General features: G+C 44.7%; 2 protein-coding genes across 6 annotated transcripts; one reads left to right on the plus strand and one right to left on the minus strand.

Moving 5' to 3' along the window:
- Positions 1-5973: 5973 nt before the first annotated feature.
- Positions 5974-40518, minus strand: LOC137384234 (S-modulin-like). 5 transcript variants are annotated; one of them, XM_068057948.1, is made up of 6 exons: positions 35165-35476; positions 34476-34621; positions 14508-14651; positions 12715-13108; positions 7257-7368; positions 5974-6249 (listed from the first exon to the last, which is right to left on the minus strand). In XM_068057948.1, exons 4-6 carry the CDS (start codon positions 13093-13095, stop codon positions 6140-6142), a joined length of 603 nt encoding a protein of 200 aa, XP_067914049.1. In that variant the 5' UTR covers positions 13096-13108; positions 14508-14651; positions 34476-34621; positions 35165-35476; the 3' UTR covers positions 5974-6139. The 5 variants fall into 5 exon arrangements, with proteins under 5 accessions (XP_067914049.1, XP_067914047.1, XP_067914048.1 ...); XM_068057946.1 differs by having other exon boundaries at positions 34886-35476; XM_068057947.1 differs by having other exon boundaries at positions 34464-34621; positions 34886-35476.
- Positions 35325-56688, plus strand: pts (6-pyruvoyltetrahydropterin synthase). The gene is made up of 6 exons (XM_068057951.1): positions 35325-35498; positions 44057-44136; positions 48623-48645; positions 49561-49617; positions 49874-49944; positions 53529-56688. Exons 1-6 carry the CDS (start codon positions 35416-35418, stop codon positions 53650-53652), a joined length of 438 nt encoding a protein of 145 aa, XP_067914052.1. The 5' UTR covers positions 35325-35415; the 3' UTR covers positions 53653-56688.
- The last annotated feature ends 15176 nt before the right edge of the window (positions 56689-71864 follow it).

Raw genomic sequence — 71864 nt, forward strand, 5'->3', positions numbered from 1 at the left:
GGAGAAGGGCATGCCAGGAGCAGCACCAGGCATAGCTCAAAATGAGGTGTCAACCTGGTGAAGCTACAACACATTGCTACTTGCATGCCAAACAGCAGAAGCAGCATGCAATAGACAGGGCTAAACGATCCTACAACCAACAGATCAGATCTAAGCTCTGCAGTCCTACCACATCTAGTCCTATATGGTGATGGACAATCAAACAACTGAGGAGGCTCCACAAATATCTCCATCCTCAACGATGATGGAGCCCAGCACATCAGTGCAAAAGACAAGGCTGAAGCATTTGCAACCATCTTCGAGCCAAAAGGGCCAAGTGGATTATCCATCTCGGCCTCCTCCTGAGATCCCCAGCATCAGAGATGTCAGTCTTCAGCCAATCTGATTCACTCCATGTGATATCAATAAATGGCTGAAGGCACTGGATGCTGCAAAGGCTATGGGCCCTGACAATATTCCGGCAATAGTACTGAAGACTAGTGCTCCAGAACCAGCCACACCCCTAGCCAAGCTGTTCCAGTACAGCTACAACACTGGCATCTACTCGCCAATGTGGAAATTTGCCCAGGTATGTCCTGTACACAAAAAGCAGGACAAATCTAATCAGGCTAATTACCACCCCATCAGTCTACTTTTGATCATCAGCAAAGTGATGGAAGGCATCCTCGACAGTGCTATCAAGCAGCACTTGCTCAGCAATAACCTGCTCACAGCGCTCAGTTTGGGTTCCACCAGGGCTACTCAGCTCCTGACCTCATTACAGACTTGGTCCAAACATGGAGAAAAGAGTTGAACTCCAGATTGCCCTTAACATCAAGGCAGCATTTGACAGAGTATGGCATCAAGGAGATCGAGCACATCTGGAGTCAATGAGAATCAGGGAGCAAACTCTCCGCTACTTGGAGTCATACCTCGCTCAAAGGAAGATGCTAGTGGTTGTTGGCGGTCAATCATCTCAGTCCCAGGACATCACTGCAGGAGTTCCTCAGGGTAGTGCCCTAGGCCCAACCATCTTCAGCTGCTTCATCAATGACCTTCCTTCAATCATAAGGTCAGAAGTGGGGACGTTCGCTGATGATTGCACAATGTTCAGCACCATTTGGGACTCCTCAGATACTGAAGCAGCCCAGGTCTATATGCAGCAAGACCTGGACAACATCCAGGCTTGGGCTGATAAGTGGCAAGTAACATTCACGCCACATAAGTGTCAGGCAAAGACCATCTCAAACAAGAGAGAATCTAACCATCTTCCCTTGATGTTCAAAGGCATTACCATCACTGAATCCCCCACTATCAATATCCTGGGGGTTACCATTGATCAGAAACTGAACTGGACCAGCGACATAAATGCTGTGGCTACAAGAGCAGGTCAGAGGCTGGGAATTCTGTGGTGAGTAATTCACCTCCTGTCTTCTCAATGCCTGTCCAGTATCTACAAGGCACAAGTCACGACTGTGTTGGAATACTCTCCACTTGTCTGGATGGGTGCAGTTGCAACAACACTTAAGAAGCTCGACACAATCCAGGACAAAGCAGCCCACTTGATTGGCACCCTATCCACCACCTTCAACATTCACTCCCTCCACCACCAATGCACAGTGGCAGCAGTGTGTACCATCTACATGATGCACTGCAGCAACTCACCAAGGCTCCTTCAGCAGCATCTTCCAAACCCCCAACCTCTACCAACCAGAAGGACAAGGGCAGCACATGCATGGGAACACCACCACCTGCAAGTTCCCCTCCAAGCCACACACTGTCCTGCATTGGAACTATATCACCGTTCCTTCGCTCTCGCTAGGTCAAAATCCTGCAACACCCTTCCTAAGGTCGGTACCGGCGAAAATGGTTTGTCGGGGGAGAAGGAAATAAATATCTTGTTTTATCATGGGGTGGGGTAGAAGAGGGGCTTTGATGTTCTTATTTAAATTGAAAGTGCTGCTCTTTTTAAAAATTCAAATTGCCAGTCAGTGCTTGAAGTCCTTTAAAAATTGCGCCAGCGTCTGTGCGGTGGCACCAGATGCCATTTCCGGGGCGGAGCAGCCACCCTCTCTACGTCAATGGGGGCAGCTGTTCCACCCCTTCCATTTAAATGAGCTCCCGCGAAAAATATCGGCGGCAAGCCGATAACATGCAGCCTGCGGTGTCTGACCCCTAATTCCAGGAGGAAGTCCAGTCCAGACAGGGTCCGATCCATGATCCTCGGTGTGGAGTGGGTGAAGAGGGAGACAATCTGATCCTGGGGGGGCAGAGTCCAATCCTAAAAAGGGGTCCACTCCCAGGGAGGGTCAAAGGGAAGCATCAGAAATCAGAGGGCTGATGGATCGGAGGTTGGGTTGTTAGAGTGGGGGGTGGGGTGGTGACAGAGTTGGAGGTCAGAGGACCGGAGGATTGTCAGAGACCTCGTGAGGTGAGACCAGAGGTCTCAGGGAGGTCGGAGGTCTCGTGGGATGGGGTTGTAGGCCTCGGAGAGGAGGTCAGAGGAGATCGGAGGGTCAGAGGGTGTGTCCATTCACAGGGGTTGGCAGGGCAGGTACGTAGAATCCAGCAGGTAAGTGGAAAGGTTGAATCCAGCAATCCTCACCTTGCTGTAGCTGTTTCATTTTCCAAGGCTTGGGAAACCCAGCCAGCCAGAGTTAAATTTTAAATGGTAGTCTTCAATATGCCCCCTTTATGGGAACAGATCCCTAACTATTTCTTAACTTTGCCCAAACAAATTCTGTCTGAGCACCACAATCAGTAAAAACCTCCCCTTCCGTGGCTGTGCTCCTGTTTTGAATTAATTAGGTCACCCACCATTCCTTTTCTTTACTTCTCTGTATCGCCTGAAAATGTTATAGCTGGAAATATTTAATTCCCATTCTTGCCTTGGCTAAACACAACCTTTGTCAAGGTTACAACATTATGACTGTCCATTCTAATTAGTGGCTTCAATTCCCCAGCTTTATTTCCAACACTTTGCACATTCACATATAAACACGACAGCCTTGAAATGTACAGCAATCTAATCACTCTTTTTCAATATTTTTCTTATCTCTCTGAGTGCCTCCTCCTGAGTGCCCTCTTGCCTACTCCCACCTTATTGCAGAATGTATATTTGTGTAATGAGAAGCTTCTTATGTTGTCTGATGCAACATAAATAGGAAGCATGGAGTTCAGGTTGACTGAAGATCTCAAACAGGTTTATTAAACTGCTAACAAGTATATACAGCACAGAGCTATCTATTTACAGGCCTTGCCTCTTGGTGTTACAGAGTGAGACTGGCATGTAGTCACATGGCCAACATCCTGGTACTTAAGCTCATTAGCATACTAAGATCTTAAAGGGACATCACTCTTAAAGGTAATCCCACAAATGCTTGAGTCCAAAGCTTCCTTCTTCACATCCATTCCATTATCTAAACCAGTTTCTTCCACTTTGCAACATCTCCTGCCTTTGACCCTACTTCTCCCTCACTGCTGTCAAAACCTTATCACCTTAAAGCTGTACTTCTTAATTGCTCTCCCAGTCAGTCTCCACACATTATATTTCATTCAGAATGTTCTGCTCTCACCCCCATTCCCACCAAATTGGTTTTAAGATCCTCTTCTTCATGTTCAAATTCTTCCATGACCTCACCCCATCCAACTCAGCGATCCACTGACACTACCCACCCCAGGTCCCCTCCGTGATCCTCCCACATTAGTCCAATCCTCAGCCTTTGCATCTTTGCTCCAACTTTGCTGATCGCTCTTTCAGCCACTATGCTTCTGCTCTCTGGAACTTCCTCCCTAAGTTCTTCTACCTTGCTTGCATTTGCAAGTCCTCTAAAATGAATGTTTTTGTTTGAGTTTGCTTTCAACTCCACTTCCTAACTTCTTACCTCAGCTTTCGTTCCCCTTCACTCTTCTCTTCCACTCTGTAAAATATTTGAGATTTTTTTTTAAAATGAGAAATGTTAAAAAAATAAAGGAAGTTGGTTTGAATGTTGTACCAACTATATGAAATTAGGACGTGAGATAAGTCATGCTAATCAACACAACCTGTTGTTGACACTAAGGCAGCACTCACTGAATGAACTGGATGTGGATCCCAGCAGTACAGCACATTGGTGGAGTGGTAACTTGATAGGATTGATCAACCAAAAGCTGACAGAAATACTGAGTTATGCCATTTTTGTAGCACTGTGTGGTCTTACTTCTGAACTGGAACAAACTTCCAGTTTGCCATAAAAATAAAAAAATGCTTGAAACCCTCAAGGGGTCAGGTAGTATCTGAGGAGACAGGAAAACAGAGGTGAAACTTCAAGTTCTCTCTTTTGGAGCAGAGTTCTAATGCAAGGTCATTGACCTGAAGCATTGGTTCTGTTTCTCTCTCGCGCTCTTCACCGGCTGGTGTTTCGCGCATTTTTATTTCTGATTTCCAGCTCTCCAGTATTTAGATTTTCTTCCTATTTGCCATGTTGCCATCAACTTTATACTTCACCTGTGGCCTAAAATAAATTAAAATCATAAGTTAATCGATGAAATGGCACCCACGTATCTGAGAACCAAGACAAATATATTGCCTTGACCAAAGAATGTTTAGATAATGGCAAGGGATTCTGTTCGTCCGGTTACTGCCAACAGCCTCGCACATTCACAGATGCTGTCTCTAGCCAAAATTAACACCAAAGCTGTGTCAGCGTAAACAACTGGGATGCTTAATGCAACAGAGAGGTGCATAAGTTTAAAAACACAGCAAATACAGATACACCTGGAGTCTTTCAGCAATCATGAATCCAAATGTTATTTGCTCAGCACAGGTCATCGGAAGGAGCTCTAAAAGGCTGCAAATATCCAAATCCATTTTGGTGTTTCCAAATTGGCCCTCTTCAGCTATTCACATCCGTGTGTGGGTGTGTGGTTAGTAGCAGTAGGTCAAGTGTTTACTTTGGGCCCACGTGTAACATTCAAAGTGCTGTCGGTGCCATTTGTAAACTGTTCACTCGGATACATTCAGTGAGGTGAGAGCATCGTTGTGTCGCTGTCCATGTCAGTCACAAGGTGCTGTTAATGCCAGAACGCAAATACGCTGGAGACACGTGCCCCCATTTTAACCTGCCCACCTGATGAGGAACACTGTGGGCGAGGGGTTAAAATGGCTGCCAGTCATTACCTGCTGTGTCTTTGCCACTTTTGAGCTACCTACTCGTTTGACTCCTGAGTTTGCGAGAGCAGCAAGGCTACTCGCTGCAGGCTGGCGGGGCTTTTAGACTATTGAAATGCCAGGGGTTGAAGACATAATTCAGACCCTGATGCAATATTAACCCAAAAAACACATTCAAATTGTGCACAGTGCTGGAGCCACCAGTGAAACCTGGACTGGGGCCAGAAAAGGGCCAACTAAGTTTCTTTTTTTTTAAATATTTCCTTGTGGGCTGGGACCTGACCCCAGATAACCCTGTGTTGCTGATCAAAAACATGTTTATTGACGGATGATCAAAGAAGTTCCCCAAATTGAGAAGCCACAGTCTTTCAATAAAATATCTAGAGCTAGATTACAGAAATAAAGAGCAGGAATCTAAATCTAAATCCAGATTTTGTATTTGAAATTCAATAAAACCTAGAGCTCCAGATCCAAATCTATGTTCACCCTATACATATCACAGTATATCTTGAATATCAATGGGTTTCACCTTATGCTAGAACAGTTCCTTTTGCATCAAACTCAACTTCATGATCTTAAAAAAATCACCTCTTACAATTCTAGGTGCATAACCATCATTAGATTAAGATCGCTCCAAATTTTGCAACTGGAAGATTGACAAAGAAAATCCACATAAATTCACATTCATTAAATGCAATAAGCCACGTGCACATTACAGAATTATATGTAATTTATTTGGGACCCGAACATCCATAAAAGTTATCAGACAGGTTTCAGGAAATGACATTGAGGATTAACAGGCTTTAACCATCACTTCAGATTAGGAAAATCTCGGTCACATTCAGTGTGTGTAATAAGCTTTGTAAAATACATGTGTATATTAAAATGAAAGTGTACGGTGAAATATTTTGAGTATTTAAATGTACAGCTCTTGCACTACATTATGTAGAAATATGTAACTTGTAAACAGTCTTGGAACAGTCTTTGGAAAAATTGCTTCCCAGGTGAAAGCTATTTCGTCTTTAGCTTTCCTTTCATTTTCTGAGGTTCAAACTGTATCAGTCGGAGAATATCTCTGTTTTCCATGGTGCCTTGAATAAACTCCCCTTCCGATAATTTATCTGTGAAAAAGGACATCCAATTAAAAAGTACATACATGTAAAATAAACTTTCGCTTCAATATACTTTGTACAATTTTGGCAGCCTCCATTTTTTAATATTGGTTGTTTGTAATGTAAATTGTGAAATGGAAGTGTTTCATGAAACAGCAATACGTTTTGAAATATATGAGCCATTTTAAGTAAACATAGGTATCACCAGCAACGGCATCCAGTAACGAGGTAACGAGAAAGTGCCGGAAATGGTTCACTTAGCATTCGGAAAAGGTAAGATAGTTTAATCCTTTTGATAGCAGCCTCAGTTACACTCAACAGTTAAAGCAACATACTAACTTCTCTTTCTCTTTCAGGTGCTGAAGAACCTGAGCATTTCCAGAATGTTCTATTTTCATTTTAGATTTCTGAACATGCCAGTTTTAATTTTATCACTCATCATACCTATTTTATAACATTGTCCTAGTAACGATCTGGTTGCTGATAAGCAGGTGATGATTTAAAGCTTCAAAACTTGATTCAGTCAGTTTGTTAATGTGTGTGTGTATGAAAGCAGTAGTCAATGTACTAAACAGCACCAGACATTTAAGGATTATGAATGGCAACAGGCAGAGTACTGCTCCGTGTTCTTGTTCACTCTATTTCTCCTAATCTTTGACATCTTGACAACTTCCTTGGTGCAGATATGCGCTTGTAGATACGAATTCCTAACACTCTCCCATTATTAGATACAGACTCTATCATCAGTGCAAATTAAGGGTGTGTGTGGGGAAATCACACAGACTTTACAAATCCATTCTGACTGTCAGTTCGAGATTTTGATTTCTGCTAATTTACTCTTAGGCCATAGATGGGATAGTAATTATGAAAAGGAAGATATCTAACTTTACAGGGGCAAAGTGATCACAAAATTAAAACTTGTGCACCTCCTAATGTCAATTTAGAGCAGTTTATTGCAGGAAGTGCACCAGCTCTGAAGTGGGCAGTTTTCTCCTGCCCCAGCCCCCTCATTTTACCATTTTCTTTCTTGCCAAAATACGCCCAGATTTTATCAGTCCTCTTCTCTGGCGTGTTCTCATCCTCTGGCAGGGTCTTCTGTTCTTCCTCATTTGTCATTTTAAATATTGCCTGCGGGAGAGTGAAGAACTAATTTCACTAAAGCGGCAACGAGCCTGACAGATTATTACAATAATTCTACACAGGACATAACCATCGGTACTTACCTTTTCACAGATGTACACATACAATATTTGTTTTTCTAACAGAGACTGATAACAAATTAAATCCAACTGTATTTACTTGTAAGCAACCTAAACAACTATCAATAAATGGAAGATAATAACTCAATTTTATTTTCCAAATTATCACCCTTTGTTTTCCTTCCTCTCCTAAAGATCATTGTACAGTTCAAAGCACCCTCCAGTACCTCATAATCATTGCTATTTTTCATTTACTAGCCTGAACTATGCATGCCATTCAACCACAAAAGCCATCACAGTTGGGTTCAGCCTTGTTCTCATCTGATGTTCTCATGCATCTTCTAGCAGGAATGACTGGATGGTGACCGGGCCCAATAACTCTTCCTTTCTTTTAACTCTCTGCAGCCAACCACAGGGCAAAGAACCCGTATTTTTGGTGCTTCGGCTGACATTTCAGATCCAGAATGGAGCCTGCGATGTGTGTGTAGTACTGGCTGCACTAGGTAAGGGCGTTAGCACAGGCACTGAGACCAAAAGTATGCAGAGTAGGCGGATCATGACATCAGTCGGCATGTAATGCTGATTTGATGTTGCAGTGCCATTTTCAACCCGAACGCTTCAGCTAACACCATCTCTTAACCTCACACAGCTGAACATGTGTTCAGCAGCAGAAAGGACCCTCCCCCCTGCCAGTGCTATTTAAAGGAATTATCAACCAATTTCAGGTCAGTTGCTGATGGATTTCTATTTGCAGTTGCTGAGTTAGTAGCAATGGTTGGAGGTTTATACTGCTACTTAAAGTTAGTGCAATCTACAGGGAGTGATGCGGCATGTGGTGAAGACCTTTAAGTGTTCTACTCACACCACTTGATCTCAGACATGGGTGCAATAATTTGTATTCCCCTTGGTCTGTAGCATGACAGGGAGAATGGGCAGACGTGTTACAGAGGAGGAGGAGGGGGGGAGAAGGGCCCTCAGCAGGAGGCCATATCCATGCAGGTTCTTCAGGAAGCAATTCTCCTACCTGAACCTCAGTAAGGAACAGTGTGTCTGACGTCTCCACTGCACTAGGAGGTGCTCAATGAAATCTGCCATTTGTCGCAGGCAGAACTGCAGACTCAGAGCAGGGCGAGGATGGCATTGCCAGTGACTAGGAAGATGACCATGACCATGGCATGAACATGCATGCAGCGGGCTTCTTCCAGGCTGGAGCAGTTGCTTTTCCCAACATTTCCCAGTGTTCCGTCCACCATTTTATAAGGGACATCACTGAGGCTCTGTATACAAGGAGAGCAGAATGCACTTCGTTCTCTCTTGCCAGAGAGAGGCAGGCAGAGTAAGTACGTGTCTTCATGTCACTTTGTCGGTGCTGCGTGTAAATTCTGAGATGTGCTGCAACCAGAAGGGATTCCCCTCCCTCAATGTTCAGCTGGTGTGCGACTACACCTAGCGCATTATGCAGGTGGTATTGTGTCATGATGCCTTCATCCTGCAGCAATCCAGTCTACCATCTGCAATTGAGCCACCATAACAAATCAGAGAATAGCTACTAGATGACGAGGGTTATCCACTGTCCACCTGGCTCGTGATTCTGATGCACAACCCATGTACACGTGGACAGCATGCATATAACAAAAGCCATGCTACCACTCAAAATGTCATTGAGCAGACCATTAGTGTGCTTAAACAATGCTTCTGCTGCACCCTAATACTCACTAGAGCATGTCTCAAGATTCATTGTGGCTTGCTACATACTGCACATCTTCACCATCACAAGGGCACAGCTCTTGCACCTGGTATACAATGAGCAGTTGAGGAAGAGGAGGAGGAGCAGGAGGAAGGGAGGATGCGGCCAATACATTCCCTTTCTGGCCTGGTGTTAATAATCGACTCATCCCACTGCAGTACGAGAGAATGCAACCCCAATTCCCCAATCAACTACAGTCACACACATTACCATTCCTCTGTCACTGATCCTCTTGGCCACAATGCTGAAATAAATGACATCATAAAACAAACGTACTTTATAAGGAAAACTGTCCAAAGTTCAAAAGTCAACTAATCACCCTTGCGCATTTCCTTAGTGCCTGTCTTCTGTGTGCCTTTACCTGACCTAGTGCTCCTATGCAGTGCTTCCCCAGTGGCTGCAGCATGGCTGGTGGAAGGCTGCTGACTTTCAATGGTGAAGATTGTAGATGACCTTGCAAGATGACCTCTAGCAGCTCTGGCCCTAGAAGGCCCAGCTTCTGCACCATCTGGTCTGGGGCGGAGGCAGTCTGGGCTGACAGGCTGACAGGCAACAGCAAGGGCAATGGCTGAGTGGCAGTGGTGAGAGGACGAATGCTGTCATTCTGAGAGAGGGCAACAGGTTCGTGCACCCTGGAGCCACTGCCATTCTCAGCAATCCTAGTGTTGGAGGACAGATTGCTGGACTGCTTTGACACCCTGCAAGACCCTTTGAACACTGGTATTCACAGGTATGTTTGCAGCAGTCTAAGCTTTCATGACTTCAGTCTGAGGTTCCACTTCAGCACCTAGATATTGTGTGGGTTCTGCTGGTGCTGCAATGGAAACTGAGACATCAGCTATCAGACGCTACATCATGCTTGGTCTGCAAGTGTCCTCATAGAATTGGTCAGCACTTCCACACTGGAAACAATGGGTTCCAAGCTTTGCAAAAAGTCCTGTACAAAGTTGGCACCGGATTTCTCCATGCTGCTTGACATTAACCACAGGCTTCCTGGCAGACTTGCCAATTCACCAAGAATTTCTGTGTGCATACCCATCAGCCTTCTGCTGTATTCTGCCTCATCAAAGTCCTCATCTGAGTCCACTGCAGCAGAACTCAAGTGCAACCTTACCCTCCGGCAAGCTGGCACCTGTGCTACTCATGTCCCCTGCCCTGGCTCCAGGCCACATGTGCCCAGTGTCTCACCATATGCAGATCCTGCCTCTAAATGACCTCTAAATTTCACGCAGTGTCATTATCTGAGCTCGTGACTGTGAGTGTAAGAGTGAATGACAGTGTTTCTTCTTCATCATTGTCTTCCTGCTCTTCCAACACTTGGTCTTCCACCACAGCTAGGTGGCAGTTCTTGGGTATCTGAAAGGAGAAAGACACAAGGGTAGGGTTATGTTGAGGGGACGGGGTGTGGGGTGGATGGTTACAGCATATACAGCTTGTAAATCAGAAGAAATTGTGAGATGGCGGGGCAGTGGGAGCTGAGAAGGAGAATTAGGTCTGAGCACACCATCATTTTCAATGGTTTCAACTCCATTGATGGCGACCACTCTCTCCTTCATGGAGGTGAGGAACCATGGAACCATGTCTGTCCCCCGCTGTTTAGGTGCTGCTGCCTCCCATTATATGCCACCTGATTCTGCAAGAGAAAGGGAAGTGTGTCAGTAAGTGCATGGTTATGTGTTTGGGTGATGTGCCTGTCATGGTTCAATAGCTGGCAGTGTGTGCAAACTGTGAGATATATGTGTGAGGCTTGCAACAATGCTAAGTTTGTGAGGTATGAGTCATGATTGATGGAGGTTGTTGGTAGGTGAGTGAAGGGGTTTGCTGAATTGAGCAGTATTTGAGGCTAGTGGTTCAGTTGTAGGAATATGGCATTTGAAGATTAATTCTCTGATCTTGAGCACTTGCGTGAGGCCATTGAACTCCTTTGGGCTACAATGGTTGCATTGACCACAATAACTATCTGCTTCCATTGCCTACTTAGAGCTGATTTTGAGGGTCTCCTGCACCAAAGCCTCCAGTGCTGCATCAGAGAACCTTGGAGCACACTCTCTGCCATGTGGTGCCATTAGTCAGTGTTCTACCTGCTCATTCTGTCTTTCTCAGCCACTTCCAGCATCTGCACCTGCCAGAATGGACCTCCCTTTTTCGAGGTACAAGCTGATTTTAAGTAGTGTAGGCTAACTTTAAGTTCAATAGCCTCACACATACTAGGGCCCCCTATTGAGGCATACAGCCACTCAACAGCACATTTAGCACAGGACTGCACACAGCTGTAATGTAAATCAGCAGGTTGCATGAATTTTGCCTGCATTGGAAGGAACATGCGCATCATGATCCCTGCACTTGTTTTTGGGTGCTATCAAATTTTGGCCCCCATGTATTTAATTAACACCTTTCATGTTTCAAAGTGTTTTCCAGCCAATGAAGTACTTTGAAATGTAGTAAAAAAAAAAGGCCAAATGTCGCATCCCAACTGCCATCCCCTGCATTTTTGGTCAGGATTATTCCAACGCTGTGTGCAATGAAGGACAAAGAACTGATTCACTTTGAGCTTTAATCTACTTAAGAATTCCTGTCGGAGCATAAAACACACTGAAGTCATCATAGATATTCATGTAATTTTGAAATGCAACTGAAAGAGTGACATTGGGTAAGCCGCTAAGAACTCTTCCATATTTCCCCTATATTTATTTAGGACCTCTACTGTGCATTTAGTCAGTCTCCTTCAATTTAATAATTCTTCTACTATTGCAATATAAATACACACATTCACATTCAAAGATGAGCAGAATAGTTTATTTATTATTGATACTATATATTTAGATAGAATTACTGATGTATGTATTTTACCTTTAAAATTATGATTGTACTACAAAATTAGTGTGTAAGATCCCATGACAGTATTCAAATAAGATCAGGGAATTCTCCCAGTAACTAGGCTAATGTTCCACCTACAATCAACACCACAAAGAAACAAATCATCTGGTCGTTCATTCATTTGCTGTTTGTGGGATCTTGCTACAAGCACATTTTCTGCTAGGTCCAGCTACTTAATCGTGACTGCACTTCAAAAGCAAATTGCCTAAGGATGTCATGGGCTTGTGTTATGGTGCTATATAAGCCAAAGCATTTCAAGATCTTTATATAATTAATGCATGATTTAAAGTTACTTCAAAATTTTAAATAAGTTACATAATGGTAGAATGCATGATGCTGTTGCTTAAAATGGGAGGCCCCAGATTTTCTTCGGGAAAGATGAAGATCTTCTCCACTAAGAGGAGAAAACAAATATAGTTGGGTCATTCATCACCTCAGTCTTCTTTGCTCCAGCTTATGGCCACTGGTTACACAGCAGACCTTGATTGGAAGGACTACCTGAAAAATATTCTCAGCAGACGAATGGTGAACATTGAGGGGAAATGGCGAGAAGAAAGTAACTTCATAATGGAAATTGAGTAATGTAATCTTTTGCCAATTTGTAAAACTGACAATATGCAATTTTTGCATTGATTTACAAAACAACTGTACCTTGACGATTTCCAGTATTTCTTGCTTGTTGATTGTGCCGTTGCCATCCACATCATAGAGAGAGAAAGCCCACTCAAGCTTTTGTGAAGTCTTTCCAGAGGAGGTGAGGTGAAGGGCAATGATGTATTCCTTAAAATCCAAAGTCCCATCACTGTTGGTGTCAAAGCTCCTGAAGACATGTTGGGCATAAGCTTTGGGGTCCGCATCTGGGAAGAAGCCAGAATAGATCTTCTCAAATTGTTCCATGGTGATCAGACCATTTGGACATTCTTTCAGGAAAGTCTGGTACCATAAGGAGAGCTCTTTTTCTTTGTACTTGGTGTTGAGCTTGAGGTCTTCCAAGATATCTTTGGATAGGGCACTACTTCTGGTGTTTCCCATTTCCACCACGCAACTAGAAAAAGCAAAGAACTATATAAGACTTCTTCTGGCTCTCTGAACACTGCACAAACTGACATCAGATCTGTATTTATCTGAACAGATTAAGCTTTATGGATTAGAAAGATTAGTCTTCATCTCCTTGACTGACATTCACAAAGACAGCAAAATTACTAAATATAGAGCAAGCTAATTAGCTAATGGAAACAACTGTGGCCTAAGGAATACATTCTTAAAATTATTAACAAAACATCTCCCCTTGCAGAAAGTTAATTTTCTATACAATGTTATTTAGCAACAACACTTACCATTAGTTTACAGTCCCATAGATTGTGTGAATTCACAGAGAATGGAAAAATGTATGCTATTTTTATCATTTGTTCTCAGGATAAGTGTGACATTGGCAAGTCCAAATTTATTGCTAATATTAGTTGTCCTGATAGTTGTCCTGAAAAGGTGATGGTGGTTCTTCTCCTTGAACCTCTACAGTCCTCGTGGTGATAGTATTCTCATGTTGATCCTATGCAAATTTTGACTCAGTGGTAATGCTGGATCAGTGGTATATGCCCCAGAGAGGGGATGGTGTGTGATTTAAAGGGGAATTGGGAGGTGACGATGCTCAGTGATGTTGCTGCTTTTGTCCTTCTTAGTGGTAGAGGTTACAGGGGAGGGAGGCAGTACTGAAAGTGCTTCCCAATGCCTCATTAGATTTAGACTTCTATTCATTGTGCTTTTTAATGAGAAGATTTTTATGTTGTCTGATGCAACATAAATGAGATGCATGGAGTTCAGTTGATTGAAGATCTCAAACAGGTTTATTAACAGCTAACAAGTATGTACAGGGCAGAACTAAAGATATATAGGACTTGCCTCTTGGTGTTACAGCAATAGAGTGAGACTGGCATGTAGTCACATGACTGCAGCCTGGCACTCAGCTCATTAGCATACTAAGATCTTAAAGAGGCATCACTCTTAAAGGCAATCACAAAACATCCCCCTTCTTTCTAAAGATAAGTCTCGTATGCTAAAAGCAAAAACACATGAAATTATATAACATTGAAATTATTTGCATATGGATAGAGATTGTGAAGTTTACAGATATAGAGGCTCAAAAGTCCATCGATTGTCTCAGTGGTTTGACAACTCTTGCCCAGAGAGTTTGGGTCTCATCTGTTGCTGTTTTTTTCTGAAGTTTCTCCCTCTCTACATTCAGTTTATGTTGCTCTCCCTTCAGCCAGCTAACATACTCTGTTGCTTTACTCAAAATGACCAAAATGATCTTCAAAGGCTTTCACTGTTAAAGGCAATCACACAACATGCTTGATCTGGGTTACTCTCTTTGGAAAAAGAAAATTCCAAATCAACTTGAAATATCGTCAAGTTCACAATACAGAAAGTCAAAAGAAACAAACTACCTTAGATGTTCAGCAGCAGCACTACTTTGGTCAGACAGGAATTTAAATTACTGGCTTTCTTTTCCACACTACTTTGATGAACAGACCACTGTTCCATTGTTGTTTATGTTGAAACAAATTCATATGAACCTGCCAAATGAAAGCCTAAGAAAGGAAACGAAGGAAATAATTAATCCTTAAGTCTTAAATCAGAGATAGTGCTAATTTGATTTTTCATGCATCAAATGTTGAAATTATATGGCACAAAATGAATATTGCATTCCACTACAAGACCCAGAAGTAATGGAGTGTGATGTTAGAAATGTGAAATGCATCAATTCATGCGAGGAAACGTGTTTTTTTAACCCCAGATTAGAGGAAATGTCTTGATTAAACAGATAACCCATGCATTCAAAGTTGTACTATTCCAGTGCTCTCCTGGCCAGCCTCTCGCCTCGCATCCTCGTCAACTTGTCCTGATTCAAATCTGTTTCACCAATTTCCATTCACTTCTCACCCCTGTGCTCACTGACCTACATTGGCCCAGATCCAGCAATGCTTCAATTTTAAAATTCTCATTATTGTTTTCAAGTCCCTCCATAGCCTCTCCCTTCTTCTCTTGGCCTTCAATACTTTGAGATCTCTGTGTTCCTCCAATTCTGCCCTCTTGCACATCCCCGATCATCATCACTCTACCATCGGCAGCCGTGCCTTCAGCTGCCTATGTCCTCGAAGCCTCTCCACTTCGCTACCAATCTCTCTCATCCTTCATGCCACTCCTTAAAATCTATCTATTTGACCAAGCTTTTGGTCATCTTTCCTAATATATCCTTATGCAGGTCAGTATCATATTTTGCTTGATAATGCTCCGGTGAAGCACCTTGGGGCTAGTTACTGTATTAAAGGCACTGCATAAGTGCAAGTTGCTATTGTATATATGACAAAGATTTCAAATTGGAAGCTTGTCAAATTTGCAGATGACACAAAAATTTGAAAGCCATGCAGACAAAGGATATTGTAAAACATATAGAGGATGCCTTAGATCAGCCTCATTGAGGTATGCCAAATATTAAATAGAATGGATAGATCAGGTAAAGTCAGAAGATCATCTTCAAGTAAATAGGACAAGATATAAATTCAAAAGTAAATTTGGGGCCAATATTAAGATGAGCTTCTTTATTCAGGGGTTTTTGGTATAATCTAATAAGTAAGAGACAGAGATATTGGAGGCATTCAAAATGCAGCTTGAAGGTAGGATGAAAGAGGTAAGGTTTAGAAGAATAAGGTCCAACTGGTCTTTTCTTATTTTTATAAAATTAGGGACAGTAGATAAACTGCTTTGAATAAATACCAATTCTGTTGGTATTTCTTCTTTTTTGAGATCAGAACACAACTGGCTCTGTGGAAGCTCAGACCAAGGTTTAGGGATTGAGTCCAGCCCAGGTTAGCAATGCTTTGAACTTATGCAACCTTTTAACTGATTACTTATTATTGGCTTACTGCTAACAGAAACTATTGTTTCATGGTGTGTATCTTAAAACAGTACAAGCCTTGACCAAATCCAGAGAATGTCTTCAGGTTAAATTGGATTAGTCAAGACGTTACTGTATGCAATGAATTAAGAGTCAGAGGGACCAACAGGCCTTCAGTAGCATCCTGCTTGAAGAGGCATCAGACATCAGCAGTCCCTTTTCTGGGTTGGGTAACAGGTCAAAGAAACAATGGCCGGAATTTTGCGCTTGTCAGATGGGAGCCATCCACTGACTGAAAGGTCAGTGGCGATCCCTCCTCCACCAGGCCTGGGGATCCAGACCGGATTTTGTGGCCCCCAGCCTTTAATTGGTCTTAAGCGGGACTTCCACCTCATTGAGGCAGGACCGCCTAATGGAGCTGCCGGCCGGGAGCAGTGGCCACTGCTGGGACTGCAGCCCAGCTTCAAGATCAAATGACAGAGAGGACGGAAAAGAGGTAAGTTTTTGTGGCCCCGCCAGGGGTGATTGGTTGTGCCCCAGTGAGGCAAGGGGTGTTGATTGGGGTGTGTTGGGTGTTAGGGGTAGTTAGGGCATCAGGAGCAGCCCTCCATTGGGCACAGGGTGCCTGTTCAGGAGGGCCCACCACCACCCCCAAGCAGTCAGAAGGCCGTCTACTTTTTACAGGTGGCTTTTGTCAGACCTGGGCCGCCCACCTACCAACAGTAAAATCTCTGTGGCGGCAGGCAGAGGCCCTTAAGTAGCTGTTAACTGGCCACTTAAGGGCCTTGACTGGCCTGGGGCAGGCGGGCCGTTTCTTGAAGCCGCCGCCCCGCGTAAAATGATGGCGAAGGCAGGAGTGGGTCGTGAAGGGGCTCCCGAGCCTCCCACTCCATTTTATGCCAACCCCCCCCTCCCCCGCCACCAGCCCGCTCTTTGGGGGCATAAAATTCCAGGCCAATCTTCTGGAGCTTGTCATACATTTAAAGATAATCAACGGGTGCAACCATTTCCAGTCACAAGCCTGCACTTGGTGAGAGGGCACCTGGCTGGGAGATCTTCCCGGAGGTGACCAATTAAGGGGCCAACTCCAATTTAGGATGGTGGGCAGGTTCCTGAGGCCGCAGGCAGCAGCCCCACCACCAGAGGTGGGCTCTGCCATTGCTGGATGGGGACCGTGAGGTCTCCTCCATCATGAGGCAGCCTCTGAAGAAGTTAGAATTTTAAAAAAACTCTGACCACAACTGCTAGGCCACGCCTGTGGAGGGGAATCTCTTGCACTGAATGGCTGGTGGCCACATCTCTGGCCCACTGCTCAATGCTGCTCCAGCGCGACGGTTAGAACAGGAGTTCTTGGAGGCACCCACAGCCAGCTGCTGGCAAGCCATCTCCTGGCACCTGCCAGGCTTGGCCCTCAGTGGGGAACCTGTCTGCCACCTGGAAGAGCCTGGCAATGTCCCCAGTCAGCTGATAAATGGGCATTTAATTATTTTAATTGGCTACTTGCTGTTGCCAGGCAGGTAGAATCATAGAAATTTGCAGCAGAGAAGGAGGCAATCCATCTCATCGTGTCCACGGCAGCCACCAAGTTGCCATCCAGCTTAATCCCAGTTGTAGTTTACAGCACTTCAAATGCATATCCAAGTCCTTTTTAAATGTTATGAGGGTTTCTGCCTCTACCTCCCTGTCAGGCAGTGAGTTCCAGATCCCCACCACCACTGGGTGAAAACATTTCCCCTTGAATCCCCTCTAAACCTCCTACCTCTTACTCTAAATCCATGCTCCCTTGTTATGGACCCTTCAACAAGAGGAATAGGGCCTCCCTATCGACTCTATCCAGACCCCTTTTAATTTTATACACTTCAGTTAGGTTTCCCCTCAGCCTCCTCTGTTCCAAAGAAAACAACCGTAGCCTATCCGATCTTTCCTCATAACTAAAATTCTCCATTCCAGGCAACATCTTCGTAAATCTCCTCTCTACCCTCTCTAGTGAAATTACATCTTTCCTGTAGTGTGGTGACCCGAACTGCATGCAGTACTCCAGCTGTGGCCTAACTAGTGGTTTATACAGTTCCAGCACAACTTCCCAGCTCTTACGTTCTATGCCTCAGCTAATAAAGGCAAGTATCCCGTATGCCTTCTTGACCACCTTATCTACCTGTCCAGCCACCTTCAGGTATCTGTGCACATGCAGTCCAAGGTCCCTCTGTTCCTCTACACTTCTCAGTATCCTACCTGCCACTTTGCCTTGGAGCCCATGGGCTTTTACTTTCATGACGAGTCTGCCATGTGAAACCTTATCAAAAGCCTTGATAAAATCCATACGGACTACATCAAATGCACTCCACTCATCAACCCTAAATTTAATCAAGCTGGTCAGACACAGCCTTCCCTTAATAAATCCATGCTGATGCTCTTTGATTAATCCATGTCTTTCTAAATGAAGATTTCCCATCCCTCAGAGTTTTTCTAATAATTTTCCCACCACCAAGGTTAGGCTGACTGGCCTATAATTATTCAGTCTATCCCTTTCTCCATTTTGAAACAATGATACAATATTAGTTGTCCTCCAGTCCTCTGAACCACACCTGTAGCCAGAGAGGAGTGGAAAATGATGGTCAAAGCCTCCACTATTTCTTCTCTTGCTTCCATTATCAGCCTAGGATACATTTTTTTTATTCATTCATGGGATGTGGGCATTGTTGGCCAGGCCTGCATTTATTGCCCATCCCTAATTGTCCTTGAGAAGGTGGTGGTGAGCTGCCTTCTTGAACCGCTGCAGTCCATTTGGGGTAGGTACACCCACAGTGCTGTTAAGAAGGGAGTTCCAGGATTTTGACCCAGCGACAGTGAAGGAACGGCGATATAGTTCCAAGTCAGGATGGTGTGTGACTTGGAGGGGAACTTGCAGGTGGTGGTGTTCCCATGTATTTGCTGCCCTTGTCCTTCTAGTTGGTAGAGGTCGCAGGTTTGGAAGGTGCTGACTAAGGAGCCTTGGTGCATTGCTGCAGTGCATCTTGCAGATGGTACACACTGCTGCCACTGTGCGTCGGTGGTGGAGGGAGTGAATGTTTGTAGATGGGGTGTCAATCAAGTGGGCTGCTTTGTCCTGGATTGTGTCAGGCTTCTTGAGTGTTGTTGGAGCTGCACCCATCCAGGCAAGTGGAGAGTATTCTATCACACTCCTGATTGTGCCTTGTGGACAGGCTTTGGGGAGTCAGGAGGTGAGTTACTCGCCTCAGGATTCCTAGCTTCTGACCTGCTCTTGTAGCCACGGTATTTATATGGCTACTCCAGTTCAGTTTCTTGTCAATGGTAGTTCCTAGGATGTTGATAGAGGGGAATTCAGTGTTGGTAATGCCATTGAATGTCAAGGGGAGATGGTTAGATTCTCTCTTGTTGGAGATGGTCATTGCTGGCACTTGTGAGGTGCGAATGTTACTTGCCACTTATCAGCCCAAGCCTAGATATTGTCCACGTCTTACTGCATTTCTACACGGACTGCTTCAGTATCTGAGGAGTCACGAATGGTGCTGAACATTGTGCAATCATCAGCAAACATCTCCACTTCTGACCTTATGATTGAAGGAAGGTCATTGATGAAGCAGCTGAAGATGGTTGGGCCTAGGACACTACCCTGAGGAACTCCTGCAGTAATGTCCTGGAGCTCAGATGATTGACCTCCAACAACCACAACCATCTTCCTTTACGCTAGGTATGACTCCAGCCAGTGGAGGGTTTTCACCCTGATTCCCATTGACTTCAGTTTTGCTAGGGCTCCTTGATGCCATACTCGGTCAAATTCTGCCTTGATGTCAAGGGCAGTCACTCTCACCTCACCTCTTGAGTTCAGCTCATTTGTCCATGTTTAAACCAATGAAGTCAGGAGCTGAGTGGCCCTGGCGGAACCAAAACTGAGCGTTACTGAGCAGGTTATTGCTAAGCAAGTGCCGCTTGATGGCACTGTTGATGACACCTTCCATCACTTTACTGATGATTGAGAGTAGACTGATGGGGTGGTAATTGGTCGGGTTGGACTTGTTCTGCTTTTTGTGTACAGGACATACCTGGGCAATTTTCCACATTGCCGGGTAGATGCCAGTGTTGTAGCTGTACTAGAACAGCTTGGCTAGGGGCACGGCAAGTTCTGGAGCACAGGTCTTCAGTACTATTGCCGGAAGATTCTCAGGGCCCATAGCCTTTTCAGTATCCAGTGCCTTCAGTCATTTCTTGATATCACGTGGCGTGAATCGAATTGGCTGAAGTCTAGCATCTGTGATGTTGGGGACTTCAGGAGGAGGCCGAGATGGATCATCAACTTGGCACTTCTGGCTGAAGATTGTTGCAATTGCTTCAGCCTTATCTTTCACACTGATGTGCTGGGCTCCCCCATCATTAAGGATGGGGATATTTGTGGAGCCACCTCCTCCTGTTAGTTGTTTAATTGTCCACCACCATTCACGGCTGGATGTGGCAGGACTGCAGAGCTTAGAGCTGAGTACAATTCTGCTGTTGCTGATGGCCCTCAGTGCTTCATGGATGCCCAGTTTTGCATTGTTAGATCTATTCAAAATCTATCTCATTTAGCACGGTGGTAATGCCACACAACACGATGGAGGGTATCCTCAATATGAAGGCGGGACTTCTCCTCCACAAGGACTGTGCGGTGGTCATTCCTACCAATACTGTCATGGACAGATGCATCTGCAACAGACAGATTGCTGAGGACGAAGTCAAGTATGTTTTCCCCTCTTGTTGGTTCCCTCACCACCTGCCGCAGATCCAGTCTAGCAGCTATGTCCTTTAGGACTCGGCCAGCTCAGTCAGTAGTGGAGCTACCGAGCCGCTCTTGGTGATGGACACTGAAGTCCCCCACCCAGAGTACATTCTGTGCCCTCGCCACCCTCAGTGCTTCCTCCAAGTGCTGTTCAACATGGAGAAGTACTGACTCGTCAGCTGAGGGAGAGCGGTAGGTGGTTAGCAGCAGGAGGTTTCCTTGTCCATGTTTGATCTGATGCCATGAGACTTCATGGGGTCCAGAGTCGATGTTGAGGACTCCCAGGGAAACTCCCTCCTTACTGTATACCACTGTATTCATCTGGGCCTGGACATGTATCTAATTTCAAAGATGTTGAACCCTTTAATATTTCCTCTCTCACTATTATGAAAGTGCTTCCATATTTTGTTAAACATTTTTTCAGGACTCATATTTAAAGTGTGGAAATGGATTCATTTTGGATGACTGAAGGTTTCATAGATGCTGGACTTTGTGTATTTGTTGAAAGTTCATTAGAAGGACACTGAGAGGTCTTGTTTGTAAACAGCCTTTACTGGATATCACATGCCTGAAACTCAATAAACAACAGAAAACTTGGTTACTTGGGGGAGATGTTTACAGAGAAGTGACATGATTTATGAGGGTCAGGAGGTGGTTTCACTTCTGAGATACGGTTTTGGTTCAGTTGGGATGTGGACTGTTTTGAAAAGCAGTTGGTTTGGTAGCCTGCTGAAAAGAAACCCCCAGTTCATCTTTCCTGCACCTCCCTAAGAGACCTTGAGAAATCCAACGTGTTAGCTCCTCTTTCTTTATCTCTTTGAAAAAATCCTGTGAATCCAAAGTGTGATAACGGAAACCCCTGATGCAACATTTCTCCTGGAAAGACTACAGGAATATTTCTCGACATCTCCAGAACAAACTGCTTCTGAAAAGATCCCAGTTACCTGTCTCCGTATACCTGAACGTCAGACCAAAAGGGACAACTGATATTCTTTCATATCTTCTCTTTTTTTCTTCAAGAATTAACAAATATTTGGCCAAAGTATTTCTTTTTTTTTAAACAGACCTCCGTAGAGAGAATTTCTTTATTTTTTTCAGTGTGTGTGTGGAGTATTTAAAAAGGGAACTTTCATATTTCAATCTGGGTATTAATGCTTTGCTTCATTACTGGATAAGTCTTGTTTTATAATAAACTGATTATTTTACTGTTTATTAAAGAAACCTGGTTGGTGTATTTAATTCTGGGATAAAGTGTAGAGTCTATGAGTGACCGTATCGGTAACTGGGTAAACATTTAAAAATATATGTCATGACCTGTGGAGAAGTGGAACAAGAAAAGACAGTGCACTCCTCCCACCTCAGTCCTCACGCTATGTTAATTTCATCTAATATTTCACACTCCTCCTCCCTGATTGCAATGTTAATATTGTGCCTCCCTTTTGTGAAAACAGATGCAAAGTATTCATTACGAACCATACCCACGTCCTCCGCCCCCACATACGGGTTACCTTTGTAGTCCCGAATAGGCCCCACCCTTTGTTTAGTTATCCTCTTGCTCTTGAAGTATTTATAAAAAATCTTTGGGTTTTCCTTGATTTTACTTGCCAATATTTTTTCATGCCCTCTCTTTCCTTTCCTAATTTCCTTTTTCATTTCACACCTACACTTTTTATACTTCAGGTTTTCTGCAGTATTGAGTCCCAGTATCTGTCATCAGCTTCCCATTTTTCTTTATCCTCTCCTTTAAGTTCTTTAACATCCAGGGGACTCTGGATTTGTTAGCCCCACCCTTTTCCTTTAAGGGAATATACTTGCTCTGAACCCTCACGATCTCTTCCCTGAATGCCTACCACTGATCTGGCACAGTTGAAAACTTTTATTCCTGCTCTATCTTTTCCATATTTACCCTAAACCTAACTGAATTATGATCACTTCCACCAAAGTGCTCCCCAACTTATAACTCTTCCACCTGCCCAGCTTCATTTCCTAAAACCAAGTCCAGAACCGTCTCCTCACTTGTTGGGCTTGCTACGTAATGGCTAAAAAAGTTGTCCTTTGGGCAGCACAGTGGTGCAGTGGTTAACACCGCAGCCTCACAGCTCCAGGGACCAGGGTTCGATTCTGGGTACTGCCTGTGCGGAGTTTGCAAGTTCTCCCTGTGACCACGTGGGTTTTTGCCGGGTGCTCCGGTTTCCTCCCACAGCCAAAGACTTGCAGGTGATAGGCAAATTGGCCATTGTAAATTGCCCCTAGTGTAGGTAGGAGGTAGGGAATATGGGATTACTGCAGGGTTAGTATAAATGGGTGGTTGCTTGTCGGCACAGACCCGGTGGGCCGAAGGGCCTGTTTCAGTGCTGTATCTCTAAAAAAAAAATGCTTTTTAAGAATTCTGCTCTCTCTGTGCGTTTCACACTAACTGTATCCCAGTTGACCTGAAGGCTCATCTATCTGAATTTTCTCCTGGTCCCGCCTTCAAGTTCACCGCCACAGGTCCCACTAGATTCTGCTGAAGATGAACACACAAAAAGGAAGAGACATCACAAGTCACATTGAAAGATATCATGGTGTTATTCATGACTGATCCCATTGTGATCAAAATATGGTTCTAATGTCTTTCCTTCCCCTGTCAAAATCAGTTCATTATGAAAATGCCTCTCCTTTAAATATTACTCCAGTCTGATGGTGAGTTCTTCAGGAAATGTGCATTGTGGGTGGGGAGTGCTGATTCACACACAAAAAACAGAATTTATTTGCAAAACAAAATCAAAAAACAAAGATAGGTTTCTGAAACTTTTATTATTCCACCCAATTCTGTTCATTGTTTCAAAATGGCAATTCCTTCTCCCATTTGTATGTGTAAAGTATAACATTTTGAGTGTGAAACAGATCTGAAATGTCTGGGATACAATGAGCACAGGGAGAATTAGAAGTATGTCTTTGTAATATCCAGACTTGACTATTCCAGTGCTCTCCTGGCCAGCCTCTATGCACTTCAGCTTATTCAAAACTCTATGGCCCCTATTCGATCCTGCACCAAGTCTTCTTCACTATTGGCTTTGGGTCCCTCAACACCTCAGATTTATAATTCTAATCCTTGTGTTCTCTCCCCACCCTATCTCTGTAACCTCCTCAGCCTGTAACCCCTCCACCCTCGCCAAACTCTCCATTCCTCTTACTCTGGTATCTTATGCTTCCACCCCTCCCCTCATGCCACCATTACCTGACAGCCTCCAGCTGTCTAGGCTCTGTGACCTGAAATGCCTTACCTAAACTACTCCACCTCCCTATCGACCTTCAAAGCCCTTCTTAAAACTCACCTTTTTGACAAAGTCTTTGGTCACCCCTCCTAATCTACCCTTCTTTGGCACAATATTTATTTTTCCTTATGTCTCTGTTAAGTGTCTTTGACATGTTTCTCCACATTAAAAGTGCAGTATATAAGCAAGTTGTTGTTGCTGTCTTTTAAATCCTAGAAGGTGCATTAAGAAGTGGCGTCATTATCCCACAGCATTATCACTGTTGAGACTAATCTGTTGTCTCCAATCTGTCAATATAATTAGATTCTTAGGTAACATATGCAGAGATATTTATCCACACTGCAGCCAGTAATATTTCTGAATTGCTACTGATCAAGAACCAGCGATAGTCGTGTTGCTAAACAACAACTTTATTAACAGGAAATCTGCAGTTGGGACTGACTCACATTACTGCAATAAAGATTTACTAGGATGATCCCAGAACTGAGAAGTTATACCTATCACCAGAGACTGAGCAGGCTGGGGCTTTTTTCTGGAGAAAAGGGAAGAATGAGGTGTGGTCTGATAAAGGTTTTTAAGACTGTGAAAAGATTTGATAGGGTAGACATAGAGAAAATGCTTCCACTTGTTGAAAAGTCCAAAACTAGAGACCATAAATATAAATATAAGATAGTCAGGAATAAACCCAACAGAAGAGACCATTTTTAAAGAGGGACGATAAATGTCTTGGAATATTTTGTTTGCCTTGCACTGCCCCACTGATCTGCAGCAAAGTGTCCTCCAGCACAGTGGGGACACTGTGGAGCATCCGCAAGGCAGAGAGTATCGTGGATAGCACAAATAGAGAGGTGGTCACATCACAGGCTCAGACCCCACAGGCAGGAAGGGAATGGGTGACCACCAGGCAGAGCAAGAGGACTAGGCAGGCAGTGCAGGAATCTCCTGTGGCTATTCCCCTGCAAAACAGATATACTGCTTTGGATACTATTGGGGGGAATGGACTCTCAGGGGAAAGCAGCAACAGCCCAACTCGTTGCACCATGGTTGGCTCTGCTGCACAGGGCAGGAGTAAAAGGTGTGGGAATGCAATAGTTATAGTTGATTCAATTGTAAGGGGAATAGATAGGCGTTTCTGTGGCTGCAAACGAGACTCCAGGATGGTATGTTGCCTCCCTGGTGCTAGGGTCAAGGATGTCTCAGAGCAGTTATAGGACATTCTGAAGGGGGAGGGTGAACAGCCAGTGGTCGTGGTACACATTGGTACAAACAACGTAGGTAAAAAAAAAGAATGAGGTCCTAAAAGTAGAATATAGGGAGTTAAGAAGTAAGTTGAAAAGGACCTCAAAGGTAGTGATCTCAGGATTACTACCAGTGCCACGTGCTAGTCTGAGTAGAAATAGCAGGATATATCGGATGAATACAGGGCTGAAAAGATGGTGTGAGGGGGAGGGTTTTAGATTCCTGGGGCATTGGGACTGGTTCGGGGGGAGGTGGGACCAGTACAAACTGGACAGGTTACACCTGGGCAGGACCGGGACTGATGTCCAAGGGTTTGCTAGCATGGTTGGGGAGGGTTTAAACTAAAATGGCAGAGGGATAGGAACCTTTGCAAGGAGTCAGAGGAGGGGGGATCAAAGACAAGAACAAAATACAGTAAAGGGAATAAGAAAAGTGATAGGCAGAGAAATCAAGGACCAGAATCAAACAGGGCCACAGTGAAAAATAGTGGGAAGGGGACAAGTAATGTTAAAAAGACAAGCCTTAAGACTTTGTGCCTTAATGCGCTGAGCATTCGCCATAAAGTGGATGAATTTTGCCAAATGGCCTGTTCCTGTGCTGTACTGTTCTTTGTTCAAGATCGGCGCAGGCTTGGAGGGCCGAATGGCCTGTTCCTGTGCTGTACTGTTCTTTGATCTTTGTTCTTTGAATTAATCGCGCAAATAGATGTAAACCAATATGATACAGTCGGGATTACAAAGACATGGCTGCAGGGTGACCAGGGATGGGAAATGCACATCCAGGGGTATTCAGTATTTAGGAAGGACAGACAAAAAGCAAAAGGCAGTGGAGTTGCATTGCTGGTTAAAGAAGAAATTAACGCAATATTCAGGAAGGATATTAGCTCTGACGATGTGGAATCTGTATGGGTAGAGCTGAGAAACACTAAGGGGCAAAAAAGGTTAGTGGGGGTTGTATATAGACCCCCAAACTGTAGGGGTGATGTTGGGAATGGCATTAAACAGGAAATTAGAGACGCATGCGATAAAGGAACATCTGTAATTATGGGTGACTTTAATCTGCATATAGATTGGGCAAATCAAATTAGTCACAATAGCGTAGAGGAATTCTTGGAGTGCATACGGGATGGTTTTCTGGACCAATACTTTGAGGTACCAACTAGAGAACAGGCCATCCTAGACTGGGTATTGTGTAATGAGAGAAGAATAATTGACAATCGAGATGTGCGAGACCCCTTGGGGATGAGCGACCATAATATGATACGAAGGTATGAGGCACATGTTGGCTATGATGGACTGGGAAACGTTACTTAAAGGGATGATGGTGGATAGGCAATGGCAAACATTCAAAGTGCGCATGGATGAACTGCAACAATTGTTTATTCCTGTCTGGCGCAGAAGGAAAACGGGAAAGGGAGCCAAACCATGGCTTACAAGGGAAATTAGAGATAGCATTGGATCCAAGGAAGAGGCATAAAAATTCGCCAGAAAAAAACAACAGACCTGAGGACTGGGAGCAGTTTAGAATTCAGCAAAGGAGGACCAAGGGATTGATTAAGAAGGGGAAAATAAGAGTATGGGAGTAAGCTTGCGGGGAACATAAAAACTGACTGTAAAAGTTTCTATAGGTATGTGAAGAGAAAAAGATTGGTGAAAACAAATGTAGGTCCCTTACAGTCAGAAACAGAGGAATATATTATGGGGAACAAAGAAATGGCTGACCAACTAAGTGCATACTTTGGTTCTGTCTTCACAAAGGAGGACACAAATAGTGAGAGGGAGGAACTGAAGGAAATCAGTATTAGTAGAGAAATGGTTTTGGGGAAATTGATGGGATTGAAGGCCGATAAATCCCCAGGGCCTGATCATCTACATCCCAGAGTACTTAAGGAAGTGGCCCTAGAAATAGTGGATGCATTGGTGGTCATCTTCCAAGATTCTATAGATTCTGGAACAGTTCCTACAGATTGGAGGGTAGCTAATGTAACCCCACTATTTAAAAAGGGAGGTAGTGAGAAAACAGGGAATTATAGACCAGTCAGCCTGACGTCGGTAGTCCATTATAAAAGATTTTACAGCAGAGAACTTGGAGAACAGTGGTAGAATCAGGCAGAGTCAGCATGGATTTACGAAAGGGAAATCACGCTTGACAAATCTACTAGAATTGTCGAGGATGTAACTAGTAGAGTTGATGAGGAGGAGCCAGTGGATGTGGTTTATATGGACTTTCAGAAGGCTTTTGACAAAGTCCCACATAAGAAATTAGCGTGTAAAATTAAAGCGCATGGGATGGGGGTAGTGTATTGCGATGGATAGAAAATTGGTTGGCAGACAGAAAACAAAGAGTAGGAATAAACGGGTCTTTTTCCGAATGGCAGGCAGTGACTAGTGGGGTACCGCAGGGATCGGTGCTCGGACCCCAGCTATTCAAAATACATATTAATGATTGAGACACAGACACGATGGGCCGACGGGCCTGTTTCTGTGCTGTATGCGTCTATGAGGGAACTAAATGTATTATCTCCAAATTTGCAGATGACACAAAACAGGGTGGGAGGGGGAGTTGTGAGGAGGATGCAGAGAGGCTTCAGGGTGATTTGGACAAGTTAAGTGAGTGGGGAAATGCATGGCAGATGTAGTATAATGTGGATAAATGTGAGGTTATACACTTTGGTAGCAAAAACAGGAAGGCAGATTATCAGAACAGCTACAAACTGAGAGAGGGGAATATGCAGCGAGACCTGGGCGTTCTCATACACCAGTCGCTGAAGGTAAGCATGCAGGTGCAACAGGCGGTAAAAATTGCAAATGGTATGTTGGCCTTCATAGCGAGAGGATTAGAGTACAGGAGCAGGGATGTCTTGCTGCAATTTTACAGGGCCTTGGTGAGACCACACCTGGAATATTGTGTGCAGTTTTGGTCTCCTTATCTGAGGAAGAATGTTCTTGCTATCGAGGGAGTGCAGCGAAGGTTTACCAGACTGATTCCTGGGATGGCGGAACTGACGTATGAGGAGAGATTGAGTCGGTTAGGATTATATTCGCTGGAGTTCAGAAAAGTGAGGGGGATCTCATAGAAATCTGTAAAATTCTAACAGGACTTGACAGGGTACATGCAGAAAGGATGTTCCCAATGGTGGGGGAGTCCAGAACCAGGGGTTATAGTCTAAAGATACGGGGTAAAAAATTCAGGACTGAGTTGAGGAGAAATTTCTTCACCCAGAGAGTGGTGAGCCTGTGAAATTCGCTAATACAGAAAGCAGTTGAGGCCAAAACATTGTATGTTTTCAAGAAGGAGTTAGATATAGCTCTTGGAGCGCAAGGGATCAAAGGATAAGGGGGGAACGCGGGAACAGGTTACTGAGTTGGATGGTCAGCCATGATCATAATGAATGGAAGAGCAGGTTTGAATGGCCGAATGGCCTACTCCTGCTCCTATTTTCTATGTTTCAATGTAAGTGTGACTGGGTCATGAGAGGGATAATGGTGAAATCAAACATGGAATTGGGACTCAGTTCAAAGCACTTCCACTTCTCCCTGCGCACCATCACCACCATCCCCCCTCCGCCCGCCCAGTCTGTACTGCACATACTGCCTCATCTCCCAATGGCCACATCTGGCCCTACACAGTGTATGAAGATGCTTCTATATTTTTTGTCAAGTACGTTTTTTGAGGATTCATATTTAAATTGTGGAGATGGATTTATTGGAAGGCTGATGATTTTGTAAATGCTGGACTTTGCTTTGTTGTTGACAGTTCATTGAAAGGACTCTGAGTTGCTGTTTGAAAACAACCTCTGCTGGAAATCATGTGCTTTAAGCTCAGTAAACAACAGAAACCTTGGTGACCTGGGGAAGATGTTTACAGAGAAGCCACATGTCAAGGTTTATGGAGGTCAAGAGGTTGACTTTTTGTTTGGGGTTTGGATATTGTTTTCAGTTCAGTTGGGGTGTGAACTGTTTTGAAGACAGTTGGACATCAACTTGCCAAGGAAAAAACATCCAACTCACCTCTTTCTCTACCTCTTTGAAAAAACCCTGCAAAGATCCAGTGTGAGAGTTAAAATCCATGGTGCTGCATCTCTCCCAAGAAGCTGGAAAAACCTGCCAGGTTAATTCTCAATGCCGCCTGAAAAGAACTGCGTCAGAAAAGATCCCAGTGACCGTCTCCGTATACCCAGATGCTAGATCAAAAGGGACAACTGATATCCTTCCATATCTTCTCTTTTTACTTCCAGAATTAACAAGTATTTGGCCAGAGTATTCTTTTTTGTAACTGATCTCTGCAAAGAGAATTTCTGTATATTTTTCAGTGGGTGTGCAGGGAATTCAAAGAGGGAACTTTCATATTTCATTACGAACATACATACGAACATACGAATTAGGAGGAGAGCCCCTCGAGCCTGCTCTGCCATTCAATAAGTTCATGGCTGAACTAATTCCTCAACATTCCTGCCTACCCCTGATAACCTTTCACCCCCTTGCTTATCAAGAATCTATCTACCTCTGCCTTAAAAATATTCAAAGATTCTCCTTCCACTGCCTTTTGAGGAAGAGAGTTCAAAAGACTCACGACCCTCTGAGAGAAAAAATTCTCCTCATCTCGGTCTTAAATGGGTGACCCCTTATTTTTAAACAGTGACCCCTAGTACTAGATTCTCCCACATGGGGGAAACATCCTTTCCACATCCACCCTGTCAAGACAATCTGTTTGTTAATGCTTTGCTTCCTTACTGGTTAAGTCTTTGAAAATAAACTGATAATTTTGTTGTTTATTAAAGAAACCTCCCACCTCAGTCGTAACAACAGGTACAACTGGAGTAATCTTTGGCTCTCATGGGCACCAAAGTCCAGTTGGCCAAGAACTTCTCAGTCAGAGCAGAGAACTGAGTAGCCTGCCTCTAACTCTGCTGAAGCCAAGTGGTAGTACCATATAGAAGTGCACAAAGGAATACACATGGGTGTCTTTGACATGTAATATTGTTAAATTTATATTCTTTAAAGCACATTATTATTATTTTGCGCCACTTTCCCATCTTACCCATTCTAGGTTGATGGCTGGCAAGTTTTTTTGTAAGTTGTTTGATGACGAATGGGAAGACATGAAATGATAGCGATCAGTGAGGGGATATGAAAGGGATACTTGGTTGTTTGCAGGACTGCTTTGTGTTAGTGCCATGAGTGATGGTGGGGAGCACAAAAACTGGCTGTTGCATGTGGGCTGTTAGTTGGGTGCACTGGTGGAACCTAAGAGAACCTCACAATAATCAGGCCATCCCAGGCAGCAATGTGAGCAACTGGTGGTGCATTTCCCTCTTCACCTTCCTCCCACTCATCCTCCTCCGCTTCGTCTTCTTCGGCTTCCTCCTCCTCGGAATCCTGAGAAGAGGCTCTGCGTTCTGTTCTTTGCTCCTTCAGCAGGTCCAAACCTCACTGCTGAGCAATGTAGTGCAGAGTGCAGCACAGTACGAGCATTCTGGAGAACCTGGCAGGTGTGTACTGGACGGCAGCTCCAGCTCTGTCCAGGTACCTGAAGCACATCCTCAGCGTGCAGATAGTTGGTTTGATGGCACATTCGTTGGTGATCTGGCGTGATGTGGCATTTGATTGTAGTGCTCTTGGGTCTCATTCCTCAGGTTTTTGAGATGTATTAAGTGGATATTCCTCGACTCCGAGCAGCCAGCCAGTAACTCTGCCTGCGTGGTGTGAAGACATCAGGGAGGTTGGACTGCCACAGGTCGAAAGCAGCATGGCAGCTTCCTGGGAATCATCTGCAACGTTGATATAGTTGCTAGTCCTGACAGACAACGATCAAGTCACCTGTCTTATGCATTTGTGGGCTGCTGATATCAAAATCCTGCAATGTCTCCAGCAGAGCAGTGGAAGCAAAAAAGTTGAGGGTGGCGGTGACTTTGACAGCATGGTCACCAGGTCCTGTTTCAGTAGGCTGTAAATGTCTGGCACCGCCTGATATATCTCCTAAGGCAGGGGTGTTCAGACATGTCAAGGAAGCTTATCCTCTGCCTGGAGACGCTGGCCGGAATTTTACCACTTAAAAATGGGAGGTTTACGAGGCGTCTGAGACGTAAAATGGTGGTCGACGACGTTGGGTCTGGTTCCCGATGTCATGACGCACGACCACCATTTGACGATGGTTGGACGGCGGGCGAGATCAAGGCGCCACTCGCAGTCCGCTTACAATCAATTAAAGGGCAATTGAGGTATTTAAAACAGCAGTTAACAACGGTGGCTGTCAGATTTTATGGCCATAAAACGAGTCGAGGGGCATCTCGAGAACCCGGCAAGTTTAAAAGAGAGGCAGGCAGTGAATCGGTGAGGGAATTGGAGGTACTGTTATGTTAGCTCGTTGTTCAATGTTATTTCTTTGTGTGACTTTAACGTTTGTGTGACTTTACAGTTTGTGGTACTTTCAGATTGTTCATCAGAGTTCATCTGAGTGTTTACTAACACCTGATCAGGGCCCCAGCAGTATTTATTTCTTGGTTGAGAGGGAGCGGTTGTGTGTGCCTGTCCTCACAGCAGGCTGATAAGACCTGAAGTAATACCATCTGTGGGACACAGCAGCAAGGGGAATTGTTCACTCTGGAGGCAGCTCATCTAATGAGGAGGACTATGCCCCAAGGAGGGACAGGAGGACAACTGGCCAGGGGAACACGCAACCTGTTGGCCCAATGTGGCCTCGTAATGGAGGAGGTGGAGAAGGTGGCACAGTGACCTGGGTGCAGCCACCTGTCAGGAGACGAGCCTACCCAACAGGCAGGGTCTACCACCCACGTTTGAGCTTCCTGCAACTGTCAGGACGCCAGTGCCGAAGAAGACTGCGCCTGTCACGGATGACTGTCACATCTCTGTGTGAGATGCTGGCAGCGGAGGTTGCTCCAAACTGCGTGGGTGGCCATCCAATGCCGGTCGCACTGAAGGTAACAGTAGCACTGAATTTCTATGCATCAGGCTAGTTCCGGGCTTCATCGGCAGACATGTGCGGAATCTCCCAAGCATCAGCGCTTCACTGCATAAAGGTTGTTACTGAAGCCATTTTGAGGCATGCCAACATTTTATAAACTTCAAGATGGACACTGCCAGTCAGGCCGAGTGAGCCAGAGGCTTCAGCACCATTGCTGGGTTCCCAATGGTGCAGGGCGTAATAGACTGTACGCATGTGGCCATTAGAGCACCTGCAGGTCAATCGGGGGCCTTCATTAATCGCAAGGGGTTCCACTCAATAAATATTCAGCTCGTCTGTGACCTTCAGAAGGGAATCTTGCAGGTGTGTGCACGTTACCCTGGGAGCAGCCACAGTGCTTTCATTCTCTGGAACTCCCAGGCGCCAGCATAATTCAGCCCTCCTGCACACCTGCAAGGATGGATACTTGGCGACAGGGGTTATCCGCTGAAGACATGGCTGATGACACCGGTGAGGAACCCAAGGAATGATGCAGAGGAACGTTACAATGAGAGCCAGGCAGCCACCAGAATGACACTAGTCTTCTCAAAATGAGATTTAGGCATCTCGATCGCTCAGGTGGAGCCCTGCAGTACTCGCCATCAAGGGTCTCCAGAATTATTGTCATGTGCTGAGCCTTACATAACCTGGCGATGGAGAGGGGAGATTCCCTGGAAGATGATGAAGGTCAGTGCGAGGCTTCCTCAGACGAGGATGGTGATACGGATGAGGAAGAGGGGCTGTAGCCACCTAAACAGCGGGGAGATGGAGCTGAAGGTCAGGCAGAGTTGAGTGCAAGAGAGACCCGGGAGACTCTAATACTCAGGTGCTTCCCCTGCATCGAGCCCCATCAATCATAAACCGACATGGCAGTCTGTGAGGAGTCAATGGCAGGAGCTGGAAGGACAGAGGCACCCACCCTCGGGGGAAATCTGAGCTGAACTGGGACATCGTTCCACCAAAGACCACCCAGTCCAAATGTGTCACATCTCAAATAACCCTTCTCATGTAGTGCAACCATATCGCCTACAACATCAGTAATGACGTTTGACATGTAAAAATACCAAGTGAAAAGTTTAATTACTTATCGTGCATTGATACATGAGATAAAAATTTACAAATTGCACCAGTGACCCCCGATTGCTGTTATTGTGATTTTTAAAAAATGTTTGCGAGTGCTTACACGTGTGGACGACCCCTCGCTGCCAGCCACACCAGAGACAGGTGGCTGATCAGGCTGCCGCGTTGCTCTGGATGACTTTGGAGGACGTCCTCTGCCTGCCCGAGGCCGTGCGGGCCGCAGCATGTCAAGGTGACTCTGCGGAGTCTCAGGAAACACCCTCTGACACCCTGGGAGTTTGTGGTGCTGATGTCACTGGCTGAGGGGACAAGGAGCTGCAGGATGCATCAGGAGTGCCCTGAGAGGGCCTCCCATCTGAAATCTGCTGCCCCTGTGCCCTCCTGAGGCTCGATTGGTCCTCAGTGCTAGCCTCAGAGGGATGAGCAGCCTCAAACTGTTTCCTGCGCGTCAGATTCCGTTCTCTGATGCTCTGGTCCAAGGAGGCCACTCTCGCTGTGAGGTTATGCATTGCATCCAGGATCGGCCCCTCCACTACAGCCATCAATCTGTCAATGGAGGAAGCCAGACGGACATATGACAGAGAATGTGCGGCACTCAGGCCCTGGGTGGACATCTCCAGTGTCTGAGTCATAGCACACAAATTTCTGGTAACTCCGCCAGATCTCCACACACTGCATGCTGCACTTGAAGCAGCTCCCGCCGAATGGATATCATCAGAGGCTCGTCATCAGCTTGTGGCTCTGCACTAGCTTGGCCTCACACAGTCCTCCGATTGTCAGAGGCATGCCGGTACTGCCTCTGACAGCTGGCTCGGCAATTGTGTGGTGCTGACACCAGGTTGTGACCATGATTCCGAGGAGACCCACATCCCAACCGAGGTCAATGTCTCTGAGCTGGTGCTTGGTGCAGGACAAGGATGTGACGCTGCACCCTCTGAGGTCCCCTCCTCATCCTCAGAGGTGGACGGATGAGCCCCGGACATGCTTCCTGGCCGCTGCTGTGCAGGGGAAAACAGAATGATCAGTGGTGATCAACACTCCTGGCTGGATGACATGTTATATACTGCATTGTGGGTGCATCTGTGTGATTTCACGTTTGAGAGCACCCTTCAGTGCCTGAGACAATCGCCGCACTACACGCCCCACCACCCCTCCTCCCACACCCCCTCCCCGCCGCCCCTCAAACACATACTGGGGAACTCACTCTCCTGGCCAGATGCCCTGGCCTCGCCATCAGCTATACAGCGTCCTCCATCCTCCCCTGCTAGCATCCAGTCTGCTCAGATATGTCAGGTTGGCCACGTTGCCACTGTTCCAGTGCCTCTCTCGGACATTATGTGCCCGCTTCTCCTGTGTATACACAAAGGACTTAGTTAAGACATATCACTTGGAAGATCATGCACTCACGCCCAGGACTGAGTGCTGCATCTCAAACCAATGCCAGTGAACTGCCCGGATGGAACACATCTGGACCACTGAGTGTCACAGATGTGACCATTATGCAGCAAAAGGCATGGCTGCAGCCAATCACTGACCATTGATGACTTCCACCTTGCAGCTCATTGCCCCTCCCATGTCACATAAAAGATGAGATGAATGCAGAATGCCCCTTACCCTGGCAGAGCGCATATGGTCATTGACCCACTGGCAGCACTGGAGCCATGTCCTCCTAACAACCCTGCGGCTGCTGACCTCCTCCGCTACCTCCAGCCGTGCCTTCTTTGTAACATGGGAAGGCCTCCTTCTTCCGTCGGATGGGAAGCGGACCTCCCGCCTGGAGGAGGACCTGTAATGGGGGGGGGGGGGCATGTGGCTACTTCTCCCTTCAATTCCTGCAATGTGTTCCCAGTGGGGTTCTGATTTTTCTAAAGTGTTGGCCTGGTGAGCACTTACAGTTCTCCTCCAGTCCTTGTAACTTCAGACCCTTGTTTTTCCTCCGCATATGTTCAATGTCTCCTATCAACGTCCTCAGATCAGCCTTTTTGTGTCACTGAAATTGCTTAAAATGACTTTCAGTCGACTTTCCTGGCTCTCTCCCAATCCCGCCGGCATTCAGCCGCACGCCCTTTTCATTCGGAAGTGCGTGTGTTCAGCCTGCTGTGAACTCGGGATGCACTTGCCGAGAGCTGACCAGAGCTGCACGAATGGAGGTGAAAGAGCTGAAAGCGAAGAGGACGGTGCACGTTACCCGAGTGGAGAGTTTCAGCGCCGCTCACCACCTGCACAGGTAACAGAACATCGCCTGCAGACTGGCTCATAATATCTGCAGGCGTCAGGATCCAGGGTGGTATCAGAGAGAGGAGGAAAATGGGAGAATAATATCGAAAAGGGGGTTATAAATTAATCGCTGTAAAGAGGTGTGCCCCGGATTCTCTATTCCGATATAAATTGAGTGGATTTATAGGATTTGTAGTTTCCTTTTGTTGCTGTCTCCACTATGTGGCGGAACAGGAAGGGTTAGGGAAGGACTACAAATCCCAGAATTTGTGGTTGTCCGAGCCGAGCGGAGATTGTGTTGGTGCTTTGCTGCCTTTAGTTTTGCTTTAGGCAACTGGTGGGATCGTCCTTGTAAATGTAACCCTGTCTGTTACTGCTGCTCGACATCAGTCAAAGCAAACGGCAGTGCCCTGGCTGGGTCAGATTCTGTCAGCACTGCACCCAGGCCTGCAGCTACAGAGCAAGTCCACTCCACTGTAGCTTTTTCCAGAAAGTAAACATTATTTGCTTCTTATAGCAGGGCAGTGAGATTGCTGTGTTGCATGGAAGCAGTGATAGTAAATGTTTTGGAATAGCTGATAATCTATTTTTTCAAACATTTGCTCCGCTTTCCCAAAATGAATCCACAGATGCATGCAGGGTTCCAGTTCAATTTACCCCGGTGGGACATTCACATTTTATTTTCCAGCAGGGGCAGTGGACAACGATTGGGAAAGGGGACATTGAGTGAAAACTGACCCAGGAGGGTTCAGTGCTCTCTCATCTAATCTGTATACTGCTACACTCAGCCCGACATGGGACAGCATCTTCTTTACCACCAAGTCACATTCTGACACACCGGGCTGGATTTTAAGGAGCCCTCGATGTCGGGATCCGTGGCTGGGGGGGGCCTGAAGATGGCCCCGGATGAGGCCCACCACGGACCTCGACGCCGGCACGGTCTGGCCCGATCCGGGAGCGGGGAGGCATCTTGGCAGCCTCCCCGCTGCTGAGCAATGGGACCACAATTTTAATAGTCAACTCAATTAAAATAATTAATTTAAATATAAGGGCGATGCAGTGGTTAGCACCGCAGACTCACAGCTCCAGCGACCCGGGTTCAATTCTGGATACTGCCTGTGTGGAGTTTGCAAGTTCCCCCTGTGACCGCGTGGGTTTTCTCCGGGTGCTCTGGTTTCCTCCCACAGCCAAAGACTTGCAGGTTGATAGGTAAATTGGCCATTATAAATTGTCACTAGTATAGGTAGGTGGTAGGGGAATATAGGGAAGGTGGGGATGTGGTAGGAATATGGGATTAGTGTAGGATTAGTATAAATGGGTGGTTGATGGTCGGCACAGACTCGGTGGGCCGAAGGGCCTGTTTCAGTGCTGTATCTCTAAATAAATAAATACTCTTGCCTCCTCTTGATGTCCTGCTGTGATCTTTGGCCTTGTGGCTGGCACACCCGCGCCTTCGGATCCCTGTCCAGCAAAACGAGCCACAACGCTGGTGGGGAGGGGGAAGGAGGTACGTTTCTCAGTGCGGGGGGAGGACGACGGGGTGAAATTAACATGATGGGTGTAGGGGATGGTGGGAAGGTTGTAGTTTAAAGTTTGTACAGTTTAGGGGGGGAAGGTCAGGTGGTAAAGATAAGTTTTTTTTTGGGAGGGTAGGGCAAATAATTAATTTATTGGTGGGATGGGAGAGGGGCAAGATAAATGTATTCGCTTAATTTTATGTCATGTATCTTTAAGTATTTTTTTAAAAGCCTGTAGGGCTGACAGCCTTTTGAAAAGGGCATCAGTGCCTGCGCACAGGCAGCTGACGCCATTGCTGGGGATGGACAGCCCGCCCCCCTCCATGTGATCGGGGGAGGGGGTGGCCACCCGGCTATTTAAATGAGCCTCCGCGCTTGAGATCGCAGCGGCTCTTTTGCGTGCGGCAGTCCGCCATTTTTGAAGCGGCATCGTCTACCTTTAAACCTAAATATCTCAAAGAACAGCTTGTTGGAGAATTTATAATGGGGAATAGAGAAATGGCAGAGAAGCTAAATGATTACGTTGTGTCTGTCTTCACTGAGGAAGATACAAGAAATCTCCCAGAATTAGAGATGCAAGGGACTAAGGAGAATGAGGAATTGAAGGAAATTAGTATCAGTAAGAAGGTTGTATTTGAGAAATTAATGGGGCTGAAGGTTGATAAGTCCCCAGGACCTGATATTCTACATCCCAGAATGTTGAAAGAGGTAGCTATAGATAGTGGATGCATTGGTGATCATCTTCCAAAATTCTATAGATTCTGGAATGGTTCCTGCAGATTGGAAGGTTGCAAATGTCACCCCACTATTTAAGAATGGAGGGAGAGAGAAAACAGGGAATTACAGACCTGTTAGCCTCACACCAGTCATTGGGAAAATACTAGAATCTATTCTAAAGGATGTGATAAATGGACACTTGGATAATAATTATCTGGGCATAGTCAACACGGATTTATGAATGGGAAATCATGTTTGATGAACCTATTAGAGTTTTTTGAGGATGTTACTAACAGAATTGATAAAGGGGAGTCAGTGGATGTGGTATACATGGATTTTTAGAAGGCTTTTGATAAAGTCCCCCACAAAATTAAAGCACATGGGATAGGAGGTAATATACTGGCATGGATTAAGGATCGGTTGACAGGCAGAAGGCAGAGAGTAGGAATAAACGGGTCATTTTTGGGTTGGCAGGCTGTGACTGGTGGGGTACTGCAGGGCCTTGGGGCCCCAACAGTTCACAACATATATCAATGATTTGGATGTGGGGATCAAATATAGTATTTCCAAGTTCGCAGATAACACAAAACTAAGTGAGAATGTGTGTTGTGGGGAAGATGCAAAGTGGCTTCAAGGGGATTTGGACAGACTTGGGGTTTAAGCAGTTGGCTTGCTTTAAGAGGCCTGCTGGCCAATCTCTGCCTGCTTCCTGGGGCCAATGTTAAGAAAGAGAAACACAACCTATGGGCCCGGAGCTTCTGAACAAAAGCCTGTGGCACAACCCCCTAGGCCCAGATACTGGAAACTTTAAAAATACAGGAGGTCAATGCAGTTACAAATAGTCTGATGGAAAAATATCCAAAGCAGATTTGTCAACCTGTGAAAGACTAGGTGTATATTTGATCTTCTTTTCCTTACTTCTGAGGAGATAATTTGAGATTGAACAAGTCACTGGAATTTACTTTGATTGTTGATCTGTGTGCTCATTTGCTGCCTGTGAAATAAAGCAGCAAATGTATTTTCATTAAGAGTTTAGCCCCTTGGGTTTTTATTTTTCTTTAGGGCGGCGCAGTGGCTAGCACCACAGCCTCACAGCTCCAGCGACCCGGGTTCGATTCTGGGTACTGCCTGTGTGGAGTTTGCAAGTTCTCCCTGTGACCGCGTGGGTTTCCGCCGGGTGCTCCGGTTTCCTCCCACAGCCAAAGACTTGCAGGTTGATCGGTTAATTGGCCATTGTAAATTGCCCCTAGTGTAGGTAGGTGGTAGGAGAATTGTGGGGATGTGGTAGGGAATATGGGATTAATGTAGGATTAGTATAAAATGGGTGGTTGATGGTCGGCACAGACTCGATGGGCCGAAGGGCCTGTTTCAGTGCTGTATCTCTAAATTAAATAAAATAAATAAACAGACAATGATAGGGTTCTTGTCGGTTTTACAAAAAGTCAGTTGTTTATTGTTCAGTATGCCTTACCTTAAAATTTTCGCAACCTCATTCACTCACACATTTGCTCGCACGCACGCATACACACAAGAAACAGATAGAGAAGGGGAAGGAGTACATTCGTTTTTGTGGGGAAGAAGGGTTATGATAAACCTGTTGAATTCTCTTGAGATTTAAGTTCTAGATAGTTGCAGGCCTGAGATGATTGTAGATTTTTCTCTTGATTGAACGTTCTGTTTTAGATGGTGGGTCACTTCCAGCTCTCTCTGCTGTATAATGTAGATGTAGGATTTTTTTCAGCAGGGCATGTGCTTTCTGGCTTGCTGGAATACCAGCTGTTACAAGTAATTTCACCTTCTGGGTCTCTCATTCTCTCGCTCTCTCTCGCTCTCGTTGTCTTTATTTTAAGACCGCATTTGTTGACAACGCGAACAGTAGGTGGCGCTGTTTTGGCACATGCGCAAATACAGCATGTGCCACGAAAACGTCACAGATTGCGACTGTAGCAGCTGCCAGGACTAAAGATGGCGCTGCTCAAAGAATCACACAGAGGCAACCTAATGAACACGTGGCAGTATACAAAGGCCGGAGTGAGAAAGCAGCGCGGGGGCCGGGGAGAGCAGCGTTGAGGGTGTCGGGGGGGGGAAAAGAGAGGGGGGGGGAGAAAGAGAAGAGGGAGAGGGGGGGGAGAAAAGAGAAGAGGGAGAGGGGGGGGAGAAAAGAGAAGAGGGAGGGAGGGGGGGAGAAAAGAGAAGAGGGAGGGAGGGGGGGAGAAAAGAGAAGAGGGAGGGGGGGAGAAAAGAGAGGAGGGGGGGAAAGAGAGGGGGGGAAAGAGAGGGGGGGAAAGAGAGGGGGAGAAAAGAGAGGGGGGAGGGGGGGAGAAAAGAGAGGGGGGAGGGGGGGAGAAAAGAGAGGGGGGAGGGGGGGAGAAAAGAGAGGGGGGAGGGGGGGAGAAAAGAGAGGGGGGAGGGGGGAGAAAAGAGAGGGGGGAGGGGGAGAAAAGAGAGGGGGGAGGGGGGGAGAAAAGAGGGGGGGGAGAAAAGAGAGGAGGGAGGGGGGGAGAAAAGAGAGGAGGGAGGGGGGGAGAAAAGAGAGGAGGGAGGGGGGGAAAGGGAGGAGGGAGGGAGAGGGAGGGGGGAGGGGGGGAAGAGAGGGAGGGGTGGGGGAGAGTGGGGGGGGAGCAGCGGAGCGGAAGAGGAATGCTTTTTTCTGTGCATGCGCCAGAAACACAACAGCAAAAGACTTACCGGCCAGTCCCTGGACCTGGCGACACCGAGGTCTTCGCACACTCGCTCCCTGCAGCTCTCTACGGCCTCTGCTTCCGGCCCTCTCCATTCAGCCGTTCCCTCCAGCTGCGGATGCCCAATCCAGTTGCTTCTCCCCTACTTCTCCACAGTACTTCAGGCATTGCAACTGTCTGGTCCCTGCATTTTGCATGCTCCCTCTCCCCACCCCTCCCTGCTCTCCCCACCCCTCCCCATCTACCCCCCTACCTCCACCCCTCCCTCTACCCCCCTACCTCCACCCCTCCACCACAATTGAATATCTGAAGTGCAGTTGCAAAGTCGGGGAAATAGCATGCAAAACAAAAGCTCAACAATTCTGGGGTTAATTATTGAGAAGTTTTATTCAGTTCATTAAGCATCCGAGGCACTGCTGTGCATGGATACATGAGTGTTGTGTCCAGCATTCCCATTGGACAGACAGGCCGAGTCTCTGCTATGCACAACTAAAGAGATTGTTCCTGGAGAGCCTTGTGGTGAATAAACGCTTGGCTCTCTATTCCACTACTGTATTGTCCATGTGAAGAAGGCAAAGTCACAAGAGTCTGAGCTCAGTCTATTCTTGTTGAATGTTCCCCAAACGCTTCCCAATGTGCATTCCCAATTCATCCATAAATGCAATGTTCCTTTCCACATCGTGACCAGCTCCGCAGCATGATCCAGTTGCCTTCGTTGCTTGAATGCTGACCTTAAGTCTCAAGGATTGTTTTCTCGACGGCATGTTTTACATGAAAAGAAATAAAGCAAATCAGAGTCAGAGCTTGCCTCCCTCCATCCACTGAAATTGCTGCTGTGCACAACTTTTTAAGTTCTGCAGTGAAGGCACCAATTGATAACGTCGCCAATGAAGCACTTATTACCCACCTCAGATGCAGGAATCAGCACATCCTTGCGTCCTCTCCTGCACTGCCTCCTTTGCTTGAATGCCGTCCTTAAGTGTCAAGGATTGTTTTCTCAAGGGCACGTTTTACATGAAAGGAAATAAGGAAAGAACATCAGTGTCAGAGCTTCCCTCCCTCCAATGAAATTACTGTTGAGCATGCTTTGTGTTCTGCGGTAAAGGCATGTACTGATAACACCGCCAATGAATCACTTAGTACCCACCTCAGCTGTAGGAGTCAGGATGATGTAACTGCCCCTATCTCGTGATGGTTCCATGCTGTTCTCAGGGAAAACATGAATGATGTGAGGATGCTGGAAAAGAAGCACATTTCTTTTGGGCTATGAACATAAAGCTGGCCATTTAGCCCAGCAGTTCCCTACTAGTGGTTATGTTACTCGTGTGTCTTCCCATCCATTCCCATTTAATCCTGCCTACTACTATCACCAGTTGTGTTCACAGCAAGAGCATTCACATTTCTGCTACCACTGGACATGGCATGCTTGTTTCTTTTAGTGCTCAGTCTCTTCTTGCTGAATGTTCCCCAAGTGCTTGACCCCTTTGGACGCCCTCCCTGCTTGACAGGCAGCAGCTGGCAATTGCGGAGTCTCACAAGGCTCTGCATGGTTGTTTCAAAGGCGGATGGGGAAACAGGTGGCTGTGTGCCCATGTGCACTGCTCTGATGGGTGTAGGAGTAGGTAACTGTGTGTCCATGTGCACTGCCCTGATGGGTGCAGGAACAGGTGACTGTGTAACTGAGCAGCAAGGAGAGGGTACCGCAGGTAGGGGAAGTGGAGCTTTGAACAGGCAGGCATATGTATGGTCCATCAGATCATTAGGCCAGGGGGTGAGACGCTCAGGATCCAGGGTTTGTGACACGTGACTGATGTCCAGTGCGTGGCCACCTCCATCCGAAGGTGCTTCCGGGCAATTGTTGGGCATAGTAAATGGCTCCATCTCATCAGCCAGTCCTTGCTGCCAGCGGAGAGTCTGTTGCCGCAGCCAGTCCAGTCTCCTCATGGGAAACATGAGATGAGATAAGAAATACAGAATGCACTCCATTAAAACGTTACAAAAATGAAAGTGACCGTTAAGACGGTAGGTTGCAGCACATGTACTGCCTGCACACAGCAACTCACAACAGGGACTGGAGAACATGCGGCGGCCCAGCCAATGGAAATGTTTTCAGAGCAGCTTACAACAGGGACTGGAGAACATGCGGTGGCCCAGACAATGGAAATGTTTTCAGAGCAGCTTACAACAGGGACTGGAGAACATGCGGTGGCCCAGACAATGGAAATGTTTTCAGAGCAGCTTACAACAGGGACTGGAGAACATGCGGTGGCCCAGACAATGGAAATGTTTTCAAAGCAACTTACAAAGGCAGAGCAACTTACCTTGGAACAATCTCCTGTGTCAAATAAAAATGAAGCAAGTCTCCAAAACGAATAAATAATTCAGATAAAATGCGAGAAAATGCCCGACGAAACCTCTCCTTCTTCCACTTTCAAAAAGTCGCGCTGAAGCTTTGACGCATGTGCAGAGGCCAACCTGGCGCGTTGCCCGAGGAAGACGACGTAACGCGATGACGTCATCTGCGCATGCGCAAAACGGTACTGGCAAGCCGGACCGCAGCGCATGCGCAGTGATCAGGAGACCGTGTGCGCATGTGCGTTCCGCGTCATCTGCGCCTGCGCAAAGCGGTCCTGGCAAGCCGGACTGCAGCGCATGCGCAGTGGGCATGGACCTGAGACTGTCTGCGCATGTGCGCACCGCAGCGCATCCTGATGACGTCGGCGATGACGTAGCGTTGTCATGAATTACTTTGTTATTTTAAAGTAAAACTGGGTCACCTCTCACCTCCTGCTAGGAGACACTCTGGTTTCTTTCCCATGATGGTCATACATTAACCAGGTTACTTCACACCTCCTTTATTTTAGAAGAAGACATTCAATTCTGGAATGTTTTTAGAATAAGTGTGAGATGGGTTTCATTAACACCTTTTGGCTTTGAAAATTTGTTCTTTTGTCTTTATCAGACTCTTTCAGTACACAGAAGGATAATCCCCTTTTTCTTCAGCAGCTGATTTGGATCATTGTCCACCTTTTAAAATAAAGGTTTATTTTTAAAGGCAAAGTCCATTTTTTAATAACTCTCCAGATTTAGTCCATGAATGTAGTATTATTGCCCTTCCGATGTGCGTGACAACCTATAATTGAATGGGATAGTGAGACAAAGGTCTAACATTTTTCATATCCAAACAGTAAAATGGACGAGCTTCGAGCCTTATTAAACAAATGCATTTTAATTTTGTTTTAGTTCTCATTCCTCATACTGTTTAATAACTACGAAGCAACCCACATAAAGAAAAGAAGGTGCATTTCTCATTATATCAGAACATCCCAAAGCATTTCACAGCCAATGATGTCGTAGTCATCATAGGGAAATGTGATTATAAAGCTCTGAAACCTTGTTGTCTTGTCAAATATTTTACATGTTTCTCAATCTCCTTGTGATATCCATGTCAAGCTGATGCAATACTAAATACTGATATCCAACTTCAAACACAAGAAGGGGCAAACTGCAGGGAAATGTGCACAAACTTAAAATAAGAAGATGCATTATAATCTGTGAAGGCTACATCTTGTTACAGAAAATCAATAAGTGCACCTTGACATTTAGAATGCTCACTTTAAAATTGTGATTATCATTTGGAACTTGTTTTCTAGTAACTGCTTGAGTGCTGAAGAAAACAAGAGAATATTTGGAAAATGCAACAACCCTAATGGCCATGGTCATAACTACAAAGGTCAGTAATGGACAGGTTGGCATCAGTATGTAACCAAAAGGTGCGCAATACAGAGTTGGCTCAACCCACCTATGGTAGTAAAACCATTGTCTAGTGAACTCCTTACAGTCAAATTCCTTACTGTGTCCTAGAGAGTAGAGCTTCTCCAAATCAAATAGCTCCAAGGCCAGATAAAATCAGTTTCTGTGGTTTAGTATAACTTTGGTTGCTTTTGAACTACAGCACATCATGATGGGCAGTTCCTTGCCGTGGCATTAACCGCAAATGGATTTGGGCTCTGATTTTTGTGTGTCACTGCTGATGATCTGTTCATGGCTATTTCCTAATGCCTTACATTCAGAAGGTGTTGAGTTCATGACAGTATTTCCCCAGAAGGTGGCGAAGGGGGGGTGGGGGGGGTGTCGGGCATGAAGGGAAAAACAGCTGTTGAACCAGAGATTTAAATGTGACTGTTGGCCCTATAGTTTTAAAAGAGCCCCTTAATTTGGTCTTTGGATACAGGGATTTTTGTTCCCCATTCTCCTCCACTGGAATAAAAGCAAAAAGAGGAAACTGTACTGAATCCCATTAATGGTGAAACCCCACAGCTTGAAACACCCATAACTGAAGGCCCAGAGGCAGATGGTGCAGAAAGGCTGCCATGGACCTGTGTGAGATGAAGGGTAGGCTGATCTTGTGCAGGCCCCTTTAAGCCATATTGTGAATAATTACTCAACGCTTTCTCAGTTTTCATCAAGCTGGGTATCAGGAATGTCCTGTTCCTGGTGCAATGATTTGTTCTTTTGTTATTGTGGATAAAGGTAGATTTCTTCAAAAGGGCTTCTGCTGTACTAACTGTGTTTTAATATAACACATTGCATCTCTTTACACAGGACAACAGCATGTGTCAAGAGTACCAGAAGTATTTTGGGCTGGAGAGTTGAATGCTGCTTTTTTTTTAATGGGAGCAAGCATGTCAAGTCAAACTTTTCATCTCTAGTCTGACTTATTTTGTGGATTATAAAAGAACAATGAATTTTTATTTATACAACTGCATTTATATAGCACCTTTTAGCATAGCAAAACGTCCCATGATGCTTCACAGGAGCGAAATCTGACAAAACTTTACACTGAGACTAAGAAGGAGACATCAGGACAGGTGGCCAAAAGCTTGGTCAAAGTGTTAGGTTTTAAGAAGCATTTTAAAGAAGGTAGAAGAATTGGAAAGGCTTCCAGAGTTTAGGGTCTCGATGGCTCAAGGCACAGCCACCAAAGATAGGGTGAAGGAAATGGAAGGTGCACAAGGCTGAACTACCACCTTGCACATTCCCCGGATATCTCAAAGCACTTCATAGCAATTAATTAACTTTGAAGTACATTCTTTGTAAGCAAACATGGTTACAAATTTGCACATATCAAGTACCACAAATAACAGAGATGAATGACTAGTTAATTTACATTGGTATTGCTGCTTGCAGGAAGAATGTTGTCCAGTATACTAGTTTGCTCTAGTTTGAAAAATGCTATCATATCGTTTATGTCCATCTGAACAGGCAGATTTAACATCTCATTTAATGTCTCAACCAAAAGGTGACATCTCAAAATACAGTGTCACCGTATCTAGATTACTTGCTGCAGTTCTGGAGTGGATCTTGAATCTGCAACCGTCTGATTCAGACAAGAGTACCTCCACTGAACTCAGTTGGCATTTGGCATTTAAGTTTCCATATGCAGTTCTAATGCTCCTCTATGTTTCCGAGAGTTACAGTACAGAACTTGTTTTTTTTAATGTATGCAAAGATAACCCAATGAGCATAGTGCTTCCATCTCAGTGTTGCGACATTTGATCTGAAAATGTGAGGGAGAACTATGGACATTCTGTGAGGTCAGCTCATTGCATTCTGCTGCTGAGACAGTTTGTGCCCAATCAACTGGATGCCACCAGCCACTCACCTTACCAAGCCGCAAGAAGTCATTGAACCTTTTCCTACACTGGAATCACATCCTTCTCATGGGTCCATGGCTGCTGATCTCTGTAGCCACCTCCGGCCAAGCCCTCTTGGTCTCACTGGGCAGATCTCTGCTTCCTGAAGCAAGGAGGTACATCTTTCTCCTCTGTGAGACTGCATCAGTGAGCGCCTCCAGGGAGGCATCAGAAAAACGGGGTGCCACCCAAGGACACATGCCCATGCCAACACTAGCCATCCGATTTCCCAGCTGCTCCATCCATGAAGGCATGCCTTTTAAATTAGCCCTCTGGCCCCACCTCCAGGCCACTCCTGGTGCCTCTAATTGGGTGCTGGACTTGCCCCCAGGTCAATTTGGTCCTTTGCATAAGAAAATTGTGGTGCATCAGCGATGGTGATGTGGCACGGGGTTGGGATCCAGAAATATTGCAGGTGCCGGGTTCCCAACCCCGCAAAAAAAATTCCGCCCAAGGAAGGAGAAATGTTTCAGCTAAGGATCCTATTGTCAGAGCTGAGAAAAGTTTTGTAGGAATGACCAAAATAGAAAGGAGAACAGATAAAGATTGTAAGTCAAAAGCTCTGAAAAGAAGAAGCAGCTAATGGTCTTAACAGTCTTCACACAGCTATTTTTGATAGTCGAGAAAATCTAATGAAGAGTCTCTACCCAAAACAGTAACTTCTTTGGTCAGATACAGACAGGTCTGGAGTGGATTTCCAGCATTTTCTGTTTCACTTCAGATTTCCAGCATTTGTTTTCCTGTGCCCCCTCCCCCAGCCCCATTCATAGAAAGTAAACTAAAAGCTGAGGCTGCACTTACACTGGTGCTGCAGCATCAGTGTGAAGTGGTTTTAAAACTGCGATTACAGCCTAATCACAGTCAGAATCTAATACCAAGGCCCAACATGACCTACGAACGAAGTGAAGTGAGACTCTCGAGAGTTAGGCTCACCCTGCTTCAGAGACAGATCAAATCTCCACATGCAACCTCAGTCCAAGTTTAATATTAGTTGAAAGCAGCTTCAGCTTCACAATAATGCTGAACTGTTGGAGCGTGATTATTAGCCTTCTAATGGATCTATTGTCCAACTAGAGCTATCGGCTCATTCATAAAAATATAAGAAAGCATGGAATGAACTTTTCGTTCCTCATGACTGCTCTTTCTGCAGGCCAATCCCCTGCCATGGACTCTACCTTACCTATTCAATCTCCTGACAGATAGTCCTTCATAAATATTTTCTGAGCCCCAATGGTAACAATCAAAACACTCGGGTATCTATCCAGACCACATCTCCATTGTTCATTCCTGGCCATCTGTTCTGCATGGGACGGCCCCTTCTATCTTAATTATTTTTATTCATTCTCGGGATGTGGGAAGGCCAGCATTTATTGCCCATCCCTAATTGTCTTTGAGAGGGTAATGGTGGGTCTTCTTCTTCAATCACTGCAGTCTGCCTATATGCATTCCAAAGCTGTTCTATCCCAGATTTCAATGTGGTAATATCAGTAATAAGCTATGTGCTGATTTGAAATGGATTCAAGATTTAACTCCACTTCAAGATAGACACAGAGCAAACATTAAGCACTTATTCAGAAATTGAGGAGAGGACACACAGGCTCCTATCATACACCTGCCAATGATTGCTACAAACAGTTCTAGCAGAGGCTTCAGAGCAGGTCAGCTTACCAACCCCTCCCCAAAGGAATAGAGTGTGTTTATCGCCAATGGGAAGTGGAACCCAACAACAAGAAAATTTGCCCTTATTGTTTACTTCTCCTAATGTTGATGTTTTGCCACACTCTGAGCCCTGGCACCCTAGCCCTTGAACTCTGTTCAATGTGTCCTTCTGGAGGCCCTGGTACATATCTATGTGACCTACAAAGACTAAAAACTTGGACATCCTTGCCCTCACTCTGTACAGAATGATGATTTTGTGCTTTTTAATAGTGCATATTCTAGTGGACAATCGTAATAGCTAGTATGTTCTCTTTATTTTCTGTCTCTGATTTAGAGGCAGGGTTGAATACTGGGGTGTGAAGATGGATGATTATTTTGTAGTGCTACTTAACGTTTAGAGTCCAGGAAGTATCTATGTGGACCTGTCCCTCAGTAGGGTTGAGTAGACTGGATTGAGTAGACTGGATAAGATCTGAGGGAGGAGAATGCTGGATAGGATTGCGACCAATTTTCTTCCTGTACTTTCTGCTGAGATCATGAATTTGACCTGCAAGAACTTTGGTGGAGAACACACAGGCCACCTGTTTTGGGGAATCACATCAGTACATGATTGGGTTCTAGCAGTGGGCCATGTGGAACTTAATATTACCCCAGTTTATTGGTTACACCTCTATTGTAAGGCTCCCTCTCCAATGAAACAGTTGTGCCTGCTCATAGGTAAAAAGAAAAATTAGAAAACCTGAAAATACAACGTTCTCCACAAAATAGACTTTGCCTCTTTGATTAATACGAATGTTTTTTAACTTTCCAGCAGTAACAGTTTTGTGTGCAATATTTCTAACCTGGTGTATTTGTGTTTTTCAGTGGAGGTTACAGTGCGCGGGGAGGTGAGTAAGGATTTGGATTCTTGTTGACAACTGTCACTGTGGCACAAGGACCATTTCAATCTGCTTGAGTCACAACCTGTCGAGTAACTTCTACTAAGTACATTTGCAGGGGTTCAGAGGAAAGCAACAAGATTGGGGACGACCTGACTTTTTTTATTTGCAGCACAGTAATACACCGGTGATTGAATCGGTTACATCAAAGTCTTTGCTCTCCTGGCTTTCAGTTAGGACAACAATCAGTCTTTGGAGCCAGTTTTCAGCTAATCAAAAGCCATATTTTTTAAGCTGCGCCCAGCTACAGCATGAGCACTGGAAACTTGTCACTGGAGTGGAAGAAGAAAGAGACTCGGGAAAAGGTTTAAACATGTGTTTCTTTTAAAAGGAAATAATGTATAGAAAAGATAATTATGTTTGAATAGATAGGAAAAGGTAGCATTTAAATTGAAGTAGAATAGCGAGAAAATGAGAAAGGAGAATGAGGAAAGAGATGATGGGGTGAGAAAAATGTAACTGCTTAAACTGAATTATTTAAATCTGTGGTTAAGAATCACTCCAGGAATAAAGCTGTTCTGATGTTTTTGTAGATTTATTATTGTAACATCATTTATTTTAATGTCAGTGAGTGAACTGAAAACTTTTATAAATAGCACACCGAGGGAGACAGTTAGTTCATGGTAACTGCAGGCAGTGCGAGGGTTAAGTTTGATGGCACTAAATTAATTTAAGTGCAGTCTTCCCCTTTCAAAACATCTCATTTGTGAATTAGTAATGTAAAGACAAATAGCTGTATAGTTGCAAGGACTATCGAATCAAAGGATGCCATAGTAGAATAAAAATGATGCCTTTCTGCAGCTTGTTGATGCTGAGTGGTGAATTCACCTTGAGCTCTGTTCCACCATTTCATGTGTATTTCAGGTCAATCCACTCACTGGGATGGTGATCAACATCACAGAACTGAAGGAGCACATGCAGGTGACGATTAAATTGGAGAATAATTCTAGTTGCTATACCTAGTGGGCAATTCACTATGCCACATTACCATTTGGCTTGGGGGGTTGCTGCGGTAGTGGGGGAAATTGTAAATGACCCCAAAGGTTATCAGATGCCCCTGATACACCTCTGAGTATCTGATCCGTTACCCTTTAGGAAATCAAAGAACAGACTATTCTTTTTACCTGCCATTCCAATAGATATTGACCTCAGGTCTCTGTCTAATGTTTCTTAACAGAAAGCCATCATTGAACCACTTGACCACAAGAATCTGGACAAAGATGTTCCATACTTTGCTAATCTTGTTAGGTAGGTATATCGTGTAGGAAATTTGATAAGCTTTTTAAGTTTATATGCATATATGAAAAGCTGCAAGGTAATGAGCGATTATGGGGCTTGTAAATGTGGGGGTGTTAGTGCCAGTGATTCAACCTTTTTTCTGATTCTGGTACTCGATGTCTGCATCAAAGACTGTAGTTATTCTGCAGTTTTACACTTTCACACTAGTATCTGCAGTGTGAAGTGCAATTGGCAGACCCAAGTTATACTGAGTTCCTTGACAAAGGAACTTTGCATATATGTATTTGGGTTCATTTACAGACCTCTGCTCTGTAGGCAGCTAATTTTTAATGTTAAGGGTGTGGGGTGCACTATCTCAACATTAAAACCATTGAGAAGTAAATTTCTGAAGTGCCTAGGAGGTTCAGTGAGCACTTCTAAACTGCATTCTACACTAGACTGGAGTTATACCACACATAAACCTGAGCCAGTGTGAAATAGTCCCATAGTGGTGGTCTCACATGACTTGATTTCAGTGTGCTTGGGAGTCAGCTTGGGATTTCACTCCTGAGTTAGATTGCCACATTCATTTTGATGCACTTCTGAGTCTGTTCCAAATTCATGTAAAAATTGCACCAAAATATTCCCAGGACTGGTTCAGCATGGGATAGGTGCAAAGTCAAGCTTATCTACCTTGTCTCTGCAGTTTCTGTCGACCTAAGTGACATTGAAGTGTCTCTTATTGACACTGATTTTTCTTTTCCACTAATGTTTGTTATTTTAATGAGTAATTAAATGCATAATGCCTAGAAGCTTACCAAAATTTTTGACTCCATGTCGGGGTGAACCCTGTAATATGTTGCTTTTAGACCCTCAGATGCAAAAATTTAAAGTGCATAATGTAACACACACACAGCGGCGAGGCCTTGGTGCTGCCCCCCCCCCCCCCCCACCTTCCCCCCACCACCACCCCCCACCCCTAGCCGTTCAGTGGTGGGGCCTTCATTTCAATATTAAAATTAAGCTAAAAAGATGTAAATCAACTCACCTTGCCCTGCCGGCCATTCGGAGTTCCAAGGCGTGACATTGATGGGGAGGGGGGAGGAATGAGATTATCGATGGGGGGGAAGCAGGAAAAACACTTTTTATGGGCTGCGGGGATGATGGGAAGGGGTTGAAGGGCAAATGTTACGAGGTTGGGGGAGAAAGGTCTGGACGGGAATGAAGTTTATTTTCGTCATATAGGCCCAAAATATAACATTGGGAGGAAGGGGGTGGGGGGGAATTGGGAAAGGGCCACCAGCTTTTATTTATTCTGTTCAATAAAATGCACAAGAATAAAACTTTACAAATTCCAAGCTATTCTAAGGGCTTGAAGCCCTTTAAAAATGGCGCCAGCCGCGCCGGACTCCATTGCCGGAAACGGAGTGGCCGCCCCCTCTATGTCATCAGGGGCAGCCGCTCCGCCCCTCCATTTAAATGAGCCCCTACGCGAAATGTCGCGGGGACTCAGCAACGGCGGTTGCACAAAGCTGCAGTTTGTGGTGGGCTCATAAATTTCAGCCCCCAGTGTTCAAACTTCATAGAAAAACAATTCTGTTTTAGTCACATATGAACAATCCATAACCTTGGGTTGGATTTGACTGGAAATCCTTGATTTAAAGGGATATTGTAAAAGCTAACCCTGCCACCTTGTTTTTTGAAGCCACTGGTAAAACCATTGGATGCCGTTTTTATTCTTCTTCTTCTTTGGCCTCCTTGTCTCGGGAGACAATGGGTAAGTGCCTGGAGGTGGTCAGTGGTTTGTGGAGCAGCGCCTGGAGTGGCTATAAAGGCCAATTCTAGAGTGACAGACTCTTCCACCGGCGCTGCAGATAAAATTGGTTGTCGGGGCTGTTACACAGTTGGCTCTCTCCTTGCACTTCTTTTTTCCTGCTAACTGCGAAGTCTCTTTGACTCGCCACTCTTTAGCCCCGCCTTTATGTCTGTCCGCCAGCTCTGACGATCACTGGCAACTGACTCCCACAACTTGTGATCAATGTCACAGGACATCATGTCGTGTTTGCAGACGTCTTTAAAGCGGAGACATGGACGGCCGGTGGGTCTCATACCAGTGATGAGCTCGCTGTGCGATGTGTCCTTGGGGATCCTGCCATCTTCCATGCAGCTCACATGGCCAAGCCATCTCAGGCGCCGCTGGCTCAGTTGGGTGTATATGCTGGGGATGTTGACCGCCTCGAGGACTTCTGCGTTGGAGATACCGTCCTGCCACCTGATGCCAAGGACTGCGACACTGACCACTCCCTGGTGTGCAGCAAAGTTAGACTCAAACCAAAGAAGCTACATCACTCCAAGCAGAAGGGCCGCCCGCGCATCAACACTAACAGAATTTCTTATCCACAGCTGTTACATAAGTTTGTAAATGCTGTTTTTATTAAGGTGGCCATAACATGAGGCCAGAACTGATGGAGGGACAGTTATGAGTGTGAAATGCCAAACTGCATGTTTTTAGAAATGCCAGTTCATCCTTTGGCATGCAGACTTATATTTACACCACATTTATCGGTTTTGTGTTTGAAATCATAACATCCTTTGCTTCAGACAGTCTGAAGTTTTATGTTGATGGTATAGGCAGAGGAGAGATGGTATCCTCGGCTTTAAAAAAATTCTCCACATTCCATGGGGGAGTCAAAGTAGGCTTTAGGTCTTCCCTGTGCTTTGCTTTCTCCTGGGTCTTGAGTTGTGAGCAGAAGCCATGTTCATTTTGGATATGACAAGAGCCTGTTTATCAAAGGAAGACGACTTACGTTTATACAGCACCTTTTCTGACCACAGGATGCCCCAAAGCACTTTATAGTCAAATAAGTACTTTTGAAGTGTAGCCATTGGTGTAATGTAGGAAACACAATAGCCAGTTTGCACACCACAAGCTCCTACAAACAGCACATTGTTAATGACCAAATCATCTGTTTTAGCGACTTTGAATGAGGTATAAATATTGGCTGGGACAACTCCTCTACTTTTCTCCAAAATAGCACCAAAAATCTTTTACATTCACTTGAGAGGGCAGACTGGGCCTGAGTTTAATATCTTATCTGAAATGCAGCACCCCAGCAGTACTGCCCTGGCATGCCAGCCTTGATTATTATGCTCAAGTCCTATAGTGGGACTTGAACAGACAACCTGAATGACTTAGAGTGGGGGTGTGCTACCAATTGAGTCACAGGACTCATTGCCAATTTGCACAGTATCCTAGTTTTTCTTTTTGTCCTTCTTTCTTGGGAAAACGTGTTTTCACATTGTATATGGGTATAGTATAGATCTGGCAGCTTTAAATTCTCAGCAATAAATGTTCAAAACTAATTTTATTTTACTTTAACTGCAACGCAATGCAGTGTTAAGATGCTTTTACACTACAAGTTCAGTGTAGGTGCGAGATGGCTCTGACTTTGCACCAACCCTAAATTGGTATTAACGCAAGTATTCAGGCCCAAACTGAAACCCTTTATAGCAATGCTACAGTGGTGGTGTAAATATGCCCTGAAAAATGAGCTGCTCAGCAGAATGAGTTGGTGAGCAACTAGTAAAACTGACCCTCTTATCTTTTTGCTTAGTACTACTGAAAATGTAGCTGTCTACATCTGGGACAACCTACAAAAACGTCTCCCGCCAAATCTACTATATGAAGTGAAGGTGCATGAAACGGATAAGAACATTGTTGTTTACCGTGGAGAATAGAAAATTCCCTTCAAGTTCTTGCAGTGTTGTGGTCGTCTCACACTGGCTTCAAGTTGACCCAGAATTTCAACTGACCTCAGCAAATTCCCATGGAATGTAACCTAGATGAAATGTCACCCCTTGTATTGTGTTAAATTCTGTTGATCTGGCAAATAGGTTCCCAAGGTAGTTACAGTCGAGGAAGGCCATTCAGCCCATCTTAGTTCAGCATCCAGAAAGATCCAAAAGCCCTTCCACTTTGGCATCCAATTGTTACTTAGAAGATTCCAGAGTTTTTGCATCCACGACTCTTCCAAGAAGTCCATTCCATTTGTTCACTTTATGTGTGAAGAATTTTCCTGATCTCAATCTATGTTTATCTTTTGTTAATTTGAATACATGTCCTCTTGTCCTACTCTCACTAGGTAACTTAACGCAACATCACCATGTGTGGCCATTATCTATTCCACTCGGCCAATAACCTCGCAATGTTAAATCAAACAAAGTAATTTGTTGCTTGGCGCTCTGAAATCTTTGCATTGCTTAAAGAAAGGATGGGAAATGCTCGGAAATGGAATTTCTGGGATTGGTGAAGCCAATATTTTGAATATTATTGCACATTGAGGTTTACTTACCAGAACTGTAAATTGGACAAATTTCGGACAAAGGTATCTGTAAATATTGAAAGCAGTGTCACAGTAGTAGCCACAAACCCCACTGGAACAACGTGTCTGAGACTGCAGATTGAATTAAAACCAATGCGGAGAAATCCAGGAGTTCACTGTCACAGGGAAGGACAAAGGCACCAAATCCAAACAAAAGAAAATGGGCTTACAAAGTCTTAATGGTTTGTAAAAAGTAAAGCTTTGTGGGTGATGCAGTTTAAATGTCTTCTTTTAAAATGTTGCTTAAAAGTGTTCCTTTTTGCTGCTTTGTATCCACAGTAATTTTGTGACTTTTACAAAACCTTTTTGGATTTGTTTTGTGATATTCGGCCATTTTGCTGTAGAAGATTTGGGTATGATTTATATCAATCTATTTTAACTTAAAGTAAGTTCACAAAGGTTCAATTAGATATTAGGCAGGAGAAGCAAACTCCTGATCCTAAAGAGTGGGAGGTCATAGAAACATAGAAAATAAGAGCAGGAGTGGACCATTCAGCCCTTCGGACCTGCTCCGCCATTCAAAAAAATCATGGCTGATAATCTAATTCAGTACCCTGTTCCCACTTTCTCACCATATCCCTTGATCCCTTTGGTATTAAGAAATATATCTATCTCCTTCTTGAATATATTTAATGACTTGGCCTTCACTGCCTTCTGCGGTAGTGAATTCTACAGGTTCACTACCCTCTGAGTGAAGCCATTTCTCCTCATCTTGGTTCTAAATGACATAACCCGTATCCTGAGACTGTGACCCCTGGTTCTGGACTCCCAAGCCATCGGGAACATCCTCCCTGCATCTAGCCTGTCTAGTTCTTTTAGAATTTTATAGGTTTCTATGAGATCCCTTCTCATTCTTCTAAACTCCAGTGAATATAGGCCTAGTCGACCCAATCTCTCCTCATACGTCAATCCTGCCATTCTAGGAATCAGCCGAGTAAATCATCTTTGCACTCCCTCCATGGCAAGAACATCCTTCCTCAGATAAGGAGACAAAAACTGCACAAAATACTTCAGATGTAGTCTCACCAAGGCCCTGTATAACTGCAGTAAGACATCCTTGCTCCTGTACTCAAATCCTCTTACAATGAAGGCCAACATACCATTCGCCTTCCTAACTGCTTGCTGCACCTGAATGCTTGCTTTCAGCGACTGGTGTACAAGGACAACCAGGTTTCATTGCACCTCCCCCTTTCCCAATCTATCACCATTCAGATAATCTACCTTTCTGTTTTTACAACCAAAGTGGATAACCTCACATTTATCCACGTTATACTGCATCTGCCATGCATTTGTCCACTCACCCAACTTGTCCAAATCACATTGGAACCTCTTTGCATCCTCCTCACAGCTCACATTCCCCACCCCCCACCCCAGCTTTGTGTCGTCTGCAAAGTTGAAAATGTTGCAGTTAGTTCCCTCACCCAAGTCATTAATATATATTGTGAATAGCTGGGGCCCAAGCACTGCTCCCTGCGATACCCCACCTAGTCACTGCCTGCCACCCGGAAAAGGACATGTTTATTCCTACTCTCTGTTCCCTGTCTTGTCAACCAATTCTCAATCCATGCCAGTATAATCCCCAATCCCATGTGCTTTAATTTTTCACACTAACCTCTTATGTGGGACCTTATCAAAAGCCTTCTGAAAATTCAAATACACCACATCCACTGGTTCTCCCTTATCTATTCTACTAGCTACAGCCTCAAAAAACTGCAGCAGATTTGTTAAGCATGATTTCCCTTTTGTAAACCCATGCTGATTTTGTCCAGTCAGTGACATTGAACCTGACAGAATGGAAATTTATAACATATGAACCTTCTCATAAACTGTTAAAAATTTAAATTGCAGGTACAATAATAAATTCCAGCAAACTGATTATTGGCATCATGGTCCGAAATTTGCCAGAACATGGCTTCTCACAGTGTGGTCTGTTAGTTAAACTTTATCCTGCACCCTTCAGCTCAAAAATGTCTGTCCTGTAAATTGCTGGAAGTGCGAACTGATAACAGAAGGGCGAGGACAGCAGGGCGGCATCTGGTACCTTAGTGAATGATGGGAATAATTATGTTTGTCCTTAACCAATGAGATTAAAGAATTGAGAAATAAATAGAGGAAGGACTGAGGAGGAGGGTGTATTAAAGTGGGTGAATTCAATGTCAAATCAAGTACAGAAAGAGAAATAAAGAGAGGGAAATGAAACATTTGATTGAGAGAGAAGAAATAGAAAGGAAAAGTAAGAAAAAAATTAAAATTTGACACTTTTGAATTCTCCAACAATAATTCACTACCTGAAGGAATGAGACGCTATAATTGTAATTGTTCACTTTCAGAGCCAGTGAAGTTGATTGGCAGTCATTAACAATTATCAAGTCATTAAAATGGTACTTATTAATTACTGGACTTAACTTTCTGTGGCAAGCTTAATGGGCAATTAACATGCAAATATAGCAACTTCATGAAACTCATGGGGAGATTGTGTGTGCTGATATTTTTACAAAGCTAATGGCGAAGCAACGTACATCATCCAGTAATGTTGATGATTCACAATTCAAACATTATAAACTAAATAATATAATTTTAAAGGACATGCAGCAACAGAGAGACCTGGGGGTATATTTGGAGGTTTATCTTCGAAGGTGGCAGGAAAAGTTGAGAATTAATTGGCAATTAATGCCCAATTAAGGGCCTCATCAATTAGCCGTGCGGCAGGCAGCCCTGTCGCTGCACGACACGAGAAACCGTGTGAGCTGCTTTCCGGCTTTGGGGCGGGGGTGGGGGGTTATGGGGTGGTGGATGGGAACAGGAGGGGGTTAAAAGGCACTTAGTGCCTGAACAAGGGACCTGGCATCGGGAAGGAGGGGCCCACTGACTGTCACACTCCTGTCTTTGCTACCGACCCTCCTACACCACCCCCACCTCTGGAGACCCCTCCCACCCTGACCTTACTGTGTCCAGTGACTCTGCTGGGTTTCACGTGGATGCTCCACCGGCAGCAACCACCACCTCCACAGTGGCGCTGCTCAGTGAAAGATCTGCTGACCTCTGATTGGCTGGCAGCACTTCGAGGGCAGGACTTCCATCGCCAGGGTCCTTGATTCCATGGAAGGCCTGCTGCTGTCCTAATTGGCACCAGATTCGGCAGGCCTGCCACAGAAAAAGTGACGCCGGGATCTTAGTGTCGCTTTTTATGGACGTCGAGATGCCTGCAGCCAGCATAAGATCCTGGCCTATGGGTTGAGTGCTTAGCTAAGCCTTATCCTGTCCTAAGTGTCATTACTTATGAATAGCAATCAGGACCAGGATCCCTAACTAGCCAACGGCCAACTGTAGTGCCCTGGCTGCTATTCTGGCTGAGATTGGCTAACTGAGCACAGACCATAGTTCAAACTTGGGGATTTCCTGCTGTGTACCTCGCTCAGTAATGAATTTACCCACTATCATGGGATCTCTACTTGGCGTTTGCCTACTGAGAATATTTAAGCCTTGAAATTGGGCACTGTTATTTTACAGAAATGTCGACCCACTTATGATATGGTGAGCCAGCGCATGCCGCCATTAATGTGTTCACATGCTATTCTTCAAAAAGCCCAATTTCATGACATTCATGATCGAATGCAGAGCCTTTCGTGAAATAATTCCTCTTACTGCCAGCCTGACTTTGTCCACTTTCTATTCAAACCAGTCACTGCTGACTTAAAGCAAAATACTGCAGATGCTGAAAATCTGAAACAAAAACAGAAAATGGTGGCAACCCTCAGCCTACCAGGAAGCATTTGTGGAGAGAAAAACATAGGATTAGCAGTACAGGTCAGTAATCTTTCATCAGAAACTTTCTGACAAAAGGTCATAAACCTGAAACGTTAACCAGACCTTCCTCCCTCTGCAGATGCTGCCTGACCTGCTGAGTGTTTTGCAGCATTTTCTCTTTCTGAAGCTGGCTTAAAATGATTTCAGAATGAAATAAATAGAAGCACAGTTGCTTATATGAGCCGAGAATGATGGTGATGTAGCATGTTGTGTTGTTTCACCTTTAGAATGTAGAAAGCCATGCATTAGGCCAGTCTAAAATATTAAAGGCATTTTCCATTCCTTAAGAAAACTGTAACTTGCACGTTTACAGAATAAAAAGCATGATTCACATTCTTCATCCTAATGTGCCTGCTTTAAACCCATTTGATTGATGAGGATTAACAGAAAAGATAAATAATGGTTAAATCCCAGCTAATCAAGCATGGGTGTAAATTGGTAATTATGGTGGATCTATTACTGTCAAATGTTTTTAAGTAGATGGTATGGTCTCTTCTCTGCTTAAGAATGTGGACACGATGAGAATTATCTCTTTAAACATGTTACAATTTAAAAGTGCCAGTTGTAATTTTGGTGCTGTAATCAAAGTGAATCAGACAGTATATTTCATAATTGTTATAGATGGTGACAGCAGAGTCCTGGGGGACACTTGGGACCTGATGTGTGTAAAATTGACTCCATATTTATAGTTCATAGCACCAAATTCAATTTTAAATAACTGAAAGGACAATCACACTAAGTCCTCATAGTCCTCAATTTTTCCATGGTCACACAATTACTAAAACAGAGATTATCTAACTCACTCTCTGTAAATCCACTTCCTTATATCTTTTACATTTTTATCCTCAAGTCTGCTAATTCCTCCAAGTCTGAAGGGCCTTAGGACCCACCATTTTTTTTCCTCCTCCTTCTTCCTTTTCCACATTGATTTTCCTTGACCCTGCCCTGAATTAATTGTGGATCATTTTCAACTTCACCACCTCAGGAATAATCTTGTAGAACGGTTTATCCGGCCTTCCTAGAGCCCACCTGATCTCTTCCACTAGGTTGCCTCGTAGGTGACAAAGTTGGAAATACCCGCCTTGTCTCCTTCCCTGATAAAATTCCATAGGCATTGGTTGTCTTCTAATATTCATTTGTCAAGCTTGACCTTGAATGTTGGCTCACTGTTTTCAATGAAGAGCTGATAGGGAGCCAGTTTTTTGATTGATTTTCCCCGCTCCATAATCCAAGAGTGCTGACACACAAACAGAGATCAGCTAACTTGACATAGACCATGGATTTAATCTGGGAAGTCCCTAGCCTCTAAAGCTCAGCTAATCACTGGATCATCTCACTGAACTATCATAAGAGCTCAAGATCCACTCTAATCAAATTTTAATTAACAGATAATCATTGAAATTAATCCTAACTTTCTAGAACAGTTGAATTTTTGGTTAAGGGTCTCCCTCAATAATTGTAAATGAACATAATACAACATTTTCAGATAATCTGTATTCGTTTCTTCCATCTGGTGAAAAGTTTTTAAGTTCTGTGACCTGTTAACAGGTCATGAACTCAGAGCATGGATCTGTACATGGGATTGTGATATTATAGCTATTACGGAAACGTGGTTGAGTGATGGGCAGGACTGGCAGCTCAGTGTTCCGGGGTACCAATGCTTCTGGCGTGACAGAGGTGGAGGTAAGAGAGGAGGGGGAGTTGCACTATTGATTAGGTAGGACATCACGGCAGAACTTAGAGAGGATATCCTGGGGGGAATGTCCAGTGAGGCCATATGGGTAGAACTTAGAAATAAGAAAGGGGTGGGATTATACTATAGGCCCTCCAATAGTCAGAGAGAAGTGGAGGAGCATATATGTAGGGAAATCACAGATAGATGTAGGAATTATAGGGTTGTAATAGTAGGTGATTGTAACTTCCCTAATATTGACTGGGACTGCCTTAGTGCTAAGGGATCAGATGGGGAAGAATTTGTTAAGTGTGTCCAGGATAGTTTTCTGAAGCAGTATGTGGATGGCCCTACTAGAGGAGGGGCTACACTCGACCTCCTCTTAGGAAATGAGGATGGACAGGTGGTTGATGTGACAGTGGGGGAGCACTTTGGGACCAGTGACAATAACTCTATTAGCTTCAAGATAGTTATGGAAAAGGATAGGACTGGTCCTCAGGTTGAAGTCCTAAATTGGGGGAAGGCTAATTTCGATGGCATCAGACAGGAACTCTCAAAAGTTGAATGGGAGAGGCTGTTTACAGGTAAAGGGACGTCTGGCAAGTGGGAGGCTTTTAAAAGTGAGATAGGAAGAATTCATGGCCGGCATGTTCCTGTTAGATGGAAGGGCAGGCTGGCAAGTTTAGGGAAGCTTGGTTGACGAGGGATATTGAGGGTCTGGTCAGGACAAAGAAGGAGGCATATGTCCGGTATAGGCAGCTGGGATCAAGCAAGTCCCTCGAGGCATATAGGGGATGTAGGACTGCACTTAAGAAGAAAATTAGGAGGGCGAAAAGGGGCCGTGAGAATTCCCTGGCAGATAAGATAAAGGAGAATCCTAAAAGATTCTATAAGTATATTAAGAGTAAAAGGGTAGCTAGGGAGTGAGTAGGTCCCCTTAAGGATCAGTGTGGTAATCTATGTGTGGAGCCAAGGGAAATGGGCGAGGTCTTAAATGAATACTTCTCGTCTGTATTTACCGTGGAGAAGGTCATGGAAGCTAGTGAGTTCAAGGGAGGGAACAGCGATATCCTGGAGCATATCAACATTACAAAGGAGGAGGTGTTGGAGGTTTTGAAGTACATTAAGGTGGATAAATCCCCAGGGCCTGACCAGGTATATCCTAGGATGCTGTGGGAAGCAAGGGAGGAGATTGCTGGGGCCCTGGCAGAGATTTTTATATCATCGTTAGCCATGGGTGAGGTACCAGAAGACTGGAGGATAGCTAATGTTGTGCCTTTATTTAAGAAGGGCAGCAGGGATAAGCCAGGGAACAACAGGCCGTTGAGCCTTACATCAGTAGTGGGAAAGTTATTGGAAGGGATTCTGAGAGACAGGATTTATATGCATTTGGAAAGGCATGGTCTGATTAGGGATAGTCAGCATGGCTTTGTGCGTGGGAAATCATGTCTCACGAATTTGATTGAGTTTTTCGAGGAGGTGACCAAGAGGATTGACGAGGGCAGGGCGATGGACATTGTCTACATGGACTTTAGCAAGGCCTTTGACAAGGTCCCGCATGGTAGGCTGGTCCAGAAGGTTCGAACACATGGGATCCATGATGTGCTAGCAAATTGGATACAACATTGGCTTGGTGATAGGAGGCAGAGGGTGGTAGTGGAGGGTTGTTTTTCAGATTGGAGGCTGGTGACCAGTGGTGTGCTGCAAGGATCGGTGCTGGGCCCTCTGTCGTTTGTCATATATATTAATGACTTGGATGTGAATGTAGCGGGCATGATTAGTAAGTTTGCAGATGACACCAAAATTGGTGGTATAGTGGACAGTGAAGAAGACTGTTTAAGGTTACAACAGGATATGGATCAACTGGGAAAGTGGGCAAGGGATTGGAAAACGGAATTTAACGCAGACAAGTGCGAAGTGATGCATTTTGAGATGTTAAACCAGGGCAGGACATATACAGTGAATGGCAGGGCCCTGGGGAGTGTTGTTGAGCAGAGAGACTTTGGGGTGCAAGTACATAGTTCCCTGAAAGTGGCAACACAGGTAGACAGGGTGGTGAAGAAGGCGTATGGCATGTTTGCCTTCATCGACCCGAGGCATTGAGTACAAGAGTTGGGACGTCATGTTACAGTTGTACATAACGTTGGTTAGGCCGCATTTGGAGGACTGTGTGCAGTTCTGGTCGTCACACTACAGGAAAGATGTGATTAAGCTAGAGAGGGTGCAGAAAAGATTCACAAGGCTGTTGCCTGGTTTGGAGGGCTTGAGTTATAAAGATAGATTGGATAGGCTGGGTCTGTTTTTCCTGGAGCGAAGGAGGCTGAGAGGGGACATGATAGAGGTATATAAAATTATGACAGGCATAGATAGGGTAGATAGCCAGAGTCTGTTTCCCATGGTAGGGGTGACTAAAACTAGAGGGCATGGATTTAAGGTGAGAAGTAGATAGTTTAAAGGGGATTAAAAGGGTAAATTTTTCACACAAAGAATAGTGAGTATCTTGAATGAGCTGCCTGAGGAGGTGGTGGAGGCAGGAACAGTAGCAAGATTTAAGAGGCATCTGGACTGGTACTTGAATGAGAAAGGCATAGAGGGATATGGAATTAATGCAGGCAGGTGGGATTAGTATAGATAGGCATTATGGTTGGCATGGACGCGGTGGGCCAAAGGGCCTGTTTCTATGCCGTACGACTCTGCGACTCAATAACATTTGCAAACAGTATTGGTTTTCCAGAGAAACAAATTTCCTTGTTGGATAATACAGCTATGTTGTCGTGGTGTATTCTTGTGAAGTCAAATTGACTGTAGAACTATTCAGTCAGAAAGTTGGTACATCTGAGAACTATTAGAGATGTGGTTGTCTCCATATATCTGTAAACCTTAATATAATTGCAGTTGGTTTCTTCCGATGCCAGTTAAACAACAATAACAGTAAATTAAGAAATGACTATGCCCGTTTGATACTTGCGCCAGAATGTGAGTGGGGAACAAATTAATATGTTAGCGACATGCTTTATTTTAAGTATTAAAGCACTTTTATGTTGCTTAGTACTCAGTACACACTTGGCCTGCAGATTTGCTTGAAGGCCTAGTACCAATGCTGCTTGTACTTGGCATACTACAAGGTGGCGCATGGCCCCAGATGACCCTCCTTGCATGGATAGTGAAGGTACCACAGCCACAAAAGCCAAATTTTTATTTGAACTTGAAGGCTGCAAGACATCAAGAGGATGTAAGGAAATAAAACCTGTCACATCTAATAGCGCTGTGGATCCATGTGGAATTCTAGCATAGGCACTGCACTTCAGAGTATGACAGGCATCTCTTGCCTATCTTTTTATTAAAGGCCCATCATCATGTTAAAGGTCCACTTTCAATGTGGGAAACCAGTCATCCCTTTGGCCTCTGAGAAGATGGTCAAATAAAGATAAAATATGTGCTATGCACCATTATCCTCCAGGAATTGAATTGAGACCAGGATTTGATGCTTGTCCAACTATGTCTAAAGTTATCCTGTACTGAATTTTGCCATATTGGAATGGAGTCACTTATGGGACAAGAAATGTATTCACAGTGTGAGAAAATACTGCAAAATAACAGCATTTCATTACAACATACAAACAAGTGATATGCTTAATTTAAGAAAATAAATTTTAACGATGAATTTACATCGCACTTAAATAACATTTGTGTTAAACATGTTCTCTCATTCTAATACATTAGAACAGCTGATAAATGTCTCCAGGTAATTTTTTTTTCGGTAAAACTTACAAACGAGATTTACGAGGATGTTGCCAGGACTGGAAAAATGCAGCTATGAGGAAAGATTGGATAGGCTGTGGTTGTTCTCCTTGGAACAGAGAAGGCTGAGGGGAGATCTGATTGAAATGTACAAAATGTTGCGGGGCCTGGATAGAGTGGAGGTGAAGGGTCTATTCACCTTAGCAGAGAGGTCAGTGACGAGGGGGCATAGATTTAAAATGATTGGTAGAAAAATTAGAGGGGAGATGAGAAAAAACGTTTTCACCCAGAGGGTGGTGGGAATCTGGAGCTCACTGCCTGAAAGGGTATTTGAGGCAGAAATGTTCAACTCATTCAAAAAGAGTCTGGATATGCACCTCAAGTGCCATAATCTGCAGGGCTATGATCCAAATGCTGGAAGGTGGGATTAGAATAGGTGGATCGTTTTTCGGCCGGCACAGACACGATGGGCCAAGTGGCCTCTTTCTGAGCCTTAAACTTTCTGTGATTCTATGATTACTTTTTAATCATTGTCTCAAATCACTGTAAAAGTCTTCTAAATATATTCTATTAAAAAGCAGAAAAAGGACCATGGCTAATCTCTCTCATTGCGGTGTGCATTTCCAATCCTGTATTGATCAGTCTTCTGGCCCATGTATTGTTATTCATCTTAGAGCCCACTAGAGGTTACTGTTTCTCTCTATTACACAACTGAAAATAGTATCAGTGGGCATTGACTCGATTTCCTGGTAATCATCACTCAAAACTAGCAATGTTAATATTGCAATTGCTAATCCTCCAGGCATGGGATTATCCTGCACCAGGTGTACTAATTAGTTGGGGTCTACATGACATCACGAGGAAGGAAAATAAGAGATCCCATCAGAATAAAACCACAACCTAAGAATCTGTTGTGTGTATGGTAGATCACCTATATCCTTAATATATAATGACAGTAGGTTTCTTTCCCAAAAGGTATTTGATGAAGTGGTTGGGTTATTATGATTTCACAGTATTGTCAATATTAATGCACTGGTAGATCACCGATATATAAGAACAGTGGGTTCCTTTCCTAATGGACATTAATGAACTAGTTGGGTCGTTACAACAGTCCGACAGCTTCAAAGTCACTTTTATTGATATCAGCTTTTTTAAAACTGAATTCAAGTTATCCAAGTATCATGGTGGGATTTGAACTCAGGTGTGATATTGGTCTATCCCATCAGTGCAAAACAGGCTCATAGTGAATCGGAGACATTTTTCACCGCATCAGTTCTTATTTTCCATTGATTTGGAAAATATTGCCAATATTTTCAATTTCAAACCAAATAAAGGTGACAGTGAAAAACCAGTCTGCAAAAAGAGTTTGAATTATCTTTCTGTGAACTTCAGTGGAAAGAAGATCGGGCAGGGTGAAAAATCTAGGTTCACGTGAAGAATGGTCCCTGGATCAGCTGTAACCCAGAAAGAATCAGTGCCCTTGGGAGCAAGGGGGCAAAATTGTGGGGGGTGGGGAGGGATGCGGTTGGAAACTATTATTTCTCCAGTGACTGGTCTGCTGAAGGGTGAAGGCCTGCTACCCGGCATGCATCGGGTCGGGCCCCTCTTCCGGGTCCAGCTTTCGGGCTAGGGTAGGGTCGGGTCAGGCTGGACACACACGGTAAGTGCTCTGCCAGTAAGTATTAAAAATAAAAAACTTACCTGAGCTGGGAGTCCAGGACGAAACTGAGTCTGCGCAGTGAGCGAGTAACGTCACTATGATGTCATCACGCATGCACTGCATCTTCCTGGAGCTTCCCAGTCGGAAGGTAAGTGAAGGGATGGTCAGGTTGTGGGTCGGATCGGGCCGGGCTCGGGGTGAAATTGGAGGGACTCGGGTTGGGTCGGGTCCACTGTGGATCGGTCGGGTTCTTTTTCCCGACCTGAGCAGGCCTTTAGTGTGTATCCCTGCACTCAGCCCATAGACCAGGTGACTCTAAACTGCTCCACCTTGAGAAAGCCGTCTTTGAGGTGAAACCGAACTGAGGTGACTGCTGTCTGTTGACGGCCTCAACTCTCACTCTCCTCCCCACGTCAACCAGTTCAGCAATAAGAAAAACTTTAATTATGAATCGGTAATAAAAACAGGGAGCACTGTACACGCAACAGGACGTCTATCTGTAACATTAACTTACATTTCCTCTTTCAAACTTGCATTTCCTCATTCAAAGTTCACCACACAGACTGCAGCAATTTAAGAAGGTAGCTCACTACCATCTTCTCAAGGACAACTAGGAATGTGCAATAAATGCTGACTTCTCAGCTGTGTCTCAAGAGACTGGAGTAAGACCATAAATCTGTGAAGCAGCAAGCAAGAAGTGGTGACAGAACCATCCTCTGTGGGAGCTAACTGGGCATGCTTTCAACAGCAGGCATAAATGAACTGCCTCAGATTGACAGCACGGGGAGCAACAGAACATCAGATCGCCTGGGCTGCAAGGTATCTTAAAGGGAGAGTTTCGCAGGTGATAGTCCTTGTGGGTTGATCCCAATTCCAATTTGTAGGTGGATGCTTATAATCAGTGCTCACTGTAGAAATCCATGGGCCCTGCAAGAGTGGTTTTGCTGGCATGCGGAGCGATTTAATCAGGTGTGAGTTGTTCCTTTGGATTTTTGGCGGTGGGATTTTTTTAGAGAAATTAAGTCAGCGCCATGTTTGCGGGGGTTCAGGGCTCCCCCCACACGATGGCGGATTGCAGCTTTGCATTCATTTCAAGACCATGAATACTCATTACCCTACGCTTAGTTCAGATTAAGTCCTAAATTCCAGATTAAGTTAACGGTGAACGATGTTTGTGTCCCACCAGGCTCACATTCGTTTAAACGTAGCGTACAACAGTCAGCTTTGTGCAGTCGTGTCTGAGGTTAGTGTTTTCCTTTCTTGAACTCAGCAGCACAAGGAAGGCCAACATTGGAATGGATGTTTGGCTCCAGGCTTGGGGGGTGTGCTTGGACGAATGGGGAGGGTACTCGGGAATGACAGGGTGGGCTTATCAGGTACATGGAGGAGCAGGGGAGGGTACTCAGGGAGCACAAGGTGGGTTTACCGAGTATATGGAGGAGCAGGGGAGGGTACTAGGGAAGAACAGTGTGGGGATACCGGGTGCAGGGGAGGGTATTCAGGGAGGACAGGCTGGGGTGATAGGGTGCACAGAGAAGCAGGAGCAGAGACAAAGGGTTAAGGTTACAGAGGGTGGTCAAGGGTGATGGATGAGTTTGGAAGGTGGAGAGGCTTTCCTTAAATTGTATGTGCACCATTTTCTCAAACGATAATGCAAGCCATGTGGCCATTCAAGGATTACAAGGCAAGTCGGAGGAGTCAAATGATGGTGGGTGGGATTTCCACCTGGCTGCAATTATAAGGCACAGAAAAGAGAACTGCTCATTGCCTCGATGGTTCAGTTGACTGGCAACAGAAGGCTGAATTAGAATGCTCTGTTCATTTCATTATTTGCAAAGCTGCAGTGATGTGGGTCTCATATGAACATATATACATACGAATTAGGAGCAGGTGTAGGCCACTCAGCAACTCAGGCCTGCTCTGCCATTAAACAAGATCATGGCTGATCTGATTGACCTTATCTCCACATTCCCGCTTACCCCCGATAACCTTTCACCCCCCCTTGCTTATCAAGAATCTATCTACCTCTGCCTTAAAAATATTCAAAGACTCTGCTTCCACCGCCTTTTGAGGAAGAGAATTCCAAAGACTCACAACTCTCTGAGAGAAAAAAATTCTCCTCATCTCTGTCTTAAATGGGCCACCCCGAGTTCCAGATTCTCCCACAAGAGGAAACATCATTTCCACATCCACCCTGTCAAGACCCCTCAGGATCTTATATGTAATCAAGTCACCTCTTACTCTTCTAAGCCTAGCCTGTCCAACCTTTCCTCATAAGACAACCCACCCATTCCAGGTATTAGTCTAATAAACCTTCTCTGAACTGCTTCCAATGCATTTACATCCTTCCTTAAATGAGGAGACCAATACTGTACACAGTACTCCAGATGTAGTATCACCAATGCCCTGTATGACTGAAGCATAACCTCACTACTTTTGTATTCAATTCCCCTCACAATAAGCAATAACATTCTATTAGCTTTCCTAATTACTTGCTGTATCTGCATACTAACCTTTTGCAATTCACACACTAGGACACCCAGATCCCTCTGCATCTCAGAGCTCTGCAATCCCTCACTATTTAGATAATTTGTTTGTCCATAGATCTCTGATGGCAGAAGGGTAGGTTAATAGGGTGGTGAAAAAGGCATATGTGACACTTGCCTTTATCAATCGAGGCATAGATTACAAAAGCAGGGAAGTAATGTTGGAGTTGTACAGAACTTTGGTAAGGCCACAGCTGGAGTACTGTGTGCAATTCTGGTCGCCACATTATAGGAAGGATGTGATTGCATTGGAGGGGGTGCAGAGGCGATTCACCAGGATGTTGCCTGGGATGGAATATTTAAGCTAGAAAGAGAGGTTGGATAGGCTTGGGTTGTTTTCACTGGAACAGAGAAGACTGAGGGGTGACCTGATCGAGGTGTACAAGATTATGAGGGGCGTGGACAGGGTGGATAGGGAGCAGCTGTTCCCCTTAGTTGAAGGGTCACTCACTTAACCTATCTCCATCCCTTTGTAGCCTCCTTATGTCCTCTTCACAACTTACTTCCCTACCTATCTTTGTGTCATCAGCAAATTTAGCAACCATACCTTCGGTCCCTTCGTCCAAGTCATTTATATAAATTGTAAAAAGTTGAGGCCCCAATACAGATCCCTGTGAAACACCACTCGTTACATCTTTCCAACCAGAAAGTGACCCATTTATGCCGACTCTCTGTTTCCTGTTAGCTAACTAATCTTCTATCCATGTCAATATGTTATCCCCTACACCATGAGCTTTTATTTTCCACAATAACCTTTGATGTGGCAACTTATTAAATGCCTTCTGGAAATCTAAGTACAGTACATTCACCAATTCCCCTTCCACAGCACATGTTACTTCTTCAAATAACTCCAATAAATTGGCTAAAGATTTAGATTTTTAGATTTCGAGATACAGCACTGAAACAGGCCCTTCGGCCCACCGAGTTTGTGCCGACCATTAACCACCCATTTATACTAATCCTACATTAATCCCATAATCGTACCACATCCTCACCTGTCCCTATATTCCCCTACCACCTACCTATACTCGTGGCAATTTATAATGGCCAATTCACCTATCAACATGATTTCTGTTTCATAAAACCATCTTGACTGATCACACCTGATCACCTTGAATTTTTCGAAATACCCCGCTATAATGTCTTTAATAATAGCTTCTAACAATTTCCCTAAGACAGATGTTAAGCTAACTGACCTGTAGTTTCCTGCTTTCTGTCTCCCTCCCTTTTTAAATAAAAGAGTTACATTTGCTACTTTCCAATCTAATGGAACCTTCCCCAAATCTAGGGAATTTTGGAAAATTAAAACCAATGCATTAGCTATCTCACTATCTACTTCTTTTAAAACCCGAGGATGAAGTCCATCAGGACCTGGGGACTTCTCAGCCCGCAGCACTAACAATTTGCTCAGTACCACTTCCCTGGTGATTGTAATTTTCTTGAGTTCCTCCCTCCTTTCCATTTCCTGATTTACAGCTATTTCTGGGATGTTACTTGTATCCTCCATGGTGAAGACAGATGCAAAAATACCTGTTCAATTCTTCTGCCATCTCCTTATTTTCCATTATTAATTCCCCAGACTCATTTTCTATAGGACCAACGCTCACTTTATTAAATCTTTTTAAAATATCTATAGAAACTCTTACTGTTTTTATATTTCTAGCTAGCTTCGTCTCGTACTCTAATTTTCCCTCCTTGGTAATCTTTTGGTCTTTCTTTGCTTTTTTTTAATATTCTGTGTAATCTTCTTACCTGCCACCCATCTTTGCACAATTATATGCTTTTTCTTTAAGTTTGATACTATCTTTAACTTTTTTAGTTAATCACGGATGGTGGGTCCTCCCCTTGGAATTTTTCTTTCTCATTGGAATGTATCAATTTTGTGTATTCTAAAATATCCCCTTAAATATCTGCCATTGCATCTCTATTGACCTACCCCTGAACCTAATTTGCCAGTTCACTTTAGCTAGCTCTGCTTTCATGCCCTCATAATTGCCACTATTTAAGTTTAAAATACTAGACTTAGACCCACTCTTCTCTCCCTCAAACTGAATGTAAAATTCAATCATATTATGATTGCTGCTGCTGAGGGGTGCCTTCACTATGAGGTCATTAATTAATCCTATCATGTTTCACAATACCAGGTCTAGTATAGCCTGCTTTCTGGTTGGTTCCAGAATGTGCTGTTCTAGGAAACTATCCCAAAAACATTCTATGAACTCCTCATCAAGTCTACCTTTGCCCATCTGATTTTTCCAGTCTATATGTAGATTAAAATCCCCCATGATTATCACCATATCTTTCTGACAAGCACCCATTATTTTTTCCTTTAAACCCCTTCCTACCATGTGGTTACAATTAGGGGGCCTGTACACTGCTCCCACAAGTGACTTCTTACCTTTATCATTTGTCATCTCTACCCAAACCGCTTCTACATCCTGGTTTCCTGAACTTAGGTCATCCCTCTCGATTGCGCTCATACCATCATTAATTAACAGAGCCACCCCTCCACCTTTTCCTAGCTTCCTGTCCTTCCTAAATATCATGTGCCCTTCATCATTCAGGTCCCAATCTATTGTCATCCTGCAGACATGTATCAATTTATCTGTTTTTTGAATGCTATGTGCATTCAGATACAGTTTTGTCCTTTTAGTTTTGTAACCTTTAGCCTTATCTGCTGATTTAATCTGGCATTTGTACTCATGTCTCCTCATGTATCATGGTCTGTTTATCTTTTCCCATATTAATACCTTTTTCTCTTGGCATGTCTCTACTCTTTGATTTACCGCCTCTTCCCAAATTTGATCCCTTTCCCCCACTATTCAGTTTAAAACCCTCTCTACCTCCCTAGTTATGCGGCTCGCTAGAACACTGGTCCCAGCATGTTTCAGGTGCAGACCGTCCCAACGGTACAGCTCCCACTTTCCACAGTACTGGTGCCAGTGCCCCACAAACCGGAACCCACTTCTACCATGCCAGTTTTTGAGCCATGCATTCATTTCTCTAATCTTATTTGCCCAATGCCAATTTGCACGTGACTCGTAATAATCCAGACATTATTACCTTTGAGGTTCTGCTTCTTAATTTGGTGCCTAGCTCCTCATACTGACTATGCAGAACCTCTTTCCTTGTCCTGCCTATGTCTTTGGTACTTACATGGACCACAACAACTGGATCCTCCCCCTCCCACTGTAAGTCCCTCTCCAGCCCTGAGCAGGTGTCCCGAATGCTGGCACTGGGCAAGCAACACAGCCATCTGGACTCTCGCTCTTTGCTGCAGAGAACAGGGGTATCAATCCCTCTCTCTATACTATCCCCTACTACCACTACTTTCCTTTTTGCTGCCCCCCATTAGAACAGCTTTCTGTAGCATGGTGCCATGGTCAGTCTGCTCATCCACACTACAGCTCTCGCTTTTGTCCATCCAAGCTGCAAAAATCTTGAACTTGTTGCTCAATTGCAAGGGCTGAGGCTGCTCCACTCCTACCTTTTTGATCCCCTTACCTACCTGACTCGCAGTCATACTCTCCTGACCGTGATCACTGACCAAATCAGACAACCCAATCCTAAGGGGTGTGACTGCCTTCTGGAACAAAGTGTCAGGGTCACTTTCCCCCTCCCTGATGCATTGCAATGTCAGTAGCTCGGCCTCTAGCTCATCTACTCTCAGCCGAAACTCCTCAAGCCACAGACACTTAATACAGACGTGGATGCCATGGATTGCTGTGGCATCCAAGAGCTCCCACATACTGCAGCCTCCCATGTGGGACCTTATCAAAAGCCTTACTGAAGTCCATGTAGACTACATCAACTGCTTTACCCTCATCTACACGTCTGGTCACCTCCTCGAAAAATTCAATCAAGTTAGTTAGACACGATCTCCCCCTGACAAAGCCATGCTGACTATCCCTGATTAATCCCTGCCTCTCCAAGTGGAGATTAATCCTGTCCCTCAGAATTTTTTCCAATAGTTTCCCAACCACTGATAGAATCACTGGCCTGTAATTACCTGGTTTATCCCTGATAGCCTTCTTGAATAATGGTACCACATTCACTATCCTCCAATCCTCTGGTACCTCTCTTGTGGCCAGATAGGATTTGAAAACTTGTGTCAGAGCCCCTGCAATCTCCTCCCTTACCTC

Source organism: Heterodontus francisci, chromosome 26 (genome assembly GCF_036365525.1).
Source record: "Heterodontus francisci isolate sHetFra1 chromosome 26, sHetFra1.hap1, whole genome shotgun sequence".
Classification (NCBI taxonomy): domain Eukaryota; kingdom Metazoa; phylum Chordata; class Chondrichthyes; order Heterodontiformes; family Heterodontidae; genus Heterodontus; species Heterodontus francisci.

Excerpts from the sequence above, each read along its gene's own strand:
- pts (XM_068057951.1), top strand. The coding sequence starts at position 35,416 with ATGGAGGTGAAAGAGCTGAAAGCGAAGAGGACGGTGCACGTTACCCGA. Across the intron at positions 44,137-48,622 it reads CCATGGTCATAACTACAAAG|TGGAGGTTACAGTGCGCGGG; the intron begins GTCAGTAATGGA and ends TGTGTTTTTCAG. Across the intron at positions 48,646-49,560 it reads AGGTTACAGTGCGCGGGGAG|GTCAATCCACTCACTGGGAT; the intron begins GTGAGTAAGGAT and ends TGTGTATTTCAG.
- LOC137384234 (XM_068057950.1), bottom strand. The coding sequence starts at position 13,095 with ATGGGAAACACCAGAAGTAGTGCCCTATCCAAAGATATCTTGGAAGAC. Across the intron at positions 7,369-12,714 it reads AAATACTGGAAATCGTCAAG|GCAATATTTAAAATGACAAA; the intron begins GTACAGTTGTTT and ends ACTCTCCCGCAG. Across the intron at positions 6,250-7,256 it reads TTTTGGCAAGAAAGAAAATG|ATAAATTATCGGAAGGGGAG; the intron begins GTAAAATGAGGG and ends CCTTTTTCACAG.